The sequence below is a fragment of the Solanum pennellii genome, chromosome 2 (genome assembly GCF_001406875.1).
Source record: "Solanum pennellii chromosome 2, SPENNV200".
Classification (NCBI taxonomy): domain Eukaryota; kingdom Viridiplantae; phylum Streptophyta; class Magnoliopsida; order Solanales; family Solanaceae; genus Solanum; species Solanum pennellii.
In genome coordinates this window covers 40,947,305-41,007,428 of record NC_028638.1, presented here as the reverse complement: position 1 = coordinate 41,007,428, position 60,124 = coordinate 40,947,305, and the positions used below count along the sequence as shown (strand labels likewise).

Sequence of the window (60,124 nt, the reverse complement as noted above, 5' to 3'; positions counted from 1 at the left end):
CGACGGTCCGTCCTGCTGCTCCGTCACAGAGTTCAGAGACTCAATTCCACTAAAGGGTCTGTGACGGTCCGTCGTGTCTGCGACGGTCCGTCCTGCCATTCCGTTACGAAATTCAGAGAGTCGATTTCAGTACCCAAATTTCAGAATTCTAAGTGTTTTGGAACGAGACCCCCTCGACGGCCCGTCGTGCCCATGACGGTCCGTCGTGGGTTCCGTCGACTCAGACAGTTTTTCCAGAAATAAAATCTGCTGCTTAAAACGACTAAACAGGTCGTTACAGATATAAGTTTTATTCATGGATAATATGAGTTTAATTCAGTTTATAGATCGTTCTCTTATCTTTTGTTAGTCACATTTTTCATTCATTCTAAATTATCTTCTAATTCAACTTCACAGTTTTAAAGCAATTTAATTTATTTTGCAATTTTTTGATTTATTTATTACTATTGGATTACTTGTTTAATTCATTATTAATACAAATTTAATTTATTCTATAGATCATTGCGTGTAATACATTTTTAATTCAACTTTAATATGTGGGTAATACATTTTTAATTCAAGTTCAATTCATTCTGCAATTTATTATGTCTCTTCATTTGTTATGGTTAAATTATTTATTTAATTAATTAATTTTTGATATAAATTTTATTCATTTTACGAATCATTGGCTACTCTACGAAAGAAAATAAGAAAAGAAACAAAAGAAAAAAAAAGTAACAGAAAGAGAGAGAGAGTGCAACAAAAAGAAAATAAAACAGAAAAAAAAGAGTAAGAGAGATAGAGCAACAAAAAGAAAAGAGCGAGAAAAAGAGTAAATTAAAAAAAATTGGGAGAAAAAAAAAAGAGAAAGAAGAGAGAGAGAAAAATCTGACAATAAAATATATAATACTATTATTTTTATATTGTTATAAATGGTAATATTTAAAAAGTATATCTAAAATAAGTAATTATTTTTTAAAAAGGACTCACTCAAGTAATTAATCCTAAAAAAAAAAGTGAACTACTAGACAGAGTAGCAATTATGAATATTTTTTAGAAAGTCTGATTGTCAATAAGTATTTATGATAGTTTCATAGACAAGATATATTTTAGAACAAGTACGCTAAATTCAAACCTGTCTTCTTTCAGCAAACTCATTGATAAGCTCATTCAACGTTTGCCATGATTGACCTCATGCATTTTAAGATATATGTATCTAGAGGTATATGGATGCTCCAAACTTTGGTAAGATTTGTAATATTGTAAATTAAAATATATCTAAGTAGTTAGCTTCTAAATTAGTGAAACTTTCGTAAGTTTCCTAACCAAGATAATTGTACTTTATAATCGGTTCAGAACTATGTGTACGCTAAATAGAGGATTTATAGGCTTAAATATGAATCAAGGATACGGTATATACGTAGAGCTTTTAGATTTATAATTTATTTTTATTGGATATTTAAATTGATATTTCTTTTATTTTAGAAGAATATATTAGCTTTCTTTATATATAGAGAGAGACTTTTTTTTCTTTAATTACCATTTGCCTAAATAAAATGAGACCATTAGAGTATATTACTCCCTCCTTTCCAATTTATATTATATAGTAAAAAATAAGATAGCATACTTTTATTATATTTTAAAAAAGAAAGTTGTATGACCAAAGCCTACTTTGGAACTCAAAAAAATTAATAAGCCGAGAAGCAGAGTGCAGATAAATCAGAATTGGCTTCTCCTCCTCCTCGCACTATCCACGTTGATCTGTTCCCTTTTATGTTCAAAGCGCAGAGAATAACAAAAGAAAAGTATAATTAGAAAATTTTTCTGCTAATCAAAAACTATTAATTAAGATCGAAAGTTTTAACGAAAGAACTAGAAGCTAGAAAGAGAAACTTGTGTACATAAAAAGACTTTTGAATTGTCTTCGTTTTGGATTGTTCACAAATGACCAAAGGGTACCCTATTTATACTTGTTTAGTGATGATTCTAGATACTAAAGATCTAGACTATTCTAATTTTTTATACAAATATCTCCCTTAAATATTTAATACTCTAGACTGTCTAGATTTTTCTTAAGTACAAATATAAAAGATATTTATTCTACAAAATTTTAGAAAGTTTTATTAAATATCTAAGATATTTTTTATATCTCCAAAAAATCAACTTTAATTGTTCACTCCCCCTTAAAGTGAATATTTTGGAAACTACCCCACACTTGTCGTGGAAGAACTCAAACGAATCTTTGCGCTATGTCTTGGTGAGGATTTCAACAATTTCTCCCGGACTCCTCTTCCTTCTTCAAATGATAAAGATTTTTCACAGTTTGTTGATCCATGTAGATTATCTCCTTGTTAAGTTCTCAAACTCTCCCTTCCTCTTAACTTCTCAACAATTATATTATCCAAAGAAACACTACCAATTTCCTATAAGTTCTCAACACTAACATCATATCCATTGCCATATTCTCTTATCATCTCCTCAATAGATTTTTTGGCAGCTTCAAAGCTTTCTAAAATCATATCGTTTGCCTGCAGGACTCCAATATCATCTTCTTCATCTATTTAGTCATCGTTTTTTCCATTTGTTTTCAATGTTCGATTTAAGCCATACAGTAACCTCAATATGTAAGTGATTCACTAGAGACTTCAACTTTCAATAATTTCCTCAATGGTTTTTCCGTGAAGGTCTCCATCGAACACACATACTTTTAAACAGTGCCTGTTCAAGAGTTACTTCTTTTATTTCTTCTATAGAAGCTATCATATCACCGATATGAACATATTTAAGAGTTTCTTGCTTCATATTGATGACATCATTGTTTTGCTTCTCTACGTGATTGACTGCATTATATTCTGAATCCTCGATCCAGTTGACAGAAACCATATCATATATTACTTGAGCTTCAGCTAATAAACACTTTCCCCACTCTTTTTTTTCTCCAGCAACTTTTTGAGCCATATTGCTTTTCTTGGCTCGATAATCTCTTCTTTCTCTCTAGGAGAACGTGAATCACCTGAGGATCGAGAGTGTGACATATCTCTTTTTCTCCTTTAAAGATTCCCTTGTTGGCTATAAGACCATTTTCTTCTCCTTTAACAAATACACCAGCCAACTATTTGGCTAGTAATTCATGTGACAATAACAAATTCTCAAATTCCTCCAGGGATGGTTGTTGAGTCCATCTTTGAATCGACGTTACAAATTGAATATATTCAGGCTTCAAACCACGAATAATAATTTTTTTCATTCTTGCTTCAAAGATAGTCTCTTTCGAATTCAACAAAGACATCTTAGGACATAAGTTATTAATCTTCAAAAAATACCCGGAGATAGAAAGATTACCTTGAGTGGTCTTAGCCAATTTATCTTTCAATATCTGCAGCCAAGCTTCATTCTTCTTGTTGAACAAGCAATCGAGGGTCCTCCTTATTTCATGAGCTGATTTACACTTAATAATATGATCGAATAAACTGGAGAAGATTGTCCTCTTCAGATTGAACTCCACCTTCACATTAATCTGGTTCCATTTCTTGTACGCATAACTATTATCTGGTCCGTTGTCAGGGAGATTTGTGTCATTTCCATTAACAACATCCCACAATTCTCTTCCATAGGGTATGATTCCATACATGTCTTTCATACCTTCTAATTGGATTGATTCAACAACTCTATCCCCAATCCATTAACACGGTCGCTAAAATCCATATAGACAACCAGTTGAATCTACCAATAACTCGATCTTGAAATAATACCGGCAAGACAATCTATGGCTTTAACTTTGATACCATGTAGAGAATAGCAGAAGAAAAGTATAATCGAAGAACCCTTCTGAAGATTGTTAACTAACATCAATAGATTCAATTAAAGAAGAGGAATGTAGAAAGAAGAACTTGTTTATGGAAAAAGACTCTTTTATTTTACAGTTGAGTAAGTTTACCCTATTTATACTTGTTTAAGGATGATTCTAGATAATAAGGATCTAGACTATTCTAATCTTATCTACAAATATCTCTCTCAAAAATATCTAATATTCTAGACTATCCAGATTTTTCTTAAATATAAATATCAAATGTTATTTACGCTACAAAATTCTAAAAATTTCTACTAAATATCTAAGATATTTTTTGTACCTCTAAAACATCAACTTTAATTTTCCACATAATTTCCATCCTTGAAGTAGCACACACCATTCTTCTTTGTTTACATTTGAAGCTTCTGCTTATTTTTTAAATGAGGTAGAAAAATCAGTAAAGAAAAGCTTTCCATCTTTTGTTTATTCAGTAACTCGAATCTATAAACAATAACTTTTATATGTATAAAAGATTTAATTTATTTTTCTACTTCCAAATACTTTTATTAAAATGAGAAGACAAGGACGCAACGTAATACCAAATAAATGAGACATTGAAGTGGCAGCTAGTGCAAAAAGTCTTGTCTTCTTTAATGAAAAAATTGACGTCTCCACTTATAGCTTATATAATTGAGCTAACGTTGGTGGCCATATATAGATCGTCAAATATACATGACAAGTCGGGTGAAATTTATCACGTAGTTGATCATATTTTTTTGGAAAAATATTTATTTTTTTAAAAAAATATTATTTATAACAATGAATAGAAACAATGTAGTAAAATAATCATGTCAATCATTATTATATCAATACTAGTTTCTGAGGACGTGCTTCGCACGTGTGTTTCATGTGAATTTGTATAGATATGTTAGAATGACTAAAATCTCATGAAAATATATATGTAAATTGTAATGAATAATAAAAAGTAACAATTACAAAATTCAAAGATTTACGGCAATAAAACATTCATAGAAAACTAAATAGAAGTCTAACAGAGTGAAAAAAAGACAATAAGAAATAGAATATTTAAGAAAAAAATACAATATAGACATTATTCTTATAAGATTGATGTATATATAGATGAAAAAATAAGTACAAAATTAGTACATAACTCTCTGAGTTTTTATCGACTCCTTTCATATCTTATCAAAATTAAAGAGTTTTCATCATCTGTTTTTACTATAGAATAAAAATAATAACCTAATAATCTTGGTAGGGGTTTCATGAGATAAAGAAGTTGAATTTATATAAATAGAATAGAAGGAATATCAAAAGATATCTTAAAATTTTAGTTTAAATATTTGAAGGTTATGAATAAGAAAAGATGAGAGTTATGAATATTAAGAGTATAAAAGTTAAATAAGTAATTAAAAAATAATAATAAATAAATGAAGAATATGAAAAAAAATTAAAGTTAGCAAACCATGTAAAAAGAACAACTAAAGTTCTTATCATATAATTAAGCATTAATGAATTTAAATTTGTGAATCTAGAGTCATTTTTTAATAATAATAGAGATGACATTATCAAGTGCGTCTTCATTTTGTAGATTTGCACCCTTTAAATTATTAAATTTCGTTATTAATCATAAAGGATAATACTTTATCCATATCAATCATATTATTCATGAGAGGGGTTAATGAAAAAGTAATTAGAAGAAGAAAAGTAAAGAAATTTAGGTAAAGATTTTTCTTTAAAACATTATATTTATTATTTACATATAGATTATAGATGATAAATATTAATATATTAGATACTTAATTAGAAATTAATCTTTGAAAGTCTAAAAGTCATTAACATTTGATTAAATTTATACAATCAAATATTTAAATATTTTATAACAATTTAATTTATAGAAGGAGTAAAACCGTAATTCAAGTTTCAAATTTTTTGTTTATGCTTTTAGTAATATATGATAAATAAATTTAAATATGACAAATAAAAGTGAAACCTACCCTAATTAAATTTGCTTAAAGCTAAATTTTCATTTGCATTCTCTCAATATAAGCAATTTTTTTTTTGATAAATGTGATTTCATTTGCCAAAAAATTAGCATTATTGGTCTTGATATTTCAAGTTGACAGTAAGAGTGGTCTAAATTCTTCTAGAAGGATATTTTTACAATCTCATTTATATTCCACTTGAAAATAATATTTCTTTTTATTTTGAATTATATATTATTTTCTTCTTTTTTTTCACACTATATAGCTTATTTCAGATAATATACTTCAAAAATATTAACAAGCCGAGGAACAGAGTGCAGAGAAATGGCTTGTACTATCCATGTTGTTGTGTTCCCTTTCATGTCCAAAGGCCACACAATTCCTATCTTTGATCTTGCTCGTTTTCTTCTCCGCCGCAATATTTCCATCACCATCTTCACCACTCCTGCTAATCATCCGTTCTTCTCCGATTCCCTTTCCGGCACCGACATCAGTATCATCGAAATCCCTTTTCCTCAAAACATACAAGAGCTTCCACCAGGCGTGGAAAGCACTGATAGACTACCATCCATGTCCCTTTTTCCTACTTTTGTCAACGCCACTAAATTGATGAAACCCCATTTCGAGAAGGCCTTGGAGACTCTTCCTTCAGTTACTTTCATGATCACCGATGGCTTTCTCGGCTGGACTTTAGATTCAGCTAACAAGTTTGGTATCCCAAGACTTGTTTATTTTGGTTTGAATGCATTTTCAAGGGTATTGACGATTTCAGCTGCTTCAGTTCTTAGGACACAGGTGTCTGATGATGAGCTATTTGAAGTCCCTGATTTACCCTGGATCAAAATCACTAGGAATGACTTTGATTTACCCTTCAGAGACCGAGAACCTAAAGGCCCCCTTTTCGATTTTGTCAAGGAGCAATCCATGGCGACCTCTAAAAGCTATGGTCTGCTTGTGAACAGCTTTTACGAGCTCGAATCTGTTTATGTAGACTGTTGTAACCGTATCTCTAGTCCTAAATCATGGTGCATTGGACCTTTATGTGCGTTTCACGAGCCGGCAAGAGTCACAGAGAAACCTTCGTACATCAAATGGCTTGACAGAATGCTAGAACAGGGGAAGCAAGTTTTATACGTGGCATTCGGGACCCAAGCAGAGATATCTCCTGAACAATTCAAGGAAATCAAAATTGGGTTGGAGAAATCTGAAGTGAACTTTTTGTGGGTAGTTAGGAAAAGTCTAGATGAAGTCGAAGACGGGTTTGAAAACAGAGTGAAAAACAGGGGACTGGTGGTAACAGAGTGGGTTAATCAAAGAGAAATCCTGAGCCACGGGAGCGTTCAAGGTTTTCTAAGTCACTGCGGTTGGAATTCAGTGATCGAGAGCATATGCGCAAAGGTGCCTATACTGGCATGGCCAATGATGGCTGATCAACACCTGAATGCAAGAATGGTTGTGGAGGTAATCAAGATTGGAGTAAGGGTGGAGACGTGTGATGGGTCAGTGAGAGGGTTCGTGAAGTGGGAAGGACTAGAAAAGTCAGCAAAGGAGTTGATGGAAGGAGATAAAGGGAAAGAGGCAAGGAAGAAAGTGATGGAGATTGGAGAAGCAGCCATTAATGCAGTAAAAGAAGGTGGATCATCATGGCAAACGTTGAATGAGCTGATTGTTGAGTTAACTGAAAGTAAAAGTGTTTGAATTGTGTGAAAACCCCAACATATCATATCATCGCCTTTATTATCCTTTCTCTGTTATTGTTTCTTGAACAACAAATTGTGATTTTCTTACGAGAGAATTACAGTATCTGGTTCTTCTATTGTGCAACTTTTATTCTGTTTTTTCGTTTAACCTTATCAAAACGATTGATCACCCTTTGGATATCTGAGGATCCAAGATTTGAAGTTTTTGGATTATCGCGTTTAAATGCTTTCCAGAAGGTAAGTCATTTACTAAATAAAATGAACATCAGTTTGAAGAATCATACAGAACATAATGAATGCATCAGAATAGAATTACATCTGTTTTACTTACAATCTCATAATTAAATGAAGTACGAGGTTGATAAATTATTATAGTTTAGTGATTAAAGAATATTTATATGAATATAAATCATTTTACCAAAGATAAATAAATTTATTTTATAAATACGTGACATTATTATTTAAAAGAAATCAAAACTGCGATGACCCAATGAAGTAATTGAGTAACTAGGGTCTCGAGTACCTAATATTGTAAAGAATATACGTCGTCGTTCCAAAAAACAATATTAGAATAACCAAAGATCCAATTACATTTTTATTTTATTTTTAAGTGAGAAATTTCAGTTGAAATGTTTATATAAATGAACATAACAAAACCAGTTTATGAAGCTTTTAAGTCGTCTCATAAAAAAAAATTCATAACAGAATATGACTAGCAAAAATAGGAATATGCTTATGAATATTCACTACAGAACTTACTGTTTAAAATAAATTTTAGATGAATATTTTGTATCATTATATGTAATTACGACTTATTATAATCATACTCAATCCGGTGTTGATCACAGTAATAAGTAATTACTTGGCAAGCAAATTAGTTAAGCCAAATCATATAATTAAAGATTTAAGGGACCAAAACACACTTACACTATTTGGCTTTATTGAGTTTATCTCAATTATTGAGAGCGTAAGTTTCCTACTTGAACTATTTATCATTGATGTAGCCGTTAATAAGTTATGAGAATTTTTATTATTATTATTATTTGTAAATCAATCACAAGTTTAACTGATTAAATTAGATCCAATAAGTTACTGGAGTGCCATTTGATTATAAGCTCAACTGAGTTGAATATTTACAGTATAACACTAATTCATCCACAAACATAATTCAGATTCCAAACACGTGATATGCATCTATTATTGCTCTCAGTTTACTATATTGTTCACATTTTTGGTAGAGCCATTCTAATAAACATCTATATTTCATTTTTTCTCGTTTCCATCATGCACCTGCTTAATTTCTGTTTTTTTAATACCGTGCGTACTATATAACAACACACACACAAAAAAAAGGAGAAATATTGTCATTTTGACTTTTGAATACCCAACCCCCACAATGATTCACCATAATTTAACTATGATTAATTTCAATCCATGAAGTAGTAGTACACACCGATCACCATACTTCTTTATTTACTTTGGAGCTTCTGCTTATTTGTCTCTCTTTCTCTTCTCATTTTTATAATAAGGGAGAGCTAAGGGCGGGAGAGAAAACGGGTAAAAGAAGTTTCTCACCTTTTGTGACTCGAATATACAATATTAGTGTGTGAGGTAGAGATAGAGGATGCTTATCAATATGAGAAATCCGACCTCTTGTCATAAAGATAAAAAATACATGAAGAAAAAAAGATAAATATACCCCAAATTTTGCGATTTAAGCGCATACACACTTTAGGCGTCGTACAAACAAAGAACATTTACCTTTTGTTAACAAACTTATTGAATTTTAAAAAAATCCTAAAATTGATTTTTTTTAAAGCGAAATGGTCTGATGGACCCTTATACTTGTATGCGTTTATATTGTGAACCCTTCTACTTGTTCTTTTGTCATCTGAATCCCTGAACTCAGTAAAACTTAAACACCTTTTTGACTACTCAAATGTGTGTATATCACAAACGCCTGACACGTAATTTTAAAAATAATTAAAAAATGACATGTATGATTATAAAATGACACATGTGTATATTGATCACTCCATGTCATTTATTCTTTTATTATATTTGATTAATATACCTACTTTCTCTATCCAATTTTTATTTCTCTTTGCTATGGCCGTCTCCATCCCCACAATCTCACTTTTTCTTATCTTCATACCCAACTGGGAAGTATCAAGCTACGTAGAATATATAATATCAGGCCAAACACAAGGTGACATGCTACTTCCAGTGTCTCAAGGAGAATCTGCAGCTAGGCTGGGTGAAAGTGACAAATGAAATTTTCTATTCACTCACCTTTTTCCTTTTTTCAATCTCTTATACTCTTTTCATCGAAGTAAAAATGTTGACACAATTTTTTAGTGTTCACAATTTCATCAAAGTTCAGAGTTAATTTTGAGTTATGGGGTTTTGGTGGTGACAGATAGCGCTAACAAAAAGTGGGTGTCTATATTGTTCACAACTGGTGGAGTTTGGAGGGGTTAAAAAAACGAATGAGGTGATTTTTTAATGCCCCGTGATATTTTTGAAACTAAAACCAATTTAGGGCTTTTTTTTCAATGCAATAAATATGTGTTTGTTAATAAGATGAGTAAATATGTTATATTCATTAAACGGCCAGGGTGTCACTTATTTGACAAAGGGTATATAGCTCTAAATCGCAAAGGTGGAGGTATCGTTGCATCTTTTCCCAAAGTAAGAATTATGATCAACTTACTAAGATTAAGCATGATTAGTGTTACTTAGCAGCAGAACAAAAAAGTAAATAAAGATGGCAGGATGAATTTTAACTTTCACTATGTTATGAAGTCAAATGAGATGAAGTGATTCCAGTAAAGGGGTAATCTTACAGCAACACCTTTCTTGGATCTCACCACTATTAAAGCACAAAAGATTGTGGTAAAAAAACTACCACCCCACCCCACCCCACCCCCCCACCCCAAAAAAAAAATCAATCAAGATGCTTTCTCATTTCTCAACCATATTGATATGAAGTAAATTTGGCAACTGCAAGTATCAGGATGCAGCAAAGAAGCCAATGTCGAGTGACTCGTGTCTAATAGAGTAATTAACATTTCAAGAACCAACAACAACATACTCAATATAATCCAACAAGTGGGTCTGAAGAGGTGTAGAGCTTTGCGTGCAAACCTTATTCTACCTAGTAAGGGTAGGGGATTGTTTCTAATAGGCCCTCGACTCAGAGACGAATATGTTGTAGGACTTCAAGAGATAAAATACAAATACAAGCAATCACAGGATACAAGTATTTATCCATTCTACAATCTAAGATTGTTAATATGTAGCATCTCAAAGGATTCCAGTACCTCTACGCCATCAGATAACAAAAAGATCAACAGTGAAAACAAAACATAACGTCCTTTAACTGTCTTCTGTTTTTGCCAACCAGGTTAAGTCCATATTAGGACGCGGATTCTCCAATTGACATTCTGAAGAAGTTGCAAATTTTGCCTTCTTCGACCAAAGCCAAATCTTGGAAAAAGAATAGCTATCCGTCTTCGTTCCAATACTTATCCTTTTCCCCTCCCCATCACTTTCTATAGATAAATTAGCACAGCGTTCGCGCAACTTGGCAAGCTTCACATTGTACGCGTTTTGCTCACTGCTCAAGTCTACCATAACATTAAAGTCACCCACCACATACTGATATGAACCCAATGAATAGCATCTCCTAGCATCCAAATTACTACTACTACTCTCTCCTTCTCCCTCCTCTGCACCAACATTCAATTTTTTAAACTTACCAAGTCTAACAGGAAATGTTGCTTTATCAACAGCAACTTCCTCAATTTCAATTGTTTTCTGAGCAGCAGACAACACATGATCTCTATTACCAGCACATCCATCTTCTTCTATGGGGCTATCAAAATCAAAACCTGCTAAGAATCCGGGATCGAAAAGGGTCCCTCTACATAAGGGGCAAGTTGAGTTTGTTAAGAGCCATGTATCTATGCAATTGATATGGAAAGCATGGCTGCAAGTTGGGAGTAATCTCAACTGGTCCTTTTCAGAGAATTCACACAAACAAACAGCACAATCAAAGGGCTCTTTAGTAGGACCAACAACTACTTCTTTGTACACAAAGACAGGTAATGCATCAATAAAAGCTTGATCAAGACCAGATTCATGTTGATGGAAAAGCTGCTGCAATTGTCTTTGCAAGGCCTCAGAACTAGAAACTTCTGGCTGTCTATTAGACTGAGATGATGATGGTGAAGAAGAAGGGTGTTTGATAAGAAATCTAACAAGCAAGTGGAGAAGACCTGATATGAAAAAGATAACAGCTAATATGACTATAATGATAAGAACAACTGGACTAATTTTGTTCCCAGAAGAAGATGGAGAAAGGCTTGGTGCTTTGTGAAAATTATAATTTGCACCAAATGAAGAGTGAGATGTGGGAGATAGAGAAGGGGCATATGCAAACACACCCCCTTTCTTCATTTTCAAATGGGTATGCCCAAAATCCAATCTTTGCACTCTTCTAACTTCAGTAAATAAACAGATCATCTTGGGCACATTCCTAGAAAAACCAAAGTTGAAACAACTTAAATTTTTTCACTGTGACTTCTTTCAAAGCATTACAGGTTGCAGCCTTGCAGCAAACTGGCTGTGCTTAAAGCAGCAATTTATTCAAGAATTGTACAATAAACAGAAAGATGATGACAAATTACCCAGACAGAAAAAAGATAAAAGGCCAAATGTTTAGCTGACAAGACACCCAAATAGCCACAATTAGCAACCAAGACTGAATACACAAAGACCCTTTGAAAAAAAAATGGAATCTTTTCTTGCCTCAGCAAAAACAAGACTTCAAGATTAAGGGGATCTAAGAACCCCCAAAAAAAAAGTAAAGATTGAATCTTTGAGCATGCACAACTCTTAATGTCTCTCTGAATATCTCATACAGCAAAATATACATACAACTCTATATATATACTGACAAAGTGGATTGTAATTTGGTGGGGGGGGGGGTGTTGTTCTGAACTGGAAAAAGAAAGAGACAGATATGGAAGAGGCAAAGCCAAAGGGAGGCAGTGACAAGTCGCTAGTCTCCAAGAATAAAGAGTAAAGAATGCCAAAAAGAAACAGCACAATTTGCTCTTTACTTCCCAATAAAATCAAAAGGAAAAAAAGGAAAAAAGAGAAAAGGGAAAGTAGTAAGAAAAAAAAAACAAGTTTTAAATATTCGCACGCACCAAAAATAAGGCGCGTAAATTTTGGTAGCAATTGGGCTTTTATTTACGTTTCCCGCGGGGCCCATTTTGCCTAACGCGGGCCTTATTTAGATCTACGAAGGGGCCCAGATGAAATTTTCTCCCCCTCTTTACAGCTTTTCCATTTTTCGTTTTTTTAATTTCAATATCTCACGTGGCATATTAAAGATGTTAAAATTAAAAGATATTTTGGTGTATCAAATTACAAAATTTTTAAAACTCTTTTTATCTTCTTAAATTTTGTGTCTAGTTAAACTAAGACACAAATTAAAATGGACGGAATTCTACTTGCTAAAATTATTTATATAGATAGACTGTAAAGACAGTTTTACCACACCAACATAATTCGTTTTACTTAAGGTAATTTACTAATTTAATAATCAGTCTAAGTTTACTATAGAGATTGATATGTACCTAATTTCTAAATAATAGGATGATAGTGTTACACAATTAGAATGTGAAATAACAATAATTATATTTATGTAACTTATTCCTTACATGTATAAGAGCAGAACATTAGAATCTTTTCATGCTACATTCCATTTGAGTAAAGATAAATTACAACTGAAATGAAATTTAGTGTACTGATATATACCACCGCAGCATTTAAAACTGTAGAAAGAAGTCGTTTGGGTGCTTTAACATCTGAGCAACTCCCTCTTGTGTCTCTTGTAAGGATTATCGTTAATAGTCAATACTATATCTATCCCCACATCACATTCACAGAGACCACCGGAAAATACTTGGTACTTGCACGACTGTTTTGTACCAAATTAAATAATTTCACATCGCTATTTAGAGTGGAAATGCATGTCACTTAAGGTAATTGGTAAGTGATAAATGTGTGTATCACATACAAAACTTGTATTCGTTGCCTCCATACAAACACTCTTGGTGATTAAGTTCAATTTATCCAGAGACAATTGGTAGTGGGAGAAACCGTCCCACCAACATCACCCCTAAACACAATTTAGAAATAGAGTTAGCAGATTCATGTCCCAACATATGCATTTCGTTTTATTCTGTAAGTAGCTTTTTTCATGTAGGGAGACAACTTGTCATCACGGTTTGTTCAACCAAAGCCAATGCATTTGACAAATATGTTACACTACCATGAGAACAATAACAACTCTCCAAGGAAATACACTCACCAGTGAGTGTCACCAAACATCGGCTCACTTTTGTAAGAGCCCTATTTCGAGTTGTTCGAGGTTTTCATAATACAGAACTTAAATGCCTTTATCTCTCAAAACTATTAACACATCACATCCAGGAAATCAGGACAAGTACAAGGATAATTGTTCTTGCCAGAAAAAGAAAGATTGCAGCAGCAATGTGTTAGCAAGACCAAAAACTACTGTACACAAACAAATTTGTTACTCATGAATCCCTGTAAGTTCATCACTAAGCAGTAAGTACCACATATGCAGCTTGGAAACATATCTGTTACACGACAGATGAATTCAATAACTTATCCGCTTATACAAAAATCATACAAGGTGGGTACTCCCACAATGATGCAAGCATTACATGCGAAAGATGAAAAGAAATTACATGCTAACCTAATTCATATACAAAGGATTACCCGACACAGCAGCACTGGTATCATCAGCTATTCTTTCTCCGCTTCCTCAAATTTGGCATTGCACGGAGAAATACTGAACTGGAAACATAATCATTCTTCCCCATATTTTCTAGGTGTGGGGATACATCGTTACAAGTAATATTAATTGTGTTGTGTAAATCTTGCTCAATTTCAGATGCACCTATCCCTGCTTCACATTGCTTCTCACTTGTTTTCCTTGAGGGGCTAGAAATCAATTGATTTGAAGCATTACCACTATTCTCATCTCCTAAAAGCTGAGAAGAATTATAAATATCAGAACCCTCAACTGATAAGATAGGGCTAGAAGCATTTATCTCATGCTCCATATCTCCATCATTTTCCTCTAAACAAAACCCACCCCCCATTTTAAGGTACTCCTTAGACAAAAGATCCCCAGGAATAGGATCATAAGTTTCATCAAAGATTGGTTGAGCAGTAGAATCCATCTCAGCCCCGCCAGCATTTGTTTCAAGGTTTGACAGTTCTTGTGGACAGTAATCATCACTTGTATCATTCTCATTCATCTTACTAGAATCAGCAGGATAACGTTCAGCAATGTCCACATCTACTCCTGATTCTCTCCTTTCTAACTTTTCAGCAGTAGAATCTCCATCATCTTTGTCAGACTCATCATCTCTCTTCTCACTGTAATTTACTGTTTTCCGATGACGCTGTGACTGAAATTTCAATTAGAACGAAATGGAAAAAACATTAATCATGAACTGGAGATGTTTAAAGTTAAATAAAACAGAAATAGATAATAGAGAAAGTTCCCTTCTCCTGAACACTGAATATGTAGAAAGTGAGTAATATATCATACATCACATGTAACAAGATACTACTATTATGAACACCATATATATAGGACTTGCAGAAACAAAATATCATAGGCGTAAAGATAAAGTCTTCCAAAAGCTGCCTTGAAAGTATTGACCTGAGAGAATGGAATATCAACTTTGATTCTTAATGGATATTCAGTAGAGGTTATGGGAACACAAAACAAGGCATGACTTGACATTAGCACCAATGCAATGAGTACCTTCCACTATTACAAAATATAATATCTAGATGAGTTCTCAAAGCTATTCTTAATGTTTGTAAATTTCGCTCAAAAAGGTGTAATCATTATGGGTTAAATTAAACTACAATTAATATTGCAGGAAAATGACTTACCCTTCTTGTTTGATTTGGCTTTTCAGGCTTCTCGATTTGTGATTGTTGCTCTATATCACTATCTTTTTCACCCTCAGAGCTTGTTTTGGAGGATCTGGAGGATTTTTTACCTGCCTTCCACACAGATCGAGCTGTTTCCTTCCCTCCTCCTATACTACCACTTGATTTCTTACTGGTGTTTCGCTTGCTTCCTGCTCCCTCTGGAGGTTCCAAATGTTCAGTCTGCAGATGCCCTCCTTTCCTTTTCCTTGACTGCTTCCCAACTGATCTTTTTGTTGTAGTCTCCTCATAATCAGCACCAGCAGACTCATGTCCCCTCGGAGGATCCTCCATCTTTTCCTCATTCATATCATTAGATTTTACTACTCTTTTTTTACAGATTCCAGGAGCATCTTGTGCACTTCCATCCATTAAATCACTGGATTTGTTCCCAGTCATATATTTAACAGCCTTATTTATCCTCTTGCTACGGATTTTAGCAAATCTCTCATTAAAAGAGTAGAAGGCTTCCAGTCGAAGTTGTGTCTACATCAAGTAAATAAAGGAAAAGTGAGAGAAAAGTCTTCATCAGCTTCCTCTTTCTCCAATCAGAGAAATTACCACAAAAAGGAAATTGTAAGTACAGATCATTCAGAAACAATACAAAAGTGATGTATTGACATTTTCTTATCATTGACATGGTTATTATATCCATTTGTTTTATTTCGGCAGACACAATTTATTTCCACACATTTTTTTTTATAGATTTCAATAGCAAGAAAGTGTGTTTGAATAAGACAGGTAGAAGAATATGAAAAAAGGACCAACCTCATGTTTGTTGTACTCTTTCAGGACAGGTACTAGCAATTCATCTGCCTTCTGGCTGCTCCAGCCGAATTTCTCCCAACAAACTCTGCAACAAGCAAAATACTCATTAAGAGTCATATATAAATCCTAATCCTCATTAGACCTTTCTAAGGAAAAAATTGTGTACAACTTACTTCCGAAGAACAGAAACATCAGGTTTCCCCCATGCGAAAGGCTCTGTTGACTTGTCAACTCGAGGAGACGTATATGCTGAAATTACAGCATTACTCGGAAATGAAGAAGGAATATGCCAGTTTTTACTAATATTTCTCTGTGAAAACGATCCCAACATAAAGAAAGAGTGAGGTCATGCTTTTCCAATCAAATAGACAATAGATTTGAAGCAAAAGCGCACAACTGGTTTACATGTTTATTCATGAAAATCTGCCTCGACTTTTCAGCTCTGTCCTCAGAAGCAGCATTGCCTTCGAGATTACTGGTTGAGCAACTCATATCAGGATCACCACCTTTACACCCTCTCTTCCTAGAGTTGGAACCTGCCTGTGAATCAAGCCCCCCGAGAATGGATGGATCTGGCGATTCCACCCACTCACGAAATTTCTGAAGACCATCTTCCTCAGGAAATGCATTTACAACTTCAATGGCATTAACAATACCAATCCCACTGCGCCGTGAAAGAAAGAACGGATAAGGACTTCCGAATGTCTAAGACATAATTACATAGATGCTTCACGTAAAAGAATTATACTATCTATGGTCTCCGGATGAGAATACGCAAACAAGACTAATTGGCGGAGTCAACAAGAGAGGCAGAGACACCTGGTTAGCAGGATATAAAACTTTGTAAAAGAGCCACAGAAATAGGTTTACCTCACTCCTTCAGTATAATCGCTCCCAAGGAGCAATGCCATACGAATAATTTTTTCTCTATCCAACCCAAGCTCACTCTCCACATCCTACAAACAGCAGATATATGATCAACCACATGCACTAATAATGAAAGGAAACTACAATGTTCTCTAAGAAATGAACATTGGCCATGTAGTGTACCACCAACCTCAAAACCCTTTTTTTTTCTTATGCCCAATTTTTATTCTCTCTTTTGGGCGGGTGGGGTGGGGTGGGAAGTGGTTGTGATAGTGATCATGAAAAGAAAAACAATTCATCTTACTACAAGCATCATTTAACAATTGCAGTGAAAAAAAAATCGTTAAGAAAATGACCTAAACAATTATAGCTGTAGAAACCTAGTTGCACAGAGACAAACTTAAGGGAAAGAAGAATATCCAGAACACTGATGAACCTTCATAAAGTATGTCTCCACATATTTGCGATCATCAAAAATATTCTTGTATACACTTCGAGCACCAAACAAGAATGCATCAGAGTCGTCAGTAACCACACCATCAACAAGATCTGTAAGTTCCATGTACGCACATTGGGCTTCAGCTTCCATTGGAGCTATGATATATGGCAAGCCAAACATTTGGAGCAACTCCTAACATACAGAAAAATGTAAATCAAATGAATTGAACTACTGATAATACTATATCACCAATTCACCACAAAACATCAAGGAAAAGAAATCGAGAACAAAAACAACGGAGATGACTGCTGACCAGAACGCTGGAGCAGGAAAAGACAAAGTACTTTTTTGATAAGGAAAGATGTATCTATGTAAAAGTTTCAAAGATATTTCTATAATCTACTACACAAGCCAAAGTCACTAAGCAAAAAACAAACACGCATGTTTGGAAGTCAAGTTGATAAACTAACCAAGATACACCAAAATTACATGATTTAAATAAAATGAGATACTCCTATACAAAGTATGATCTTAGCCTAGAGGCACTACATCTAAAAGGCATGATCTTATAGACTAGAACATTACACCCAAAGAGTTGCTGCAAAAAATTCACTGAGATAGAACAGACAGTATGGCACGGCAATGACAAAACTGAACTGGTATCACTAAGGATCAACATGTAATCACACCCACCAAGCACATTTCGGCAAAATTGAGAAACTAAATACAATGACAAGGAACACCTCAACCAAAAATTCCTACTCCCTAGTGTAAAACAACTTCCTTATGATAAAATTTGTTATTTGGAAATGAAGTAGGTTTAGAATTGCATTGAAAAAAAAATCATCAAAAACCTACCTGGCACTCTGCAAACATTTCAGAGCTAACAGACTCTGCATTACGCTCAAGCTTTCTCTGCTCATCTCCTAGTTTTTCACGCTCTTTATCCAATACATGCATCTCCTCTTCCAAACTAGCCATCATAACTTTTTGATCTTCTTTTGTACTTGCGGAGTCCAAATGGCCGATTCTCTCAAATAATGGGTGATCACAAGCACCTTCCTCATCTAGGTTTTGTGCACTATTGATATCAGTTGTAAAACCCTCGGTGAAAGCTTTGGTGAGTTCTGTTGTCTCATGAGTATAATGATGTGCGCCTGCTCCAGATTCATATTCTTGGGCATCAGTGGTTCTTGCATTCGTTGATTCATTCAATGTTGATTGTTCTATAGAAGTAACATCTGAAGCACTTTGTGTGTTATTGTTACACGAAACCCCAACAGTGGTATCTGCTATCTTCTTTTTAATCATGTCAACTTCTGATCCATCAAGTGGAATGGTCGGTTCCATATGTATATCACAATGCAAATTTCTGTTAGTATGACTGGTTGCTTTTTCAATTTGCAAATTTCTGTCAGCATGACTGGTTGCTTTTTCAATCTGCATATTTCCGTAACCAGAATTCCCTTGAAATTGTTCTCCCATATGGCTCCCCAAACTTTTATTACTCCCTGCGATATCCATCTCATGAACAGTATCATGCAAGTCAGCAGTCTGAATTTCAGATGGTAAATCTTTCTGTTGAAGAATTTTGTGTACCGTTGGACAGTAGTTCTCTTGACCAAAAGATTCACTACTTATACCCTGAGCAGCTATTTGAATAGCTTCTTCAGACATCTCTTTTTCATGAGATTTGTCAATGTATCTATGATCTCTCATATCCTCAAGACTCCGCCTTACTGCTTCCTGATAATTGGCTTCTTCTTCCAAAGCACCTTTATAAGCACTTTTTGAATCTGACGGAAGTAAGGGAGGATCCTCGCAAATGTCTACACATCCTTCTTCCCATTCTACTTCAGCCTCATCATCCATGCCATCTATCTCCAGTGGAGCCTGCCTTTCCCCTTGAGAATTATTGCTTAGCAAGTCACCTTTCTTTTCAATCACTCCTTCCTCCCACTCAACATCCGAAGCAGAATCTAGACACTGCTTCTTTGAAGGGGAATCATCCATAAGAAATTCCATCGTTGGATCACCTGCCACTAAACTCGCAAATATATCATCATCATCATTGGCACAATCATGTTCAAAATTATCTTCAAAAGATATCTGAATTGTAGTCCCACTTCTCAACTCAGATTCTTCATTTTTGTTGTTTAAACAAGCCTTCCCATCATCATCTGGATTGGATGAGTTCAGATGCGAAATTGTGTCAGAGACATTTACAGGGGTATGTACATCAGTGTCACTTACAATAGGCACATCGCTAAAATCTTTATTTCTGGACACATTCTCCTCCTCAATTTCTTTCATCAAATCTAAATTTCTCTGTAAATCTCGAGTCATGCGAACACCCATGGCTCTCAGTCTGCTGACTCGAAGATGACCCCTCTCATCCAGATATGTCTCCACATCATCATTAAATGCCGTTTCAGGCTCAGACACAATCGATTCTAGCACGCTACTAGATTTCCTTGTCGAAGCATCACTCGCAGCATTTGCCAAAGTATTTTCTGTTTGTACTTCACTTGACTTCTTACTAGTTTGATCTTCCCCAGCAGATGCAAGGACACTGATAAACGCCGACGTGCAATTTTTTTAGTGGACACTGATGATTTAAGCAAGAAAAGGAAAATGAATGAATGAATAGAGCAAACCAAATGATTGTTACTTACTCTTTGTCCCCAGTAAAAGATGAGGAGAAAATAAATTCCCTGTTTGCTTCAGAAGCAATCCTTGAAGTGCGTACACCACCTATTCCCCTTCCAGCAGCAGCTTTCTGAACTTCACCTATCTCGCGTCGAAAAGCAACAGTCTTCAGATAAGATTGTATTTGCAGTTCTGAGAACTTCTCCGGGGCCTGAGAGATGCAACTAGAGAATTAGAATGGAAAGATAAAGAATATATCAATATATCAAAAGGAACACAGCACCAGTTCTTAACCTACCAACCGCAACTAACATAACTGGACAACATAAAAGATAAAATTGTAAGCTCAATAGTCCTGGAAAAGGACTAAAGAATGTTTGAAGCCCACCATCATAAATTATGTAGCATGTGACAGAAGTACCAACTAAACCATCAACCTGACGAAAAACCTTTTTAACAACAAATAGATCGTTTAAAAGACATCATCACGATCCATCTAATGTAACTCACAAACAAGGACCAGTATTCAATATTGAGATATTGTGCTGTCAAACATGAACTGCTGTGCGCAAACTATAAATTTTGTACTTCAAACTACAAAAGGTACGTATCTTAAGAAGATACAAGCCCGAAAAAACACAAAAACAATTGCAGAAAGAGAGATCATTATGTACTGATGCGCAAGAAAACTTAATGATATACCTTCTTGACCTTCTGATACTTTTGTCTGTTCTCTGCCATCAATCTCTCCCTCATCTGGCAAACAAGTTATCAATTGATCAAACAAAGAGAGAAAATTCAGCATAAACAGTTTGTCTCCCTTTTGAGGGAGTAGTAACTGGATACTTCTTCCATAAGTAAAAGAACTACCATTACCTGACCAAGAAGATCAAGTTGCATAGATGGAGGTAAAGCAGCTAAAACAGAAGGATCAACTTTTCCTTGTGTATCTGGCTGCACATTGCATAAAGAGTTTGGGGGTTAGTAAGAGAAAAAAAGTCTATTCATAACCTCGTCAAATATTATCACAAGCATAACAATTACATATACGCAATTAAGTCCACAGATTGAAATAGTAGAAATTGAAGGCATAAGCCTGACCCAAAAATTATACAGATTTCCAGCACCAGAGGCATCACCGGATCTGATACTTGTTAGTTTTATTACACACACAACTATAAGTTGTACTGATACCAAAAGCATCAAAAAATCATTTTACTACTCAAATAAAGTGACTTGCACCATGCACAGTCTAAATCTGATGTGTGAAGATGAAAATGAAATCAACAAGCACTTGATGCTAACCAGTATCATCTCTTCATCTTCATCGGTGTTATCATTTTCAGCAGGAGCCGCAGCACAAGATGTTGATGCATCATCAGCAAAATTCCAGTCTTCCTCTGCTTGAATAGAAGCTGCCAACCTTAATTAACTTGTCAAACTGAGTGTCAGAATCATTAATGTCCACATTCGAGTATAAAGCAACAAGATCATACAACTATGACAAAAAAAGATCACACAACTGACTACTATAACTTACATCTCATCCAATGCTTCTTTGTCATAATTTTCTGCCCCCAAGCCATTTCCTTCAGCCATGTTCTCCATCATTCCAGTTGCTTCTGTTATAACCTTTTTACCCTTTGTATCATTCAGTTTCCTCTGGTTCTCCAGATCCACAGATAGCTCTTTGAGCCTCATTGCCTTAAGCTGCAGGTAGAAATGGATAAAAAAAAGTTATCCAACATCATGCAAGCTTCTAAATGCTTACCATAATGAGGTTGCTAATAAATTGAGTGCATTTTAAGCTACATCAGACACTGACAATTTCCAATTTCAACAGAACAGAGAATCAAGGAAATATTGATTTTATCAATGTTTCTGTCCTCTGCCTGCATGATAATCCATGACAGCATTGATGACGAACACTAATGTGATCCAGAATAAAAAAGCAAACATGGACCATCTCATCCAACAGATAAGGACAAAGATTATTTACGTTTTAACATGCTCCTAAGCCGTGAAAATACGTTGTTAGTAACTAAAAAACATTTAAAGAATATTATATTGTATGACCAGTCTTATCCCAAAAACTCAAGTTGTTCTAAAAATGGTACACTCATATGTTCCAAGTCTGCAACACATAACTTCAAATAATTGAGCGACTAACATGATTAAGGAGCAACTTTTCAGCCGTCTTCCTAATTTTGGCCTGAGCATTTTCCCTCTGGCGGCGACGCGCAATCACTGTTCGACGTTTCAGAGCAGGTGTACCACCGTCAAATACAAATACTGGCTTGGTCCGAAGGTAAAGTAGCTTGCAAATTCGACGGAAAAATCCCAAAATATGAGCATTCCGCACCATCTCTCCCTTTTCATCTCGCATTGCTTTCATGAATTGTATAATCCATATACTCGCATCTGATAAATAACAATTTTCACATAGTATAATGAGTATAAATATGATCACTGAGTTGTATTAATTAGGGTTAGGGTTTAAGGATGATGTTACCGATTGCCAGTTTTTTCCCGGAGAGGGTCTCGACGGAGACGCGGCGGCCAACAGGGGCGATGAGATCCCAGAGACCTTGAACACCCATTTCAGTTTGCCACTAAACTGTCGATGATTGTGTTACAGTTTTGAACTATTGCCGCCAAGTTAGTACAAATGGGTTGAAAAAATGGAACGGGAAGTCGGTTGGTTATTGCAGGGGCAAATTGGGCAGCTTGTTTTTATCCCATAGAACCATTTAGGTAACAATGACCTTACTTTTTTATTTCGTATTTGATTATGGTTAATAATTAGTCTCGGAAATTATTTTATACTAAAAAAAAATAGTGGTATTAACTATTTTATATAAAAAGTGTGATAGTCATTCGGTATAAAATGTAAAAATTAATCTCATAAGATGTTCTAGTTTATTTCATGTATCCTAGCAACCAAACGACTTCTATATAAAAATTATTGATACTCAAATTATGGAGAACTTCAAAGTGGAAATTGCATGTTCTCACTTAATGGTTGAATTCGTTAAAACCATTGATAAAGCATGAGATTAACTATAAGAGGAGGTTATTCAGGTAATAAACACCATTCACCTCCAACTTTAAAGGTTGATGGTTTGTCTCCAAGAAAGCAAAAAGATGGAAGTTACCTAAAAGCACACATGATTATGACCGAAAAGTAAAATCAATCACTTGTCTTTTCTCTTTTTTTGGGTACTAAAGATGAAACTTCATTAACTAAACAGGAATGTTACAAGGAGTGTGCACAGACCTATTTGGTTATACAATACATTTTCACATACCAATCTTATTAAGCTATGCAACTGGAGTAGTTCTAAGCATAACTTCGATATTCTCCATTTCCCATGTACAAGAATTTCTGGCACAAAAGAAAAACGTTTCTGATGATGCACTTAGGTTGAGGCTCTTCCCCTTCTCCTTAAAGCTAGAACTTGGTTTGATGATCTTCCAGCTTGATCAGTCCATAACTGGGATGAGCTTTTGGACGCTCTTTGGATGAATTTTTTTCCCAGCTAGTGATTGTGGAGTTGAGGTGTCTGTGTTTCGACATTCAAACAGAAGCCACATGAGAGACTACATGAAGCATGGGTGCGGTATAAAAAGTGTATTAGAATGTGTTTTCAACATCGTTGCACAGATGAGTCGCTTCTGCAGAGATTCTACTATACTTTGAACCCAGAGAATGAAATTCTTGTGGATAATATGGCGAAAGGAGCAATCCTAAACTTGACTTTTCCCGAGGCAAGTAAAATATTGGACTGAGTGGCTAAGCAAGCACATGCATGGGACAATAAATGGAGAGATGTATCCTATGGGTCCTCAAATTCCACAATCACCCAAGACAGAGATGAGACCATACCCCAACTTTCTACCCAAATGACACTTTTGACTAAGCTAATAGCGGAGATGATGGCACAGAAGGTCCATGTGGTTGAAAGGTCAAGTGGGCAATTACAGGAGCAATATAATCATGTCCAAGACTAAGAGGAGGATGCAAATTATGTGAGCAGCTATCAAGGAGGGCCAAACAAACAAAGAACCAACTACCAAGGAGGTCAGGATCATGATCAATGTGGTAGTGTAGTTTCAGGATACTTAGATTCACTTGTGTGTTTTCGAGATGTTGAGCTTTAGTGGAATACATTTGTGATGCTGATATAATTCTAGAATGATGTATATACCCTGCACAAGTGCAAGTGCTCAGCTTAGATTTGTTTGCAGCCTGTAGAGCATCTTGTAACAACGTTATACGTATAGTTGACATTAGTTGCTTTTAGTCTGACAATAACTTTTAGAAAGTATCATCAAAACTCAAACTTTCATACATGTGATTTAGTTAATTAGGCCTTGAGTTGAGCTTATGAAGATTTGTGATTCCTCCAATTGGTGGTACTACAAGACAAAAGACATAGTTGTTGGCGAGTTCAAGTCAGATGAGTGTAGTTATGTTCGCTAATGTCTCTGAATACCTTATGAGATGGAAACAGAATTGTTTTGTAAGTAGAGTGAATACACTGGAAAATGCCTTTGTTACTGTTCTATAACATGAATAATCCATGTGAGTTCTGTGTATATTGGAAATGCTTTTTATAAGGTAAGGTCTGTTTACACTTGAAATTTACTTGATTTTTGTTTCAAACTGGTTAACCATGTATCTCCAGTTAGATATGGTAGCTTCTTTTTTCAGCAGTTGCTCAGCAAAAACATTTCAAATTAGACAATTTCCTTGAAGATCCCCTAATATCTACTTATTGCGTAAAAGTTTTTTTGTAGCTAATTATTTCTGTAGCAAAACCTTATCTGGTTTCGATGTGCAATTTCTTGTTAACGTACATTAATTTTTTTTAGTTTTTGTCCAATATGTTAAGTGATTGCGTGGTTACTTGTGACACGTTCAACCATTTGTTTGTTATATTCTTGTAAAATGCTGGTGTTGCTTCAAATAGAACAACCTTTTCTTTGCCACTAACAATGAAATCACATATCGTCCAGTTACTAATTCCTGCTGGCTCTTTCTATGAGTATCGTTACACAGTTGTTGATTACGGCATTGCCTCAATTGCTAGTACTAAAATATCTAGTTTTTCTCGGGTGGTTGAACTTCTATCTGTCTTTGAATTTTGATATCAAGTTCTGATGGAGAAGTGAGAAAATTCAGTGGCTGTATGTGAGGAGACTACGTGCTTTGTGATAACTAATTTGGTTAGTAAGTCAAATTTTTAAATAACAAATCAGAGATACCCTTCTCTATGTCGAATTCTAGATATTGGAAAAGTATTGTGGGACAGGTGGTGGGTGGCAGAGAACCACCGTCACGGGTAGGGCAGGTGGACTGCCCTCTTCAGGGATAAATTAGGGGGTGATTTTCACTATAAGAGGTTGATGCAACAACAGTTGAACTGATCAAGGTGGAGGGGAGTATCGGGTTTGGGAACACCCAAGGGTATGACCTAGTGGTCAATGAAGTGAGTTGAGAACCACAAGGTTTTCAGCTTCAGTTTCCAGTGGAGGCAAAAACATTAGCCTTGGTGGATAGAGTTACCCGGTACTTGTGCTTGTGGGGGATAGCAGGTGCTTTGTGGGATTAGTCGAGGCGTGCACAAACTTGCTCAGATACCATGGTTAAAAAAAGAAAAAGAGTACCAGGGGTTGGAGAGTGATTTTGCATTGGGGAGGAGAGTAGCACACTAGCAGGGACGGGGAGGGGAGAATTTCATCGCCACCCTCTAGAAATGAGGAATATGAAACCGTGTTTGGGTTTGGGAAGTTAATATAGGTTGGCCGACATGCAGGGAGTAAGGGAGAAGAGAAAAAGAAAAAAGAAAATGCAAGAAGGAGAAGCTCAATTGGTCAGTTCTGGCTATTATCTACAGGGATTATTAGTCTAGGATAACAATCAATAATAATGTTCTCCTGCATAATGGGATACAAAGTTATCTATACCTACTTCTCATGACTGCTCTCAAATGTGGAATATACAAGGCAGACTGTTGCCAGGGGCATATATCACTGACTGAATAGCCCATGTCATTATTCAATGAAAAATAGGTAAGACTTTTCCGAAAATTGAGTGCAATTACAAATATTGAAGATTGTTTCCAGGATTCACTGTACTAGTAATAACTTTAAGTTGAATATATCTTTCATTGAAGCACATTCACATGATTCACATGTAGAACTCCATTCTAAGGAACTCTCTGATTTTAAAACACATTGTGTTTTCTTTGGACTTACAGTACGTGTGCTATCTGGTTATCCTTGTTGCTGCCAGAAAAGGAGTTACGCAAAAATTCCTACTCTAATCATATGAACAATATTCTTCACGTCTTAATATCTTTTATGTTATTTGATAAAGCTTCTTCGAATACCTCTTTAACTGCTCAGTTCCCCCACATGTGGTTTCATGCATTCTTGCTTCAAAGGGAAACCCTGGACTAGCTGGTGCAGGTGCTGTTCTGCGAGCTGTAGATGGAAGTGTCGTATGCTCCCTTTTCAGTTTAAAGACAGCTTTTTTACCACAATTTTACAGTTTTTCAACTTCTAATTCTCTTTTTCTAGGTTTACCGGCTACGTGAAGGTTTGGGCTTTGCAACTAATAATGTTGCTGAATACAGAGGTGTAATCTTAGGGCTGAAATATGCGCTTGAGAAAGGTTTTAAGCACATACAAGTTCAAGGAGACTCGGAACTTGTCTGCATGCAGGTCATGTATTCTTTTTCTTTTATAGCCATCTCTAAGGAATACTATTTTTTAATTTTGTTCCTTCTAATAGACATGGCCATAAGGGGATTACCCCAATTATCTGTAAAAAGATCATAGGTGTAAATTCACCTATCTACCTGTGTATAGATATAATTTGGCAAGACCATTTGTAATGACTTTCTCTAAAAAATAACTTAACAGCAGCCTGAGAATTGTTTATGCAATGTCATTCTTTCTTAAAAAGTGATTACAATTAACTGTTTAAGGCTAAATGGCTAGTAAACTAAGTGCAATGGGAGATCTCATCTTTGAAGTGTCAAGGAAACTAGAAGTATATAGTTGGTTTCTTATGAACTTTTGAAAATGCATTCAACATCTATGTTGTCAGAAAATGAATAAACCACCCAGAACAAATAAATAACCACCAGCAGTAGAACACTAGAAAATGAAGTGCTGTCAGAGAATGAGCAGCTTCACAGGAGCACTGTGGGTCACATGGTTTTGGGAGGACTCCTACTGTTGATGTGGGATAACACTTAACAGAATGTCGATTTACAGTTAGTTTAAGAAGCTTACTTATCTGTAGCACTATTATTTTACTCTGAATATATAGGTCGCGGGTTCGAGCCATGAAATTAGTCACTGGTGTTTGCATTAGGGTAGACTGCCTACGTGCCACCCCTTCGGGGTACGACAGTTTCCTGGATCCTGCGTGAACATAGGATGCTTTGTGCATCAAGATGCCCTTTATTATTATATTGCAACATTAGAGATTAACGGTAACAGGTTAGAGAGTAAGATTGGGTTCAATTTATGCAATATTCTGGCATTGCACCATCTGAAAATGGTTCTTCTATCGATCTGTTTCTGGATGTGAGTGCATGCTTCCCAAGCATGTCATTTGACTGTTCTTTTTGCATTGCTCGATATGATACTCTACAGACTACAGTGTTGTTTACATATTCACCTTACCCAAATCTTTTCAACTTCCCTTTCTGCCTATGTTACATTCCATTCTAATGTGTTACCTATTTAACATGTCAGGAACTCAACACCCGAAGCTGATGCACAGGCAAATCTAGCTATGTATCTTCAGTGTAAGGGATATTTTGTTAGTCCCCTGCCCTGAGATTTAAATCATCACTTTTTTCCTTGTGAGAAATTGTGTTAAACAGGATGCTAACAAGGAAAGCGATACGAGTTCTTATGGTCTGAACAGTTTATTTCTACTTACAGATATATAATCTGGATTATATGCATGTATAAACCTAGTTGTAAATCTGGATAGCCTAACTTAGATTTTGGCTTTACAGTTACATAAGCCAACTACTTTTTGTAGCTTTAAATTGTGCAGACTGAAGTAATATGAATCAATTGGTTCAATTAATTAGGTACTGTCTGGTTTAATTTTTCATTTGAGATGGTTATCCTTTTTGTCTGATCAACTTCATTTGGGGGTAGTGGAAGGGGAAATGTGGGTGGGAATTGCAATGTGGGGATTAAACTCCATCAATTAGGTGAAAGTTCAGGTGATGAACCAACTAAACTACTAAGATTCCTCAAGGTACTGAAAGAGAGTTTTAGAAAGGCATAATACATATATAATATATTAGACTCAATACTTGGCTTCAAATTTTAATTTTGACCTCCAATTTTCATATTGCACAAACAGGTACTTTAACTATCCAACCTTTAAATAAATAAACACATGAGTCCTACATGACAAAATATATGACACCACGTAGGATAAACAATGACATGTAGGATATGTGTGTCTATTTGTTCAACTTTCTGCAAGTTTAAGTGTCTACTTGTACAAACCCAAAGTTGAAGGGCATAAATATAATTCAAAGCCAAGTTAAAAGACATATTTCCTTTTGAGCGAGAAACTTTTCAGCTGTAGTTGTCGTGCTTAAAAAAGCTTGTGATTGGAATACAATTGACCCAATCAATGTTTTTCTGCAAGTTTTTTACTCATTGGCTTTCAGCTTCCCTTTCTTTAACAGGCACAGGAGGTCAATTGTTAATTGTTCTGAAAGTTACCGAATGTATCTTATCTGTTTCACTCTAATTCCACCTCAAAAAGAAAACGACAACCATAAAAATTGGCAAGCAACTTTTCTATGAATTGCTAATATAGTACTCCACACACTACTAATTAAAGTTTTCTTCTATGATATGAGTTTAAGACTATTCATGACCATGTTATTATAATGTCATATACAGAGGAAGTTGGGATGCAACTTCTTCAAACTAATTAATTGGTTTATGTCGTGTCATGTAGAATATACTACTTTATGCTTTATGTTACAATCATTGTAGTTGTGATAGTACTACATTTTAAAATTAAACTACCACTAGTTTGCTCCTCTCTCCTTTCAAAAAATTAAATATTTCAATTGATTCTTTCTTATAGTCAAGAATTACCATAAATGTGTTTATTTTTAGGATATCATTAAGTATCATAAGTATATAAAGAAATATTATTATTCACTATCTTCTTAAATTAAATGTAATGGAATCATCCTCTTATTCCCACCAACTCCTCCCCAAATTTTCAATTCATGTCTATATAGTACACTAGGCATTAATTAATAGTGGAGGACTTCAACTTGCAGAGGAAAAAAAGTCTTCAAGAATGGAAGATGATTAAACTAAAGCTGACCAAGAAGTTTAACTGATTACGACTACTCACTTTTTTTTTCTTTTTAATTATTGAGAGGGAAGAGGAAACAGGGGGTGTGGGGGCGAGAGAATTACAAAGTGAAAATAAAATTGTGTCCAACGAATCGAAAGTTGAGATAGTCAATTAACTAAACTATTTCTATTTAAAAGTACTCATGTGTACTCTATTTGTCCCATATTGATTCTAACATTTCTTTAATTTTGTGTCATATCAAACACTGTCACATAAACTGAAACGAAGGAAGTGTTAGTTATACTAGTAAGACTTGAGAGTCAAGAAAAATCAAGAAGTAACCATCCTTCCCTTCTTCTCCTTCAATTTCTGGGCATTTTCTTCTTGTCCTTTACATCTACTTTTCTCATTCCTTTTTCATTTGTTAAACTTGTATGTTAACTTCTTGTGCAAATATCTTCTACTACTATGCTTATTTATATTAAATGTTAGCTAAGCCTTTAGGAATATCTCAAATTTTCCTAAGGCCAAGATGAGCCAAGTTTCCTTGTGAGTGACAATTTTGTTCTTTTATAGCATATATACAAAAAATTCAAATCTTTTTGCTTTATTATTCAAGATTGTATTGTTTTACATGACTCAATTTATCATTTTTTTTGTTCCGCAGGTTCAGTAGTGGCCAAGAATTGGCAAATTTGTTTCTGAGCTCAGATCTACTTCATCATTCTTGGATCACAATCTCTGACCTTAGCAGTCATCCTTATATCAATAAACCAATTTTGTTTAAAGTTTACCCATATCATTCAAATGGTGCTATTGTTGCTTTTGTATCCTCTCCCACATGTAATCTTCAGAAAGAAATGGTCTCTTCAGAGGAGCTTGAAGGCTCTCAATCTCCTTTTGACTTCATTTCTACCAAACTCAACCCTCATTTCTCGGTTAACAAAGCTGCAATAACCCTTTTTGCTTCATTACTGAATGACCTCTCTGCCCTCAAAGAACAGGTACTATTATATTCTTCTATTTCTCTCCAAAAAATTTTATTTCTCTTGAGCTTCCCTTGTGATAGATTCAGTTTGTTTTTAACTTGGTACAAAACTAAAAGATGCAAAGAAACTTTAAAATTGTGTGGTCTTAAACTCTAAAAATGCACTGAAATGCTATTTCAATGTTGTAGTCTAAGACATAGTAGGTAGAAAACTAGAATCAAAGAGTATGTCCGAAATTTAAGAACACACTTATACTATACTAAGGTCCTATTACCCTCTAAACTTATTTTATTAATAATTTTCTATCCTTTTTGGCCTACGTGACACTATCTTGTGGGATCAATGCTGATTGACTTTTTTTTTAAACCAGTGTCACATAGGCCGAAAAAAGGTAGAAAATTACTTATAAAATAAGTTCAGGGGTAATAGGACCTTAGTATAGTATAAGTGTGTGGGCATAGATTGAATAGAATCTTTTATAGATATTATGGTGTTAGTTTGGTCTGCAGGAGCCTTGTTGTTCATATATTCATGTTGATGTTTTGTTCATTCTGATTGACTGCAGTTGGGCAGTTTTAGTCCTCTAATAATCACTGGAGTTTCGTTAGGAGGTTCTGTGGCATCTCTATTCACTCTCTGGCTACTTAAGGACAGTAATAAGCGTCCCACTTGTATCACTTTTGGTTCACCTCTTCTTGGAGATAGTGGCCTGCAACAAGCCATATCAGAACGTTCATCATGGAATTCAAGCTTCTTGCACGTAGTCTCGAACCAAGATCCAATCCCAAGATCTTTAATTTCACCTACTAATGTCTTTGCTGGTTCTATTCCCCAACCATGTATTTACAAGCCATTCGGTATGTTTCTGCTGTGTTCAGATTCAGACTGCTCTTGTTTTGAGGAACCTGAATCAGTTTTGGATCTTATGACGGAAATGAACTTAAATAGCCAACACCAGGACAATCATTCCTTGGCTTTCGACTATGAGCAGGTTTTGGAACGCCTCAATCATAGAGTAATCCTTAAGGGAGCTTCTCAGCTGTTTCAGTTTAGCGTGGATCAACTTCAAGCAGGCATTGATCTACAGCTAGAAGCAATCGGAATTGGTGGACAGGTAAAACAAACTCTTACTCCTTAACTGAAAGCAAGTATAGTTTCCATTTTTCTTGAGCTGAAGTTGAATAAATAGGAAATCAATAGAGATAAACATTCGAAAAACTTATAGAACTTGTTTCTAAACCTGTATTTCTAACTTCTACAATGCATATATTTGTCGTGGCAGCAGACCAGTAACATGAACTCTATAAGGACTAAAGTGAAGAAAAGAGTGGAAGAATCTTTTGCAAAGAAGAGGAATGCCTTTGATCCTGGGAAGAAGCTAAACAAAATGAAAGAAGCTATGACATGGCTAGAGTGGTACAAGAAAGTAACCCTGAAAGAAGGAGGCTACTATGATAGTTACAAACGCAGTGAGTATCGAGGCAGGGATGCTGTCAAAAGCAGACAAGAAATTGTCAAGCACCAAAGAGTCCTCACTAAGTACTGGAAAACAATGGTTGCAGAAGGAGAGAAAATGCCACAAAGAGAGGAGGCAGTTTTTCGTACTCGTTGGCTGTATGCAGGGACAAACTATAGAAGGATGGTCGAACCACTCGACATAGCTGCATACTATATGAAACCAGGGAACACAGACTATGTAAATCTTGGTAGATCCGAGCACTATAAAAAGTTGGAGGAATGGAGGAGAGAAGACAACCCGTCTGGAAGTGGTAACGATAGAAGGAAGTGTGTTAGCCTCACCGAAGATTCTTGCTTTTGGGCATATGTGGAGGAAGCTATTATAAATTCCAAAAGACTGAGAGAAGGGAGTCTACAAGAGAAGGAAAATGCAAGGGAGTATTTGGTTAATTTTGGGGAATATGTAATGAATATGATAAGGAGTTATTCAGTATCCTCTGATATTTTCCAGCTTCATAGTAGCTTCATGAATTGGTGGCAAGAATATAGGCAAGATATTCTAAGCTGTTTGAGTAATTTGCCTTTGGCATTTTACATGGAAAATGAAGAATACAAAAGTTATGCTTAGAACTACTTTAGTTGCATAATAAGATTGGCATGTAACAATGTATCCCTCTAACATTCCTGTTTAGTTAATGAAGTTTTATCTTTAGTATCCAAAAAAAAGTTGCTGGATTTTACTTTTCAGCTGTAATATCTTAAGAAGCTTGAATATCAATTTTCAAATTGTTTGGGGACTATTTTGAGGTGGATTTGAGCTGATTTTCAAATTAAAAACTTGAGGTTGAAAACGACTGCATCTATGTATATCCCCTTTGTATCTCCTATATATCATGTATAACATACACATATTACATATATCCATGAAAATATGGGTATGATCAGTGATATACACGATATATATACATGTGATATATTTTATCAAGACTAGAGAACTGAAATTTAACGGCAAACTAGTTTCTGACTTTTATGCACTCAAATATCATGATATCACTAAAAATATTGTAACTTCTCTTCCTTTTATGTTTTTTTCTATAGAACAAATTATTTTTCTCTATAATTGAAATGTGAAGTTTTTGGCCCTCCAAAAATATATATTTTAAATGTATATTTCTTTTGTTAATTATAATTATATTTTGGTTATTTATTTAATTTTATATTGGATAATAGATAATAGTGTAAATAACCATATTATCTATTAGTATTGACCTTGATTAAAGTGCATTAAACATGTTTTAGTCCTAAAATATAAATATTCATTTACTTTGAAATTAAAAATATTTTCCACTTGTTATTATATAAATTTATTTTATATGAGATGTTATAGGATTTTTTTACTTTTATGACGCATTTTCAATATTTCTAATCTAAAAAAAGACAAAAGTATTTTCTCCATGTTGAATACTTTAAATAGAGTATTATTTACTCATGAAATATGGATAATAAATAAACTATTATTTTATCTAATCCGTTGTTATTAAATCCATTTGTACTCATATCAAATATAGACGAATTAATTTACTATCCATTTAATATTAATCATTTTCAACCCGCCCAAATTTTATCCAACCGCCCATTTGCCCTCACTACCTACAATCATCATCTTCATATAGAGGGGGGGTCCATCAGAGGTGGAATTAGAATATAAGTGAACAAACTTAGAAGCTTAAAATCCACCACACTATTCTCTATCTCCATTGAACAAGCACGCATCATAAGGAGACGTGTTGATGCTATGTTGTTTGCTTATTTCCTTTTATTAGATATTAATATATACTTAAAATGTTGCTTTCTTTCGTTTAAAAAAGAATGACCTTCTTTTCTTTTCAGTGTCTTTAAAAAAAATGACCTCTTTTTTTTTTTGATAAAATTGTAATTTCAGCTTTTCATGTGACATGTTTATGGCCACAAGATCAAAGTGCAATTTTGCACATGTAATCTAACTTTAATTTAGGACCGCAAGATATTAATGTCTTCTTTATACCCTTAAATTTTGTGCCAAGTCAAACTAGATCATTCTTTGTAAAACGGAAGAAGTAACTCGTTATCTAGTAGTGATAAAAGTCTGCTCATTTCTATGAATCTTTTTTGATTCAAATACACATGCGAAATATATTTAAGTTATATAAACAACTAAACATCGGAAACAAATTTTAATGAATGATATAATAATTCAGTCGATCACTTTTACTAGCTAGCTAGACGATTGAGTATTACTCATCATAGTTATCAAACTGTTCACCTTTCAAATTTGATTTAATTATTATATAAATATTTTGGACAGCGTTATAAGTACTTCAATATTAATCTTTTTGACGTGTACATGAACGGTGTGAAGTGTAAAAGAGAAAAAGCTGGTCAACAGTAGGGAGCCATAAGCTATGTAATGATGATGAGTAGTGAGTTACAATCACGACTTGGAATAAGAAATTATCACCCATAAATTTTTAGCTAAATAGTAAATTTTTTATATTAATTTTATTTAATTATGAATTATAAGAATATTCACATTTAACAATGAATTAGTTATAATTGTTGATAAATTCCATAATTTTTTGGAAATGATTATTTGAAAATCAACCTAATATTGTATTTGAAATATGAAAACACTCAAAACCATGTTTTCACTTTATATATAAAAAACTAAATCAAGATACTCCATTTTTTTAATCTCTCGAAAAATTAATTTTTGTTTCTATACCAAAGGTGTGTTTGGTATAGAAATTCGTATAGAATAATACCCTAGGTGTCGTTTAGTTTGAAGTTATAAGATATAATAATCTCGAGATAAAATTTAGGATTATTTTACCATGCTTTTGGTTGGAGGTATTATGTAATCCTTGAATTAATTATTCCACCATTTATATCTTAGTGATGGAATAAGATATTCCATATACATGGCGGAGTAATTAATTCTGAAATAACTTACTCCTAACCAAACGACCCCTTAGGATGTGTTTGGCATGAAAACAACAATTAATTTTTTATAGGGAATAAAAAATTGAGGACAATTTCAAATACAATTTAAAGTAAATTTCAAACAAAACGAAAAAAATTCCAAAAAGTATTTGAAAAGTTCTCATGACCAAATAGATTAACAAACAGTACTCTCACATCTCGTAAAAGGGAAAGAAGCAGAAAAAGGAAATACCAAGATATGATGGAAAACAATATGGTTCTCTCCATTGTACCATTAAAACCAAAACTTTTTGAATTTAATGGCATCAACTTTTATTGAAAAAGACACACTACTAAATAGACACTAGAGAACAAGAAACACTAATAGCATATTTCCAATTTATTACTCCTCCGTCCGAAATTGTTTGTCATGTTACGCTTATCGAAAGCTAATTCGGTTAATTTTCAAAACTAAATTAGATTACATTAGTTTGATATTTTAAACAAAAGAATTAGATATTCTAAAACTATATAAAAAGTACTATTTTGCATATTAATATGATGAAAAAATAAATCTTAAAATGTTAGTCAAAATTTTTATTGTTTGACTCTAAAAATAGAAATCATGACAAATAATACCGGAAGGATGAAGTACGCATAAGTATTATAATACATTGATGATTATTTGAACTATAAATATAAATTATGCATGAGTATTATAATATATTTGGTGATTATTTAAACTATAAATACATTGATGAATGGTGAGAGTTCGATTCTTCGCCTTGTGATTTCATATCCATTTTCTTTCCTGATTTCCAATTTTTTATTGTTATTTTTTAATTAAAAAAAGAGATAGAAAGAAGCTTTAGCCACTTTTGTAATAGAAGAAAAGATTTAGGGCTAAAATCGTAACATTCATGAGTTGGGCTATAAGCTATAACATTTGAGTAAAAATTACGCGAATAAATTAAACAAATATATATTAGTAAGTTATCTAATATAATTATAGTTTGAATTAATTATCATTTATAATCTCTTTTTAGCTATTGCCTCTCTCCTCTCTACATAGCAGTAATTTAGCTATACACATATGTATACAAGTATGTATCTGATAGATATGCATATACAATTCGAAGATATACATATATAATTCACCTCCCTCAACTTTCTGACCTCTTTCGCTCGCCTCTCTCCTTCCTCTCCCAATCTCGCTAGCCTCTCTCCTTCCTCTCCCAATCTTGCTCGTCTCTCCTCCCTCGAACATATAACTACGAACTTACAAATTATAGCTATATATGAAGCCTAATTAAGCTGTTTTTGATGGCTATTCGCAAAACTTCTCTTCTATTTTTTCTTTTCTCTGAACTGCCAAACGAGATACTTTTCTTATTAAGTAATTGAGAACTAGAATTTCTTTAATAACTTAAAGCTTCGGAGTTGAGACAATCATATATGTAATACAAGATCAAAATAGCTATCAATGTTTGAAACTCACATCATCTATTATCGAAAGAATTTCTACATACTTATCCATGAAATAAATCAAATCAGTACGTGTAAGAATATCTAAATTAACATAAATAATAAGTAATCATATCAGTATGTTTCTATAACATTTTGAATTTTTAAATGAAATGATCACGCACGTTTGATAAATATAAACGATGAACGAGTATAACTAAGTATATCAACTCAAGCATCCCATATTCATATACGTATTTACATTATGATCCTCACATCAATCCAAACAACAAATATACGTAGATCCACACACTCAGTTTGCTGGTATCTTATGAGGGTAATGATGAACATAATGGCAAAAAATCCAACCAACCACACGTAAAGCCAAACTCTCCACCTGAAAGTTCAAATTTGGAACTAATTCCAATAACTCTTACCATTATTATCTCAATAAGTCCAAAAACACTCGAGACTCGTTTGATTTGGAATAAAATTTTAAGATGATTAATTTTATTTCATATTTAGTTTGAAGTATTAAGCTAATTTCAAAATTATTTTATTTTGGGATGAAATAATCCTGAGATTCCCAACTACAATAGCTCAATATCGTTACTACTTCCATAGTCTGTTCGTTAACTTGCTACATCAATAAATTAATTTTTTTTAGCTTATTTATCATAGATCTAAACACCAAACATGTTCCCTAATACATATGATTATATTTGACAAGTCTAAAACTCTTTAAGTATGCGCACTTTGTTGATGTTCTCATACAATTATAAATACACGTTTTGCCTAAGCAATCAATACATATATACAAAAGATATTTTTTAATCAAACTGAAACCCTAAATTTGATTATAATACCTTCATTGAAGATCCATCGAAAATAGAATTGAAGTAAAAGATGAAAAGCATTTAGATAAAAACAGATCCATTTAAGATTCAGTAAGACAACACACCTAAAAACTTCAAAAAAAAAAAAAAAAAAAAAAGAAACCCACCTGCAAATAGCAATATTTCTTCAAGTTTTGAGTGCGAGATCTAGTAGTAAAAAAAGTGATAACTTTGCTTGAAATAGCAAAGGGATCGGACCAGGAAGCTTGATTCCCCAACGAAGGAAAAAAAAAGTGAGTTTAGAGAGAGAATGGATTCGTTTCAATTGATCCAAATCAATTAATTAAATATACTCTCTCCATTTTAATTTCTTCGTCGTCTTCATCATTATCATTATCATTATCACTATCACGAAGATAAACATCATTATTGCGATGACCACGTTTTTTCTGACGAGGAGTATATGGTGATGATAGTAATGATGATATTTTGAAATATTTTTGGTTGTGGGAGCAATGATGATGGCGGTGAAAGAAGTAAGGTTTTGGTGGTGATGATTCAGAAAACATGATGATTGCTTTTGATTTTTTTGGGGGTTGAAAGTTAAGGGAGAAAGGAATATAAAGAGAGAGAGAGATGATAGTCTCCACCTTCTCAATGTTTTTCGTGCACTCTTTTTCTTTTCTTTTACCCAAAGTCTCACTCATACTGCCTCTTCCCATAAGGAGAGAGAATTTCTACAAATTTTTGCCTGTTCTATCTTCATTTTATTTTATTTTAATTTGCCTTTTTAAGAATGTGATTACAAGTTTTTTTATAAAATATTTTAATTTTTATATTTTTATCATAGTTATAAATATATAAATTTTATTTTATAACATTGAATTCTATGTGCAAATTTTTGATTAAATTTAAACTTTATGACTCTTGAAGGAAAAAAAATCACATAAATTGAGACAGAAAAAATATTACTTCTAGTCTGATATTTTTAGTCTTGTAAACTAGAGACATTAATTGTTACTTTGAGTTTGAATAAACTAAACTACGGTAGAGTTGAATTCATGGTAAACAATCATTTAATCTCATTAGAGATGAAATATGTAACTGAATTTGAAAGAATCAAAATAAGTTTGATCGATCCAAATGTTACTTAAGTCAAAATAAACTGAACTATGGGTCATAATTCAATCCATTAAACTGTTACTATATTTTAATTCCTTTATTTGTAATTTTATAAGTATTAATATCTAATGTTTTTTTTTTTATAACTATGAATAGTATCTAGGAAAAATAACTTAAATACACAACTATAATTTTTATATTCTCTAATTTTCCCTACTTGTTTTAAATATTACATAATTCCCTTTTTTTTTATTTTAGTGTAAGTTTTTAGATACATTACATTCTCTCTCCTATAATACACATTTACCCATTTTAATGCCTATTTTTTCTCCATTAAAACACTCAACCTCTTAAATCAGTTTTTGAATTTTAAATTTTATCCATTTAAACACTCAACCTTTTAATCAGCTTTTTGATTTTGAATTATTAAATTTAATTAATTTTAAATAAAAGACCAAATTTTGAAATTTTGAATTTCAAAATTCAAAAAATTTGAAATTTAAAAAAGTAAAAATTTCAGGAAGCAGGACAACTTCCATTAACTTCTACCGTTTTCTTCTTGCTCCACAAAGTTTCAGTCCTTTTTTTCCCTTAATCATCGAAAGATGGTTCAGCGAAATCCAAGAAAGTAATATCAGACTCAGGCGAAGATGATGATATAAATTTGTCGGGACAGAATGTAATTATTGAATTACACTATGGGATTCCTTAAATTTTTACTAGTATCTATACAAAATACATTTTGACAAAAAAAATTTAAACTACATATGAGCTAAATAATTTTTCTAAAAGTATCTCGTCTAAGTTCTAATGTCCCTCTTTGAGCATCAATTGTATACTGCCCAAAAATTTTTGAAAATCAATTTAACATTGACAAAGATAGAAAAAGATTGTATATAGTAACAGGTCTAAAATTTCCTCTTGTAATGTTGTGATTAAAAGTCATATAATATATAAAGTTTGTTTTTTGGTTATAAATTTCAATTTTCTCTTAAAACTTTATATAAATTCAAACATATCATATAAACTAGAAAAATAAATAAAAAAATAAAATAGCAGTACAACTACAGAGAATGAACTGTTTCCCTCGACAAACAAAAGTGTAATGATCCGTTTTGGATGTATTGCACGCTGCAAACTGTAGATGCAACAAATAACAAGTACTACAGTACAACGAGTTTTGGGAGGAAAGATTCAAAATAATTCCTCGTCTTTAGGTTAAGGTTCAAAGTGATTATTAAATTTTCATAGAGAGCACTAATAGTCTTTAATGTTTGTAATATTTGTGTACTTTTGGTCCTATCCTAAAATTTTGCCTATTTTTTAACATCAATTTTATTCAAAATTTTATATCAGGAATGTCCAATCGTCTTTTTATATATTTAATATAAATAATAACTCTAACTGAGAGAAGGTGATAAGAAGAACACTATGTTCTGTTCACTAAAAATATTAGTGTAGCTAAACTAAGAACTTCTAATTAACATATGACTTTGCAGGAAAAGAAAAAATTATACTATTGCGCGTGAAATTATCGTGATGAACCTCTCGACTTTACTTGCAATACGATTTTTACTAAACAAAACAAAGTGTTTTTCTTTTAACATTCTTTGATATAAAGTTGTTATTTCTACTAAATATATAAAATGACAATTAAACATCCCAAAATAGGTTATGGATAATCAATGCAAAAAAAATAGGTAAAATTTTAAATGAGGACCAAAAGTGCATCAATATTGCAAACATCAGGGACTATTAGTGCTCCATGTGAAAACTCAAGGATCACTTTGAGCCGTAATTCAAAAAAGAGGGACTATTTCGAAATAAGTCATTTTATTATATATATATATATATATATAATAAAATGACTTATTTTATTATTATGGTATATGATGTGATAAATAATGGGAAACTTACATAAATTTCATTAGTTACGAGCTAATTACTTAAATACATTTTGATTTGTAACGTTACATATCTTATCAAATTTTGATGTGTCTAGATACATTCAGATACATGCATCTCGAGATACATGAGTCAAAATTAGGTGTAATATATATATCTATGTATTACACACACACAAATGCGTGTATCTAGTGTGATTCGTATGTATTTGAGATATATAATGAATCTTATTCACCTCCCTCCAAAATCACGCTCGTCTCTCTCTCAATTTTAGTGTATCTTAGAGCAAAGATACTGTATCACTGGTAAGATATATAATATTTCAAAAATATAGAAAATAATAGTAAATATGATAATGAAGTATGTCTAAGTATATAATTTTTTCACAAATAATTTAAAATTATTTAATACCTTCAGTTGAATACACAATAAAATAATCATATATTTTATTTTAAAAGTATTATATATTAAACGATTTATTTTACTCTACTGCAACCACGAAATTGTGAAATGCACTCGACGGGAAAAGCAGAGAAGGCACAACTCTATGGCTAGGACCAGGGTCCACTTTGGAATTATCCATCACTTTGGAGGAACGGTTTGGGTGTAAAAAAGAAAATTAGATCGAGTTGAATTTAATTTAGAGTATGTTTGATAGTATTATTAAAAGTTGATTATTTTTAGATGTTTTTTTTTAAAAGATAAGCTTTTTAAAAAGTGCTTAAAAAATAATTTATGTTCGGTAATTTTGTTTGAAAAGTGTTTTTGATAAGTAATTTATGTTTGACTATTTCTTTTAAGAAAATGCTTTTGAAAGTCAAATTATGAAAAATGACAAGTATCAATGTGTTTTTAATATTAAAATTATTTTATACAGATAAACTATTTTAAACAACTAATACAAAAACTTTAATTACATTTTTAATTTAATCAATTAAAATGCACATATTCAAATTTTCAAATCAATATTGTTAATAGATAAATATTATTGAAAAATATTGAAAAGAATAATATTTTTGTTATTTGTTACTTATACTCTTGGATTCAATCTTAGCTATTATCTCTTTTTTTTTTTGTTATAATACTCTAAAAATTTTAAAAATTCAAATAAAAATAAATAATACATAAATTAAAAAATAAACATTTATTATTTGTTACTTTATTGGTAGCGTCTAAATCTTTATTTGTTAAATTTTCTTTTATTCCACAAAATTATTGTTGTTACATTTGTTTTTAATTCTGTAAAATAATACGTAAACGATATGTACAGTAGAAATATGAATAATAACATAAAAAATAAAATAAATTTTATCATATAAAAATTAAAAAATAAAATTCTTGAATGAAAATTAATGAGACTTGTGAGATATATTAATTAATTAATTAATAAGAGATATATTGATAAATATATTTATACGTTAGAGATATTTTAGTTTTAAAAAAATAATTTTTTTGCTTTGTCTTTTTCTAAAAAGCAAAAACTTTTAGCTTCTGCAATAGAAAAATTGTTTGTGCTTTCATTCCAAAGCAGTTTTTAAGGATTTACTAAACACTTAATTTTTTTTAAAAAATAAATAATTTTTCTAAAAAGAAAAAGAGAAACACTTCTGACTTCCCAATAACAATATCAAACATACTCAATAATGAGTTCATTATGTTTGCTGAAAAATAGTTTTTGTTTTTAAATTAATAGTTATGTTTAGACGGTTAGGCCTAATACTTATCACATGGTATCAGAGCAGAGCCCCATCTCACTCGATTTTGGGGCCTTCAAAAATTAAAATTGTCCACGCATCAGATGCTAAGCACTGACGTGAGGTGGAGTGTTAAAAAATAACAAAAATCTCACATCAACGATTAATGAAATGTCTTTGAATTAGCTTTTGGGGTGAGTTAAGCCTAAAATCTAATCTCACGTAGATAGTTTTCAGAGGATAGATTTCCAAAAATTTACCAATTATCATAAGCAAATAATTGACCACATATCATAATCAAATAATGTTTTCAATTTTTTTTGGAAAATTTACTTTCAAAATCTATAACGAACCGATAGCTAATATGAGTTAAAATGGTTTGAATTAATATGTAAAACTTTGACTAGATGGCCATATAAACGAAATTTTAGCCACTAATTCAAATGTAATACGAAAATAATACCTGAAACAAAAGTACATTCGCCAAAAACAAGAACAATCCTAAGACATGATGTTAGAGTTCGAAACTTGAAACAAGTAATAAAATTCCAGCACTAACAGATTGGAGTTTGAAAAGCTTTTAATAATAAATTAGGTTCAAATTTCAATAACGATTGTTTGAAGTCTATAATTGTTTTCTTGAGTCTCTCGTGTGAAACAATGTGGGTGAAAAGAATTGGGTTCAAAAGAGCGTATCAATTTTTTTTTAACCAAAAGGGCAAAATTATCTGACAAAATGAAGAATCGTTAAACTTTACTATTCGATACATGTGCAAAGAGTGATGAAAAAAGAATTTTCGGGGTAATGGAGATCAGGAAAGAGGGAAGCTTCAGTCAGTTTTAAGGCATGAAATCGTCATTCTGTTTTGTTTCATCGTCATTCCTCCCACTATTTAATTATATTACTTCGAAAAAATGGTTATAAAATAACCTGGTTTTATATGATATGATATAGAAAGGAATTATGTTATATTTATTTTCTCAATATATTGGTTTTTTTGTACCAGAAAAGAAAAAAATATACTGAAAAATTGAACGTGTTTCTAGCAATTATCTATTGAAGTCATAATACTTCGTAAAAAGTAGAAGTTGGAACAAGTGAATAAAGATGAGGCTAATTTGAGAGGATAAATAAATAAATTCATAAGAAAAATAGAGTTTAGGGACATATTTGGTAGATTTTATAAGAGTTTTTGACTAAAATCTCCCTCTATCTATAACCTAAATCTAAAGTACATTTTTATATTATGAAAGTGAACAAAAAATATCCTTGCACTATTTAAAAAATTGCAAGATTCATCATTTTGTCTATTTTTTTTAAGAAACTCGAGTCACCAACAAAAATGTGTCAAGTCGAATGAATATATGTACACACGATTAAGCTAGTCCAGTGATGGATGCACATTCAAGTGCATGGGTGCTTGAGCACCCATTACATTTGGAGACAACACTAATATAATTTGTATGAATATGTAAATTGAGCACCCATTTTGGTATCAACTTCAAATTACAAATAGGTGAGCATCCATAATTAAGAAATTTTGAATCCGCCACTGAGCTAGTCAAGTTGGGTGATTTTTTGATTTTTAGAAATTGAGAATTAAAATACTCGAACAAAATATATTCAAATGCTAAATATTCTTTGTAAAAAAATTGTCCAAATACAACTCCATTTTCAAAATTTTTAAATAAAGTAATAATTATCTAATTTTCACAACAAAATGCCTATATAATTTAACTAAATTACCAGTATTTTTATATATTGTATAAAATGTGAATTGAATTGTCTATATAGTATATACGTGCTATATGTTTTTTTTTATTAAAGAGAATCTCCACATAGTTGCACATAAGATTTTTAAAATGATTTTTTTTTTGACATAATCTTTCAAACCATTGGATCCTACTGTATAAATATTTCAAAACTTACGTATTGTTATTTGTTGCAAGTCAATTTACTTGATTATGCAAAAAGAAAAATAATATAAACTAACAACACACAAAATTTATATTATGAGAATAAAATATTCATTTTTTATTCATATCCTTATTCTTTTAGGTAACATTGATCTTCTCGATTTAGCTAAGACATGACTAAATTAAAAAAAAAATATTTTTATTTGTTCAATTAGTTTCTTAACAAAAATAGACTGAAGGATGATTCTTGTTATTTTTTGAATAATATAAGAATGTCTTTTGCTCAATTAGATAATATAAAGATGTACATTATATTTAAGTCATAATTGAGTGGTGATTTTAGCCAAAAACTAGATTTTATAACTTGGGACAACAGTAGTACAGAAATTTTCTACTCTAACCAGGCAGATCATATAGCTTTTTCATAAAAATAGGAATGTGATACATTTCATTTAACATTAATATTTGATACATGAGGTAACATATTGAATTTTTAACATAACAATAATAAATAATTACAATTTCAGTTTCATTTTTGTGAAAGTATGTATGGTATCATACAAATCAATTATTATCTAATCTATGTTTTTTATAAGCAATTGTCAGGTTTTTGTAAACCAGAAACTCTTCCGCTAACATTAATACATGAGGCTTTAGTCGGATGATCATTGTAACTAAGATTCAAATCTTCAAGTGTTATGCCGCTACATGGATTACTTTTGCTACAATCAATTTTAACTGCAACTTTCGTAGCCGATGTTCCGTGTATATCTTGATATGTTACATCACTTATCTTTACTCCCGAGCCCTATAAAAAAATGAATAATATAATTAGAATAAGGTAAAGGAACATGATATATAAATTAATTAACTTGTGCTCAATCAATACCTTATGAGGACAACTTTCATGATTAGGGCAATAATTTTGATCTATGATGATTGGGTTTTTAACATTAACCATAACAATATGTTGAAACAGAACATTTCTAACAAAGCCATTGCTAGGCCTTGCCCAAGTTTTAACTCTCACACCATTTGTTGTTCCACTAAAAGTCACAGTCTTAATTGTCACATTTTGGACTCCTAACTCTTGCTTTTTCCAGCCTAAGCTTCCAATGCTGCAACAACATTATGTTATCGACATACATTTTAGTTGAAATGATAAATCAATAAAAATGAAAAATAAATTTTATGTTCCAAACCTTATTCCATGGCCAGGGCCACAAGCAATGCCTTCAATCCATAAGTTAGAATTTCCAGGGCCAATGGATATACAATCATCTCCAGTACCAATTTGTGAGTTCATAATACTTACTCCTGATGATAATTTTACATGAATTCCATCTGTGTTGGGACTATCTCCTTGAGCTGATACCTTCACTCCCTGTAGCTTTACGTTACGACATCCGTCTATCAATATTTGAAACTTTTGACTATTATGTACGGTTACTCCACTCATTATAATATTATTTGATTTGTAAAAAGTCAATGCCTGCCCCAAAATTTAAGGTAAAATTAAAATTTTTATTCATCATGTCAAATACCAAAAAATATTTTTTTTTTATGGAAAACGTAACGAACCGTAGTGCCATCAGGGCAGTCGTCGTAGTCGGAGTTCTTGCAAGCCCAAAGAGAAGCACCTTGACCATCAAAGGTTCCACCATAGATGGAAAGGCCATTGACCTTTTCAAATTTTATCCAATTTTCTTCATTGCCAATCGCATTATAATCAGATGGAGCTAAGAGAGTTCCATCAATGCGTATAGTAATAGCGTTGCTCTGGCATCGTTTGTCATTGAAGTATGCATTACGAATCAAGTAATTTCCACGTGGCACGTAAATAGTGGACGAGCTAGTAGAAGCACAGGCTGCTGACCAGGCACTCAAAAAGGCTTCTGATGAATCAGTTTTTCCATCGAATTTTGCTCCATAATTTTGGACATTGTAAATATTGGTATTTGCTGCTAATGATGAGTTGATTAAAAAGAGGAAGAAAATTGCTAAGGGACTCATTTTGTCCAAATAAAAACTTTTGGAATGATCAAATTGAGGTTATGAGGAATTGAAGTACTTAATATAGAGTGATATTTATAGGGTGTACCTTAATGGTGAAGTCAATAGAAGGTAAAGAGTTTTAATTGTTATTTTTGACTTCATTGAAAGTTAAGTTATTTCTTCCAGATTTGGTTCTTGTTGGGAAAAAAAGAATAGTTAATTCAGATAAATATCCAACATATGCAATTGACAATTTTGTTGACACCTACTTGCGTTACAAACACTGAAAAACAACGTTTTCTGACCTTCAACTTCCCATTTACCTAGTGCTTTCTGGACCCAATTTTTAGCAATATAACACTATATGCATAGAATTAATTACGATTGAATATTAGGAACAATTGTGTCAAAAAGATTTAGCCAGTACTATTTCAAGTTGTTGGAATATATTTATTCTAAGTTGACTATATATTTTTATGGGTGATGAGCTTATTTAATATTCACTCTGTTCATTTTTATTTGTGATGTTGCGCTTTTTAAAAATTAATTTGATTAATTTTAAAAGTTATTAGATTACATTAATTTGATATTTTAAACCAAAAATTCAAGAACTATATGAAAAGTACTATAAATTATAATTTTTTGCATATCAATATGGTGAAAAGATACACCTTAAAATGTTAGTCAAAGTTTTTATAGTTTGACTCTGAAAATAGAAACCATTTCAATTAAAAGTGGACGGAGAAAATAGAAAAATAAGCAAATGTTTCATAAATATAAATTAATTACAAATATATACCCCTTAAATTGATACTCACTAAATAATTACTATATATGCATCAATTTGATAATTTTTGCTGATACTAAATCAGTATATATGATTGTGTGTATATATATATGGGTGATAAACTAACCAAAAAAAAAACAAAAAAACAATAAAAATATTACTAAATGGTATCTCTAATAAAAGATACTATAAAAAAAGAATAAAAATAACAAAAATAAGAAAAGAATAATAAAATATTAATTAATGAGAAAGAACAAAGTAATAAATGATAAGATAAAAACAATAAATGAGAAAAAAGAATAAAAATAATTAATAATAGGACAAAAAATTGAATTGGAGCAAATTGGGCTTATAATGTAAAAGCCTGGGATCTGAGCCTAAAATTAAAGGGAGTTGAAGGAACACTTGGCTTAAACTAAATAGGGGTATATGCTATAAATTATTTAGTATTAATGAATATTTGCTGAATTCATTTAGACTCTATAAAATTATAATTATTTTATGACCCATTTATATAGTTCTCCTTATTTAATAGGAAAATTATTTAAGTACATAATATTACATTATAAATTTTCAATATTTTTATACTCTTTATTAAAGTATAAAAATTTCTTATTTTCTCCTAAAAATACTTAACCGGATACTTTAATATTTTGAAGCAAAATCAGACCTTTTTTATTTCCTAATTATCGCCCTCAATCTCTCCCATTAAGATTTCAGTTATCAAATCAAATAATTTTGAATTCAAAGAATCCTATGACTTCAACCATATTCAGAGTTCAAATTAGATTTTCTCATCTTCTTCATTGTGATTTTCGCTTTTTTTTTCTTTTATTGTGTATCAATAGTTTAGGCTTGCATTATGCATCTAACAGCTAACAAATCTATAACTTTTGTTTCAGAAGATTCTAACAGCAAAGAATTGAGTTCTAAAAAGATTGCATGAGCCGATAGTCATGACAAATCAAACTTCTAGTAAGAAAAAATGGGTAAAGAGAGTATATGTATCTATTTCAAAAAATTCAAAAATCCCAAAGAAAAGGGTAAAAAGATTGCCCCTCCCATTATTCGACCAACATTATCCACGGTATGCAATTTTTATCATATATATATCCTCTGTTATTTTTTTAATCTGGTGATTCTTATTTTTCAATTAAGTATCCTCTTTGAAATTTGCAGTTGTTTTTCAGATACATTAATTCTTTGTGAATTTGTTTAAAACTGTTATTGTGTCAAAAGTGAAGAGAACTGTATATAAGTAAAGTTCTCAAATCACATTTACTTTGTCATAAAGTATTGACTATTTCATAAACAATTAGATTTGTGTTTTTTGTCACTGTATATAAGGAATAATGAAATTTGTGTACCTTTTATGTTTTATTGTTATTTAGTATCAAATAACATGAACATTAATGTATCTAAGATACTTGTTTAATGCTTATTTTGGCCTGTTGGTTGATTTTGTTTCTGTGCATCATATTCCATGATAATTTTCTATATGATACTTAATACTCAAATCACATTTACTTTGTCATAAAGTACTGACTATTTCATGAATAATTAGATTTGTGTTTTTTTGTTACTTTATATAGGAAATAATGAAATGTATGTACCTTTTATGTTATGTTGATTTTGTGTATCAGTCATGTATTGTTAATATGTAGTATAAAATGATATGAAACATAATATTTGAATCAATGTCTGACCTTTCCCTTTTAGTTATGTATGTATCTTCTTTCTGTTTGCAGTGACTGCAGAACATATGTAGCTGCTTTCGCTGAATGTTTTAGGGATGAAATGAAGGTCCCATCGAATCCTTTTCGAAGTGACTATGGTCGCTCAAAATATACAACATTGTTATGAAAATATGGCATCGCCAAAGCCAAGGCGAAATGCGTTAGCTAGAAAGATAATCCTACAAGGCTAAAGGATGTCTTCATACCATTGGCAGATGATGAACTGATTAATATATAATAGTAGTTTATTTACTGACTTACGAGATAAGTTTTATTGTTTTAAAGATACCTTAAGTGTTTTGGAGTATTCCTTCCCAGGTCAACATTATATTTTTAAGTAATTCATACTTTTAAATTTGAAGAGTTTTTATGTCCATAATTTTTATGTCGCTTTTAAATTCGTTTTTAATACATTATTAATTTTTGCATATTATAAGTATTATACATATCACTTCAGTTTATGCTATAGTGAAAATGATACAAAATGATACAAAATTATTAAGTAAATGATACAATATTGTTTTCACAAATAACAAAATTTTATTTTTCACACAACATGGTACAAATTATATCTTATTAGATTGGTAGAAATCACAACAGATGATACTAAATCAATATTATGTATATGATGCTTAAGTGCTTCAAACAACTCAAATTGATACGATTTAGTAAACTCATGTCAAAGTTACAAAGATATTAAGTATCATATATACAATTTTGATACCAAATTACTCTAACTTTTTTAAGCTACTATTAAATTTTCAAAAAGATATTATGTACATGAAACACAATCGCGTCCTCAAATATCAAAAATTATATTTATATGATATATATTATTGATAAAAATTATAATAGCCGATACTTAATTATTAGTAGATACAAAATTTTAAAAAAAAGTTATTATGTATATGATATATATCATTGCTTCAAACGATATTTTTTTTACATGGCGTCTCTTTTAACTTTGGCACACAACACAACTATTGATAATATTATTCTATTCGATACAAAATTTACAAACAATTAAGTATCAGACACACAACAACGTATACCAAACTAACTTTATTAAAAATTAAGAATAAAAAAATGTAACCAGAATTGGAAACATAACATTTTCATTTATCGCATCATAAAATAGTAACCTAAAAGTACTTCATAAAGTATCTAATTTGAGAATTATTAGACATGAAGCATAAAGTACTTCTAAAAAGCATGCATCAAGAATCTTTCGGGAAGAAAGTATATGTATGCGTCCCTTTTTCACCTTCAACACACAATTTCACCTGTTGTTGCATCAAAATTTTGTATCTCTTCATCACTTTTATCCGATGTATCAATGCATAGTGAATACATATTGAATCCTACCTCATGTTTCTTCATTTCTATGTACAACTTCACCCCCATATCATTCAGAATACACAATGGAGACAAATTACCTTCAACAATGAATCTGATCTCGATGTTTTTTTTTCAATTCATCAATTCCAATTCAACTGCAATTGCTGAAATAATATTTACGAACGAAATATTTTCTTCAACTACTATCACATCACTTCTGTATCGCTCGTATCTAACATCATTTTGCCATGATCCAAAATGCTTTAACAAGATCAAAATATTCATTTCGAATCTTCACAAAACTGCGTTGGCGCAAAATTGTTTGAATCAAACTTTTAATGTTTTTTCAAAGAACAGGAAGAAAATTTCACAATTTGAAATTTAAAAATTATAATTCAGTTAGAGGTTTATGACTGATTGGTTGATGAAAGAAACGTAGACGTAATTTGTGGGAATCAATTAATTTCTGTTTTTAATTCCTTATTAACACTTAAACTGATAATAACAACTTAATAATTTAAGTATCAGTCGTTATTAACTAAAGTATCTGCATACAATATTATGTATCCGAAAAACACACACACACAAAAAAGAAATTTTTAGTAATTAAAGAAAGAGTAGATATAAAAAGTATTTTCTTTCTTATAGATGTAATTTACCTGATTTTTACTTTAATATGTGAAACTCAATACTCAAATGGATTATTTTGGGAGAGTCTATAGGGATTATAGACTACTAGGTATTTGGGTTTAAGAAATATCACCCAAGGTTAATAACATTCATGCATCACATGCATTGAGTTAAACACATGTTGAACTATGTGTTTGCAATTTAGAAGTTACTACAAAATGCTTGTTGAAAACCCAAAACCCAAACAAAATTGGACTTTAGGATGGTATAGATATATCTGAATTATTCTGAAGGATGGCGATTGTCCTAACTCCCAAGGTGGCTTTGAAATAGTCAAGTCGCACAACAAATTTACAACATTTATGTACCAATTTTTTATATATTTTATCTGCCTCAATTCATGTGACACACTTTAAATTTTGAAAGTCAAATATTTTATATTTTTTAAAATTTAACTTGCATGTTTTTAAATTGACAATTAATACGACTTATGGTACATTCTACCTAATTTTTAATTAAATGTAAATTTTATTTCATTTTTTTAAAAAAGTATGTCATACCTAAATCTACTTCAGAAATTCAAAAGTTTGATACTCAATATTTGAATCGTGCATTTCAAAAAGTCAATATGAAACATGGAATCCCATGGATACGTGCATGCATGCAAGAAATATTCATCTGGTAAGAGGATAATTTCTTTTAAGGGATAATTGTATGGAATGACAAACTAATAATATAAAATAAATATAGTAGCTATCATTTGATTATTTGTATTCCTTAGCAAACTGTTTGTCAGTTTCTCTCTCTCATATTCTCGCTCGCCACTCTTCCTCTCTCGCTCGCTTCCTGTCCCTCGTCTCTCTCTTTATACAATAGAATTGTATAAATTATGTTTCTAATTGTATAAAGCGAGAGAAAATTGTATAAACGCATGCAAATACATATATCCTCGTCCTATACACTTATAATTATACAATACAAATATTTTCCTGCCCAAGTCTCTTTTGCCTTTCTCATTTTATACAAATTCAAATTGTATATAATTTCTCTCTTTCTCATTTTATACAATTCAAATTGTATATAATTTCTCTCTTTCTCGTTTTATACATTTCACTTTATACAATTTGCTTCAATTGTATATGTATAGCGAATTATACATATATAAATTTGCTATGGAGCACAATTATGCAAACTTTGCTATAACATACAAATATAAATTTTATATTTGATATATCTGAAAGTTACCTTTTATTAATTACCGAATCGATACACCGATAGGCCACCTACCATTTCACCTGGCTGGCCTTACTGGCCTGTGGGTGAATCTGAATCGGCCCAGGCTGGCTTCCGGTCCGAACCTTACCAGACGCGAGCCTTGGCCACAGCTTTAATGGGCTGAAACCGGATGGATTGATCCAATTGTCAAACTCAATTCAACTTTAAATGAGCTCAACTCTAAATTTAGCTTACTAAATAATTTTGAATCGATAAAAAATCAAACATTTCAATCCCATATTTCTTTTTATATATACTTTTCGAAATGGTAAAAAAAGTTAAAACTTTTTTTTTGTCAACAACTGCAAAGAAAAAAAAAATTCGTTTACATTACTCATTTAAAAACTTGTAATTTTCTTCTCTCTCGTAAGTTAGTTATGCGGTGAACACACGTTGATGCCTTAATGAGATACTATATAGGAAGGAACCATGCCATATTTATTTTCTCAACAACCATCTTTTTGTAACAAAATATAAATTTATATTAAAAGAAATTGAATTTGCTCCTAGCAATTATTAATTTTTTAAGCAGAAGTTGAAACATAACGTTGTGCCCAAAGGAGTTATTCCTCCGTTAAAATCAGGTCGTAGGCCTAACTCACATCCCAAAGGAGTATTTCCCAAGCCTTATAAGGAGTCGACCCATCTTATTTTTGTCATTCTTTAACACCTCCCTATGCAATAGCTGATCGATATGAAAAATAGAGTTTATGGCCAAATTAATTTGGTCGATTTTATAATTAAAAGAGGAATATGATATCAATTAATTCATTTAACATAATTGATACATGATGGACATATTGAATTTTCAACAATACAATTTGAATGTTCTTTATAATGTAATCACAACTTCGATTTCATTTTTTTGAATTACAAACAAATTTAGTTTATCTAATTTTTCAATAGGCAATTGGTAGTTTTTTGTAAACCAGAAACTCTTCCTCTTGCATTAACACATGAAGCTTCAGTCTGCTGATTTTGATAACTAAGATTCACACCTTCAAGTGTTATGCCGCTGCATGGCTTAGTTTTGCTACAATCAAGTTTTACTGCGATCTTTGTAGCTGATGTTCCATGTATGTCTTGATATGTTATATCGCTTATCTTTATACCAGAACCCTAGAAAAGAAAACGAACAATTTAATTAGTTTAAGGTAAGGGATCAACACGATTTAATCTTATCATTATTGTGATAAACAAATCAACTTGTTTAATCAAATACCTGATGAGGACAACTTTCATGATTAGGACAATAATTTTGATCTATGATGATTGGGTTTTTAACATTAACCATAACAAGATGTTGAAACAGAATATTTCTAACAAAGCCATTGCTTGGCCTTGCCCAAGTTTTCACTCTCACACCATTTGTTGTTCCACTGAAAGTCACAGTCTTAACTGTCACATTTTGGACTCCCAACTCTTGTTGTTTCCAACCTAAGCTTCCAATGCTGCAACAACATTATGTTTTGGACATACATTTTAATTGAAATGATAAATCAATAAAAATGAAAGAAAGTAATCTTGTTTAATTTATAATAAATGGAATATGATTTTCATGTTTCAAACCTTATTCCATGGCCAGGGCCACAAGCAATGCCTTCAATCCATAAGTTTGAAGTTCCAGGGCCAATAGAGATGCAATCGTCTCCAGTACCAATATGTGAGTTCATAATGCTAACTCCTGATGATAATTTTACATGAATTCCATCTGTGTTGGGACTATTTCCTGGAGCTGATACCTTTACTCCTTGAAGTTTTACGTTACGACATCCGTCTACCATAATTTGAAACTTTTGGCTATTTTGTACGGTTACTCCACTCATTATAATGTTGTTTGAGTTGTAAAAAGTCAATGCCTGCACCAAAATTTAATGTAAAATTAAAAATAGATGATTGTACTTGTATGACATAGTATTCAATTCTTTCTTTACACACTGTATGTATGTTTTTGGAATATAGCTAAACACTGGAAAACATTTTCCATGGAAAACTGAACGAACCGTAGTGCCATCAGGGCAATTCTTGTTGTTGGAGTTCTTGCAAGCCCAAAGAGCAGCACCTTGACCATCAAAGGTACCACCATAGATGGAAACGCCATTGACTTTTTCAAATTTTATCCAATTTTCTTCATTGCCAATCACATTATAATCAGATGGAGCTAAGAGAGTCCCATCAATGCGTATAGTAATAGCTTTGCTCTTGCATGTTTGTCCATTGAAATATGCATTGTGAATCATGTATTTTCCAGCTGGTACATTAATAGTGGAAGGGGTATTAGAAGCACAGGCTGCTGCCCATGCATTCAAAAAGGCTTTTGATGAATCAGTTTTTCCATCGGATTTTGCTCCATAATTTTGGACATTGTAAATATTAGTATTTGCTGCTAATGATGAGTTGATTAAAAAGAGGAAGAAAATAGCTAAGGGACTCATTTTGGCAAGTATGAAGCCTTTTGAAGGATATAAAAGAATTATCAAATTATAATAAATGGAGGTGATGAGGAATTGAAGTTGTTTAGAGGGATATTTATAGGGTGAGTGAATTAAAGTTGTTGCTAATTAACTTTAGATTTCAATGAAAGTTGGGTTAATTTTCTTCATATTTGGGATTTGGGAAAATAAGATTTGGGATAACATATACAATCACATGGAGTAGGCGGTGATTGGCACCCTAGCTAGTTGTATTATAAACATTGAAAAATAACGTTTTGCATTACCTTCCTCTTCCCATTTACTCCAAAATTAAAACTAAAGTCCAACTAACTCATGTCCAATATTTGGCAAAATATCATTACATTTATGGAATTAATATAATTCTAAATAATCAATCACCATTGATCATATCGACACATCTAGATAGCCAAATGTTTGCAAATAAATTAGGAACTAAGTCAAAAATAGATTAGGTAGATATATTGCTATTTCAAGTTCGAATATTTTTAACCTAAGTTGACTATATACATATTTTATGGATAAGGAGCTATCTTAGAGCCTGTTTGGCTCAGCTTAAAAGCTGGTCAAATTGACTTAAAAGCTGATTTTTGACTTATTTAGCTGTTTGGCAATACTCAAAATAACTTATTTTAAGTTAAAAAAAAAACTTATTTTAAGCCAAAAGTTAAAAGCTGGGGTAGGGGTGCTTTTTTTTTTTAGCTTATAAGCTGTTTTAAGTTGACCACATTTTTATCTTTTTGCCCTTAATATTTTTATACAATCTCCAAATTACCCATATAATCCTAACATCTCTTTCTTCCATTTTTCCCTTTTCACGTTTGGCATAGCAACTTCAGCACTTTTATCCAAACGGGCCCCTAATTATTAATTTAATTTGTGGTACTCATATGGATTATTTAGGGTGAGTCTATAGGGAATTATAGGTTAATAGGTATTTGGGAGCTATATATATTTGAGTTTTAAGAAAAATCCCACAAGGTCAATAACATGCATTGAATTAAACACGTGATGAAGTATTTACAAATTAGAAGTAATTATAACATGCTTTTTCAAAACTCAGAACCCAAACAAAAGTGGACTTTGGTACACATTTATCTGAATATGGCGATTGTCCTAACTCCTAGGCGACTTTGAAATAGTCAAGTCGCACAACAAATTCAAAAACATTTAGGAGAAATGTACACACACCCTTTCGCTCAAAATCTCATAGACACACTTATACTATACTAAAATTCTATTATTTCTGAACTTATTTTATAAGTAATTTTTTACCTTTTTCGATTAAGGTGGCACTAATTTGAAAAAAAAAAGTCAACCAGCATTTGGCCCACAAGATAGTGTCACGTAGGCCGAAAAGGGGTAAAAAATTATTATTAAAATAAGTTCAGGGGTAATAAAACCTTAGTATAGTATAAGCGTATCTCTGAAATTTCGGGCATAAGTTGAGGGGGTACTTGTGCATAATCCCAAAAATTTATGTACCGACTTTTTATATACTCCATCCATCTTAATTTACTTGACATCTTTCATCTACCGTTTATATATTGAATGGACTGCTATTTTTTCATCTACCGTTTATGTATTCTGGGGCGGAAAAAAATTATATTATTTATATATTGTTAAAACAATTCTATGTGTATATATAGTGAATGTCGAACCCCCTTCGGCTACTTCATATGTCTATTTCTACAGATTTTGAACCTTCTTACTCCGCCTCTGTATGTATTGAATTGACTACTATCTTTTCATCTATTATTTAAATATTAAATTGACTGCATTTTTTTCATTTATCGGTTAACTGTTGAATTGACTGTTTTTTTCATCTGCCGTTTAAATATCAAATTGATAATTAGTATGAATTATAATAGTACTTTTTAGTTTTTATCGAGTTTTCATTTGTATGTAAATTTCATTTAAAAAAAATTAAAAAATTCATGTCCAAATTTAGAATCAAAATTCAAAAGTTTGATGCTTGGATTTGAATAGTGCAATTAAAAAATTCAATGTGAAATATGGAATCCTAAAACACAAGGATACGTGCTTGCATGCAAGAAATATGCAATAATCCTTTTTTCACGTCTTCTTTCTGCTAACGTGATGTAACTGTTAGACGATAAGTTAATACTCTTATTCGGGTGTAGTTTGTTTTTCGAAATTCAAACAGTTTAAGTTTGATAAATAATTTGTTTATGAAGTCTTTAATTCTTTAAAAATGAACTGTATATTTATAAACTACATAAAAGTATTATAAGTCACTATAATAGATAATTCAGAATATTTAATTTATAGAAGAAAATTACGGTAAAAAATAGACTTGGTTGAATCTCGAAATCTAAAATATGTCACATAAATTAAAACAAAGGGAAAAGACATAAGTTCCTCCTTCAACTTGTATTGAAAAGTCAGTTACACATTTCAACTATTATGACGACCTATTACACACTTATTCTTATTCAAAGGGTAATTAACACCATCTCAAAACTGACGTGGAAATAAAATTTAAAATAAAAATAAATTAAGCGTGTTTGAGGTTGAAAATAAAGTCAAAAAAGTAATTCTTTTAACACCCAACCCCCGTTTTCTCCTTTTTCATTCCTCTCTCTTATTTCCCTTTAAAAAAAAGTTTCTTCATTTTTTTCTTTGCACAAATTTTCAATTTGTCACTTAATTTCATTTTTTCTTTATCACATTCTATAATTTTCCACTTATTTTCATCATTATACATAGGAAAAATAATTTTTTAATTCAAATTTTACAAATATTCTAGAAATTCTAGACTTTGTTCTCCTAACTTTTCTACTTTCACCTTCAAATTTTCAGCAAAATACAAGCAAAGCCTCCAACATTAAACTCCTAAATATACGTGTAGCATGTAGGCGTACATATACATACACAAGTTTCCTCTTTTTTTTTAAAAAAAAAAGTAGTTTAAATTGATTTATTTCGTTCGTGTATTCATATATGGGACTGGACATAAACATCGAAATACCGAATCGAACTAAATTTTTTTGATATTTCGTTTCGGTATTTCGTTTTTCGATTCGGTATTCGATATACGTTTTTGTATTTTTTGGTATTTCAGTTCGATTCTCAATACGTAATTTTGTGTTATTCGGTATTTTGATTTATCGAAATATATTATATTATAATATATATTTGTATTATATTAATTATTAATGTTAAATAATAAATATTATAATTTAAAATAAAAAATTAAAAAGTAAAAAACACTTCTTTGATGTAACTATTTTTAGCCCATTAAGCTAAAAAATCAAACAAAAAAATTTGTAAATTTTAAAAAGCCCACTAAGCAGGTCCATTAATAAAATTGAAATAACAAAATCAAATTGAAATAATATAAACTGAATCGAATTATTTCGATTTGGTGTTCTGTACACGTTGTACAATAAAAAAAAATCGAAATAAAACCGAATTACCGAATGCCCACCCCTAATCATATATTTATATGTGCATTAAATTATAAATTGAGGTAATGAGGAATTGAAGTAGTTAAGAGGGATATTTATAGGGTGAGTGAATTAAAGTTGTTTCTAATTAATTTTAGATTTTAATTAAAGGTTAATTTTTGTTCATATTTGGTCATGTGTTAGGGGATTTGGGATAATAAGACTTGAGATAACTATCTAATACATGCAATCACATGGAGTAGGTATTTGTTGACACACTAGCTAATTTTGTGTAATTTACATTGAAATATAACGTTTTCCAACCTTCCTCTCTTCCCATTTAATTCACAAAAATTAGAACTTATCCAACAGACTCATGTCCAATTTTGGGCAAAATAACACATTACTAATAATTTAGGAACTAATGCAAAAATAGATTACATAGATATACTACGTGCTATTTCAAGTTGGAATATATTTATGCTAAGTTGACTATGTATTCCTTATGAATAAAGAACTTATTTAATTTGTGGTAATCATATGGATAATTGGGGAGAGTTTTGTTTTAGCAAAATCACACAAGTTAAATAGCATGCATCACATGCATTGAATTAAACATATGTTGAAGTATTTACAACTTAGAAGTAATTATAACATGCATCAAATGCTCCTTCAGAACTCCCTATGTGACTTTGACATAATCAAGTCGCGCAACAAATTCACAAGTATTCAATCTCAATTTATGTGAGTCAAATCAGTAATTTTTTCGGAATAATGCACAAGTAACCCCTCAATCTATATTCGAAATCTCAGAGACATACTTATACTATACTAAGGTCCTATTACCCCGTGAACTTATTTTATTAATAATTTTCTACCCCTTTTCAGCCTATGTGGCACTATCTTGTGGGACCAATGCTAGTTGACTTTTTTTTTCAAACTAGTGCCACGTAGACCGAAAAGGGGTAGAAAATTACTTATAAAATAAGTTCATGGGGTAATACGACCTTTGTATAGTATAAACGTTTCTCTGGGATTCGGGCACAGGTTGAGAGGATATCTATCTATCTATCTATCTATCTTTATATATATATTATCTAAAAAAAACTTAAAAATATTATGTTTAAATTCAGGATCAAAATTCCAAAACTTGTACATTTGAACCGTGCATTTAGAGAAAATGCACAACTATCCCCTCAACCTATGTCCGAAATCTCAGACACATTTTATATTATATTATGGTCCTATTACCCTCCTGAACTTATTTTATAAGTAATTTTCTACCCCTTTATGGCCTACGTGGCACTAGCTTGAAAAAAAAAGTCAACTAGCGTTGGGCCCACAAGATAGTGTTACGTAAGCTGAAAAGGGTAGAAAATTATTAATAAAATAAGTTCAGGGATAATAAAACCTTAGTATAGTATAAGTGTGTCTCTGAGAATTTGGATATAATTTGAGGGGATACTTGTGCATACATTTACAAAAAGTAAATGTGAAACATGGAATACCAAAACATGGATACGTGCATGCATGCAAAAGATATGCGTTTTAATCTTTTTCGCGTCTATCAACGATCATCGCTTAAATACATGGTCATAATTAATTGGGGATGGGGGTGGGAGATCATGATATTATGTTAACAGCTTTTAAGGGTATTTCAGACGTTTTGATTTAAAAAGCTGTTTATCAACACTTATTTGCCAAACACATCAACAACTTTTTTTTTTAACTTCAGCACTTTTATCCAAACGCATAACTGCTTATTTTAAAAATAAGTTTCAGCACTTTCAAAAGTACTTTTTTAAAGCTGCTTTTATTAAGCCCATCCAAACGGGCCCTAACTCGATCAAAAAGTTATATATTTGATCAGAGTGAGATGGATTGACTGGAAATGAATTAAATAATGGAACATATATAATAAAAAGCCTTTTCTGTCACAATTCACGGTGGAAATAATCTGATATATTCTTAATTTTATGATTTAGTGCTGATATATTTTTAACTATAAAAATAGTTCATATATATCTATATTATTTTATAAATAACACAAATGTACCATTTTAATTTCATCTAACGAATCAGAAGTAAAAAAATTAATAGGAATTTTCAAATTTTTATTTTAAAATAATAAAATTCATGTAGGGATATTAAATATATTTGATCGCAAAGAGTATATTTTATCATTCTCAGACATGCGCTATTCTCTTCTTCTTTTTGTCTTCTTCAATTCGACAAATAATTTGAAATTTTGAATGTATTATCTTGCTGATGGAATTTATTTTTCACTCATTTTCTTATAAAATTTATCATAAATATTCTGACTTTTTTATAAATATAAAAAATATAAATTACAATATGGCTGGAAAAAAAGAAAAAAATAGCAATCAAATAGCAAGATGGACAGAGTGATCATATGTAGTTGTAAAAATTGAAGAATAAGATATTATACGAATAATAATTAATATTACTAAATAAGGAGAAAGACAGGAAGAGATGAAACTGCCCTTCTACTATATATATATATATATATATATATATATATA

At 31.8% G+C, this 60,124-nt stretch overlaps 6 protein-coding genes and 1 long non-coding RNA gene across 10 annotated transcripts; 2 read left to right on the top strand and 5 right to left on the bottom strand.

The window, feature by feature from the left end:
* Positions 1-6,045: 6,045 nt before the first annotated feature.
* On the top strand, positions 6,046-7,676 carry LOC107011830 (UDP-glycosyltransferase 90A1-like). The gene has a single exon (XM_015211486.2). It carries the CDS (start codon positions 6,097-6,099, stop codon positions 7,468-7,470), a length of 1,374 nt encoding a protein of 457 aa, XP_015066972.1. The 5' UTR covers positions 6,046-6,096; the 3' UTR covers positions 7,471-7,676.
* Positions 7,677-10,429: 2,753 nt separating this feature from the next.
* On the bottom strand, positions 10,430-12,598 carry LOC107009378 (RING-H2 finger protein ATL46-like). Its single transcript, XM_015208704.2, has one exon. It carries the CDS (start codon positions 11,997-11,999, stop codon positions 10,851-10,853), a length of 1,149 nt encoding a protein of 382 aa, XP_015064190.1. The 5' UTR covers positions 12,000-12,598; the 3' UTR covers positions 10,430-10,850.
* A 1,446-nt stretch (positions 12,599-14,044) lies between these two features.
* On the bottom strand, positions 14,045-22,960 carry LOC107011358 (DNA repair protein UVH3). Of its 2 annotated transcripts, none has more exons than XM_015210826.2 (15): positions 22,760-22,960; positions 22,418-22,668; positions 21,788-21,957; positions 21,553-21,679; positions 21,124-21,201; positions 20,950-21,003; positions 20,274-20,458; positions 18,457-20,170; positions 17,596-17,790; positions 17,163-17,248; positions 16,698-16,956; positions 16,466-16,602; positions 16,293-16,377; positions 15,486-16,010; positions 14,045-14,989 (listed from the first exon to the last, which is right to left on the bottom strand). In XM_015210826.2, the coding sequence occupies exons 4-15, from the start codon at positions 21,559-21,561 to the stop codon at positions 14,315-14,317; spliced, it is 4,002 nt and encodes a 1,333-aa protein (XP_015066312.1). In that variant the 5' UTR covers positions 21,562-21,679; positions 21,788-21,957; positions 22,418-22,668; positions 22,760-22,960; the 3' UTR covers positions 14,045-14,314. The 2 variants fall into 2 exon arrangements, with proteins under 2 accessions (XP_015066312.1, XP_015066311.1); XM_015210825.2 differs by having other exon boundaries at positions 21,553-21,670; positions 22,760-22,847.
* A 6,959-nt stretch (positions 22,961-29,919) lies between these two features.
* LOC107008780 (senescence-associated carboxylesterase 101-like) lies at positions 29,920-32,873 on the top strand. Of its 2 annotated transcripts, none has more exons than XM_027915029.1 (4): positions 29,920-30,163; positions 30,282-30,618; positions 31,169-31,717; positions 31,886-32,873. In XM_027915029.1, the coding sequence occupies exons 1-4, from the start codon at positions 30,147-30,149 to the stop codon at positions 32,687-32,689; spliced, it is 1,707 nt and encodes a 568-aa protein (XP_027770830.1). In that variant the 5' UTR covers positions 29,920-30,146; the 3' UTR covers positions 32,690-32,873. The 2 variants fall into 2 exon arrangements, with proteins under 2 accessions (XP_027770830.1, XP_015063431.1); XM_015207945.2 differs by having other exon boundaries at positions 29,931-30,163; positions 31,889-32,873.
* A 2,782-nt stretch (positions 32,874-35,655) lies between these two features.
* Positions 35,656-38,043, bottom strand: LOC114076062. Of its 2 annotated transcripts, none has more exons than XR_003576524.1 (2): positions 37,487-38,043; positions 35,656-36,387 (listed from the first exon to the last, which is right to left on the bottom strand). It is a non-coding gene; the product is annotated as an uncharacterized LOC114076062 (long non-coding RNA). The 2 variants fall into 2 exon arrangements; XR_003576523.1 differs by lacking the exon at positions 35,656-36,387 and adding an exon at positions 36,680-36,900.
* Positions 38,044-44,546: 6,503 nt separating this feature from the next.
* LOC107010772 (polygalacturonase-like) lies at positions 44,547-45,970 on the bottom strand. The gene is made up of 4 exons (XM_015210054.1): positions 45,539-45,970; positions 45,160-45,449; positions 44,847-45,075; positions 44,547-44,765 (listed from the first exon to the last, which is right to left on the bottom strand). Exons 1-4 carry the CDS (start codon positions 45,968-45,970, stop codon positions 44,547-44,549), a joined length of 1,170 nt encoding a protein of 389 aa, XP_015065540.1.
* Positions 45,971-52,578: 6,608 nt separating this feature from the next.
* LOC107010753 (polygalacturonase-like) lies at positions 52,579-54,213 on the bottom strand. Its single transcript, XM_015210037.1, has 4 exons — positions 53,722-54,213; positions 53,288-53,577; positions 52,941-53,169; positions 52,579-52,837 (listed from the first exon to the last, which is right to left on the bottom strand). The coding sequence occupies exons 1-4, from the start codon at positions 54,151-54,153 to the stop codon at positions 52,610-52,612; spliced, it is 1,179 nt and encodes a 392-aa protein (XP_015065523.1). The 5' UTR covers positions 54,154-54,213; the 3' UTR covers positions 52,579-52,609.
* Positions 54,214-60,124: the final 5,911 nt, after the last annotated feature.

Bases quoted from the DNA above. Each gene is read 5' to 3' on its own strand.
- LOC107011830 (XM_015211486.2), top strand. From the start codon at position 6,097: ATGGCTTGTACTATCCATGTTGTTGTGTTCCCTTTCATGTCCAAAGGC.
- LOC107009378 (XM_015208704.2), bottom strand. From the start codon at position 11,999: ATGATCTGTTTATTTACTGAAGTTAGAAGAGTGCAAAGATTGGATTTT.
- LOC107011358 (XM_015210825.2), bottom strand. From the start codon at position 22,847: ATGGGTGTTCAAGGTCTCTGGGATCTCATCGCCCCTGTTGGCCGCCGC. The intron at 22,669-22,759 runs GTAACATCATCC...GTTATTTATCAG, and splicing joins CGGGAAAAAACTGGCAATCG to ATGCGAGTATATGGATTATA. The intron at 20,459-20,949 runs GTATATCATTAA...TGCATCTCTCAG, and splicing joins AGTATCAGAAGGTCAAGAAG to GCCCCGGAGAAGTTCTCAGA.
- LOC107008780 (XM_027915029.1), top strand. The intron at 30,619-31,168 runs GTACTATTATAT...GATTGACTGCAG, and splicing joins TCTCTGCCCTCAAAGAACAG to TTGGGCAGTTTTAGTCCTCT. The intron at 31,718-31,885 runs GTAAAACAAACT...TTGTCGTGGCAG, and splicing joins CAATCGGAATTGGTGGACAG to CAGACCAGTAACATGAACTC.
- LOC107010772 (XM_015210054.1), bottom strand. From the start codon at position 45,970: ATGAGTCCCTTAGCAATTTTCTTCCTCTTTTTAATCAACTCATCATTA. The intron at 45,450-45,538 runs GTTCGTTACGTT...ATTTTGGGGCAG, and splicing joins ACTGCCCTGATGGCACTACG to GCATTGACTTTTTACAAATC. The intron at 45,076-45,159 runs GTTTGGAACATA...ATGTTGTTGCAG, and splicing joins GGCCCTGGCCATGGAATAAG to CATTGGAAGCTTAGGCTGGA.
- LOC107010753 (XM_015210037.1), bottom strand. From the start codon at position 54,153: ATGAGTCCCTTAGCTATTTTCTTCCTCTTTTTAATCAACTCATCATTA. The intron at 53,578-53,721 runs GTTCGTTCAGTT...ATTTTGGTGCAG, and splicing joins ATTGCCCTGATGGCACTACG to GCATTGACTTTTTACAACTC. The intron at 52,838-52,940 runs GTATTTGATTAA...TTTCTTTTCTAG, and splicing joins ATGAAAGTTGTCCTCATCAG to GGTTCTGGTATAAAGATAAG.